This window comes from Oncorhynchus masou, chromosome 28, assembly GCF_036934945.1.
Source record: "Oncorhynchus masou masou isolate Uvic2021 chromosome 28, UVic_Omas_1.1, whole genome shotgun sequence".
Lineage (NCBI taxonomy): Eukaryota > Metazoa > Chordata > Actinopteri > Salmoniformes > Salmonidae > Oncorhynchus > Oncorhynchus masou.
In genome coordinates this window covers 75590090-75660163 of record NC_088239.1, presented here as the reverse complement: position 1 = coordinate 75660163, position 70074 = coordinate 75590090, and the positions used below count along the sequence as shown (strand labels likewise).

The 70074-nt window shown below is 42.5% G+C and overlaps 5 protein-coding genes and 4 non-coding genes across 11 annotated transcripts in view; 6 read left to right on the top strand and 3 right to left on the bottom strand.

The window, feature by feature from the left end:
• Window positions 1–7682, bottom strand: part of ndor1 (NADPH dependent diflavin oxidoreductase 1) — a 12226-nt gene extending 4544 nt beyond the window's left edge. The window contains exons 1-12 of one of the 2 annotated variants that reach the window (XM_064943377.1): window positions 7561–7682; window positions 6090–6229; window positions 3589–3666; window positions 3327–3424; window positions 2896–2994; window positions 2595–2696; window positions 2278–2481; window positions 1948–2075; window positions 1624–1841; window positions 1306–1413; window positions 965–1079; window positions 587–733 (exon numbers count right to left, since the gene is read on the bottom strand). In XM_064943377.1, coding sequence (XP_064799449.1) covers window positions 587–733; window positions 965–1079; window positions 1306–1413; window positions 1624–1841; window positions 1948–2075; window positions 2278–2481; window positions 2595–2696; window positions 2896–2994; window positions 3327–3424; window positions 3589–3666; window positions 6090–6224 — 1432 coding nt within the window. In that variant the 5' untranslated portion in view covers window positions 6225–6229; window positions 7561–7682. Of the gene's footprint in view, window positions 1–586; window positions 734–964; window positions 1080–1305; window positions 1414–1623; window positions 1842–1947; window positions 2076–2277; window positions 2482–2594; window positions 2697–2895; window positions 2995–3326; window positions 3425–3588; window positions 3667–6089; window positions 6230–7383; window positions 7491–7560 lie in introns of those variants that run through there. The other variant, XM_064943378.1, reaches the window with a different exon arrangement.
• Window positions 7683–18511: 10829 nt separating this feature from the next.
• fkbp15a (FKBP prolyl isomerase family member 15a) lies at window positions 18512–33779 on the top strand. Its single transcript, XM_064941083.1, has 26 exons — window positions 18512–18612; window positions 18897–19003; window positions 19306–19375; window positions 19571–19640; window positions 20271–20345; window positions 20873–20971; window positions 21566–21715; window positions 25148–25216; window positions 25496–25639; window positions 25788–25927; window positions 26029–26077; window positions 26308–26427; window positions 26646–26727; window positions 26821–26921; window positions 27009–27087; window positions 27197–27306; window positions 27488–27589; window positions 28098–28192; window positions 30516–30618; window positions 30738–30951; window positions 31081–31217; window positions 31567–31704; window positions 31877–31999; window positions 32090–32203; window positions 32580–32687; window positions 32909–33779. Exons 1-26 carry the CDS (start codon window positions 18512–18514, stop codon window positions 32996–32998), a joined length of 2790 nt encoding a protein of 929 aa, XP_064797155.1. The 3' UTR covers window positions 32999–33779.
• A 119-nt stretch (window positions 33780–33898) lies between these two features.
• On the bottom strand, window positions 33899–51155 carry lrsam1 (leucine rich repeat and sterile alpha motif containing 1). Its single transcript, XM_064943376.1, has 24 exons — window positions 50911–51155; window positions 50226–50475; window positions 49435–49491; window positions 49084–49128; window positions 48822–48899; window positions 48243–48311; window positions 47677–47761; window positions 47391–47512; window positions 45067–45157; window positions 44658–44767; window positions 44366–44395; window positions 44119–44241; window positions 41682–41821; window positions 41104–41148; window positions 40747–40817; window positions 40465–40564; window positions 39989–40076; window positions 39492–39566; window positions 38863–38943; window positions 37803–37997; window positions 37377–37508; window positions 36581–36656; window positions 36289–36464; window positions 33899–36218 (listed from the first exon to the last, which is right to left on the bottom strand). The coding sequence occupies exons 2-24, from the start codon at window positions 50295–50297 to the stop codon at window positions 36096–36098; spliced, it is 2184 nt and encodes a 727-aa protein (XP_064799448.1). The 5' UTR covers window positions 50298–50475; window positions 50911–51155; the 3' UTR covers window positions 33899–36095.
• A 3867-nt stretch (window positions 51156–55022) lies between these two features.
• Window positions 55023–57814, top strand: rpl12 (ribosomal protein L12). 2 transcript variants are annotated; one of them, XM_064943373.1, is made up of 6 exons: window positions 55023–55187; window positions 56370–56443; window positions 56738–56836; window positions 56924–57005; window positions 57327–57413; window positions 57650–57814. In XM_064943373.1, exons 1-6 carry the CDS (start codon window positions 55151–55153, stop codon window positions 57766–57768), a joined length of 498 nt encoding a protein of 165 aa, XP_064799445.1. In that variant the 5' UTR covers window positions 55023–55150; the 3' UTR covers window positions 57769–57814. The 2 variants fall into 2 exon arrangements, with proteins under 2 accessions (XP_064799445.1, XP_064799446.1); XM_064943374.1 differs by having other exon boundaries at window positions 55177–55301.
• On the top strand, window positions 56103–56228 carry LOC135518686 (small nucleolar RNA SNORA65). Its single transcript, XR_010452222.1, has one exon. It is a non-coding gene; the product is annotated as a small nucleolar RNA SNORA65 (small nucleolar RNA).
• Window positions 56513–56634, top strand: LOC135518688 (small nucleolar RNA SNORA65). Its single transcript, XR_010452224.1, has one exon. It is a non-coding gene; the product is annotated as a small nucleolar RNA SNORA65 (small nucleolar RNA).
• Window positions 57095–57220, top strand: LOC135518685 (small nucleolar RNA SNORA65). Its single transcript, XR_010452221.1, has one exon. It is a non-coding gene; the product is annotated as a small nucleolar RNA SNORA65 (small nucleolar RNA).
• Window positions 57464–57585, top strand: LOC135518687 (small nucleolar RNA SNORA65). The gene has a single exon (XR_010452223.1). It is a non-coding gene; the product is annotated as a small nucleolar RNA SNORA65 (small nucleolar RNA).
• Window positions 57815–60431: 2617 nt separating the features above from the next.
• pole3 (polymerase (DNA directed), epsilon 3 (p17 subunit)) lies at window positions 60432–64870 on the bottom strand. The gene is made up of 4 exons (XM_064943375.1): window positions 64396–64870; window positions 62510–62595; window positions 62213–62331; window positions 60432–61577 (listed from the first exon to the last, which is right to left on the bottom strand). Exons 1-4 carry the CDS (start codon window positions 64459–64461, stop codon window positions 61393–61395), a joined length of 456 nt encoding a protein of 151 aa, XP_064799447.1. The 5' UTR covers window positions 64462–64870; the 3' UTR covers window positions 60432–61392.
• Between the last annotated feature and the right edge of the window lie 5204 nt (window positions 64871–70074).

The following is a 70074-nucleotide window of genomic DNA, read 5'->3' as shown; positions in this document are numbered from 1 at the left end:
TCATATCGAAGTAAACTTGGACTCAGGAAATGTTGTGTGGTCCTCTCACTACGACTCATCTGGAAAACATGCATGTTATTAGGCTACACATTCAATAAATTAGCTTTACAGGTTGGTCAAATTATACAGTGATCTTGATGCTCCTTTCAAATAAATATATATTTTTTAAAATACTTATTTTCCACCATAATTTGCAAATAAATTCATTAAAAATCCTACAAAGTGATTTTCTGGATTTGTTTTCTAATTTTGTCTGTCATAGTTGAAGTGTACCTATGATGAAAATACAGGCCTCATCTTTTTAAGTGGGAGAACTTGCACAATTGGTGGCTGACTAAACACATTTTTGCCCCACTGTATGTGCCAGCTATATGAAGGAAGTAGGCCTAGTTGGACAAGGCTATCTTAATGTGCACATCATGGACGTTACCAGTAAAATTGTGACTAAAAGTAGACTGAAATCTTCCAGAGTTTTAGTCGACTGATAATAACTAAAACTAAGGATGAAATGACTAAGACTAAATCTAAAATAACACGGTACAGGAGTGGTGAGTGGAGGGTAAAGCCAATCCAAGGGTAACCTCACCAGTCTTGCCCTGGGCTATCCTCTCCTGCAGAGCAGACCTGAAAGGAGCCACTCCCGTTCCAGGCCCAACCATGATCACAGGGGAGTAGGGGTCCTTAGGGAACTTCATACTCCCCTTCTTCACCCACAAAGGCACATAAACGTCCCCTGCAAAGTGGAAGAGTCAACAAATTGACTGATATGACAGCTGATATAGCTACTGTGTTAATACCATTTATTCTAATTGAATTTGATATCAATTCAAATACAATTTATAAGAGTTTATTTACCCAAAATGTGCTTGGCAAAACACTGAACGTTCAGTATCTACTAGCTACCTGCATACTGCATTAGAGTACCACCATTGCTAAAACCATGTAGTAGACAGTGCTAACAGACCTTGTGTGGGGTCCAGTGAGGCTAGCCAGGAGGAACACAGGCCCTTGCGTGGCAGGTGCATCTTGGTTTTGTAGTGCACCACAGCTAGCAGTATCTGGATCCTGTTGGGATGTGCCTGTGTGGAGAGAAAACGGAATGGTCCAAGGGCCAGTGTAGGTGCAGGTTTTTGCTCCAGCCAAACCATTAACAGTTCATTTAACTAACATAGTCTTGGTTGAAGATAATTAGTTGAATCCGGTGCATTAGTGCTTTGGCTGGAATAAAAGCCTGCACCCACAGCAGCCCTTGGGGAACATCATTGCCCAACCCTGACATGGGGCCTTTCAGTGCTGTAACCTCACCAGCAGGGAGGAGGCAATGGAGAAGGAGCGAGGCTGAATCTCAGGGAACAGGTCCAGTAGGTAGTCTACACTCAGCTCTGCTGTCGTGTGGGGGAAGTCGGTCAACACCTGAGGACCATGCACGCACACACACACGACCCCACAAACACACACAGGGAGTGGGAATCTGGACGCAGCCCTGTCGTATTGACCTTTGACCTGGCTCACCAAATCTATTGAACATAATATTGATTATTGTTGTAAGAAGTGGGATCAACTGAACTTCCATCCTGTGCCCCCAAGTGGCAGCATAATCACATCATTACAGGTCCCTCTAACCTCCAAGGCGGTGCGTCGCGGCCTGTTGCAGTAGGCATGCAGCTCGTCCTGGCCCTGGGCAGAGTTAAACTCAGACAGCTTCTCCCGCTCCATCTCATTGGTGGCAAAGGTGGCGAGGAGCTCGAAGAAGGAGCGACGAGGCACTGCCGCTATGTCCAGGAAGCTCTCCACCAGATGCCGAAACGTGCAAGGTTGGGCCAGGCGGGCTGGGACCGAACCTGGGGAGACAGGGGAGAGGGTGAGGGGGTAAAAGAGGGACATTATGTGGATGTGACCGTCTCTCACGTACACCAATACAGGCAGTCAAATGTGACAAGCACAAACCTGTGTCGCAGTTTGTGGGGCTGAGGGTGAACTGGCGATCAGGGTCCAGTCTCAGGAGCTGACAGAACTGCTCCACGTCCTCAGGGGTATTACAAGGTCTCATCATCACCACATCCCCAGCAGTGAACCTGCCAATGACACACACACACACACTTCAGTCAACCAGTTAAACATTATCATCTAAAGTCAAATCCTTTTTAAGCACAGTTTAACAACCTCAGAGCAAGATGGTTCACCATCACAAAATACATTTTAGACAGTTACGTTTCAAGAAATCGGTCAATAAACATGGTAGCAATTTCTTAAGGCACAGTACATTAGAGCACTCACTCAATATCTGAGCCTGTGATGTCAAACTCAATGTGTCGAACATCCTGAAAGTGGGAGGCGTGCGTAACCCTTTTATTGGATACCACCCTGCTTGGAAAGGTGTGTGTCTGAGAGGGCGAGATCGGCGGCTCTGGCACTCTTCGCCTATCCGCCCTATTCTCAGTGACGTCATCCAGAAATCTGAAAACGTACCTCGGAGGGAGTCTGTAAAACGAACAGCAGTAAGGGTACAGTTACAGTGCATCATGGGAGTTGGGCATATTCAGACATAATATTAGACACATTGATTTGTCAGCAGTCAAGTAAAGGAGACTAACGGTTCATCCACACTGATAAGACTCTGGCCTGCAGGTGTTGGATATAGAGCTTGCGTCCTCTCCCAGAATGACGTGAGCCAGGGGTCAATCACCCCATCTGCGCTGTTGAACACAATGGTTGAACAGTCCAAACGGTCAACAAAAGTTACGAGAATGAAGTGATATAATGTACTGACTTTACAGATTACAATATTGAGCCAACATGGCATTATGAAGAATACAGAGTATATAAAACCAATAGAGGAAAGACTTAACGGGCCAAAGACAGATCCCTGAGGAACCCCATGCAACGGTCTCTCACCCCAGGTCGTGCTGGTCATCTGCCAGTCCCACAGGCAGCAGCACACTGGCCCCCAGCTGCATAAGGCGCTTGTGAAGCTTCTTCGCCACAAAGTTGAACCTACAAGTGAAAATGTAATTGTATTATTCAAAGCTAGGGTATGTTATTTTCCAGATAGTGCCTCATACAGGGTACAGGGTACCGTTTCCATTTAAATTGAGTCAATGCGGGAAGTGACTTCACATAGAAGTCCACATAGAAAAACAATGGGGAAGTTTTGATTCATTAATCAAATTTCACTTAATCTCTCTTCCAGTCATTGACATGCGTGACGTGATCCATGTTTGGGTTGGTAACTCACTACCATCGTAAATCGATTTCAATGGTGTGCATGTATAGACAAAGGGATTTCAAATTATTTATGCAGTTGCGTTTTTGACGAAAGCCCTCACTTGGGATAGGAGGAATCACCCAAGCCCAGCACGGCACAGTCTAGGCGACACAGAGATCCAGCGGGGAGAGACTTCCTAAACACGAACCGCCAGAAATTCTGCAAAGGAAGTGAAGAAAAAATGATACACAAAAATGTCCAAGTCACTTTGGATGAAAGTGTCTGCCAAATGCCATATATTATTAAGTGCAAATTGAGATAGAAGCATAGACACAGCAGCTTTTACCACAGACACACACAGTTTTGGCACTATTATCTGATACCTTCATGTTGTCCGGTGGATCTCCTTGGCCAGTGGTGGAACACACGAATACAACCAGGGACTCAGAGATGAGGTTAGCCTGTTGAAGAAACACAACCCTCAGATGCATGCCAAATACAACACCCTCTTTAATTGAGCTGAGCTCTAACCTTGTCAACTTAACAAATCCTATTTAAAGCACATAGCTCAGCCTCAGAAATATCATAGCTATATACTGAGAATACCAAACATTAGGAACACTTTCCTTATATTGAGTTGCCCCCCCCTCAGAACAGCCTAAATTTGTCATTCCACAGGGATTCTCACCCATGTTGACTCCAATGTTTCCCACAGTTGTGTCACGTTGGCTGGATGTCCTTTGGGTAATAGACAATTCTTGATACACACGGGAAACTTTTGTTCATGGAAGACCCAGTAGATTTGCAGTTCTTGACACAAACCGGCACGCCTGGCACCTACTACCATACCCCGTTCAAAGGCAATTAAATTTTTTTGTCTTGCCCATTCACCCTCTGAATAGTACACACACACAATCCATGTCTCAATTGTCTCAAGGCTTAAAAATCCTTATTCAACCCATCTCCTCCCCTTCATCTACACTAATTGAAATTAATTTAACAAGTGCAAGTGACATCAATAAGGGATCTTAGCTTTCATCTGGACTCACCTGGTCAGTCTGTCACGGAAAGAGCTTGCCTATCTAAGGTCTTCGAAAGCCAAGTCAACAAACAGGTCACTGACCATCTCGAATCCCACCGTACCTTCTCCGCTGTGCAATCTGGTTTCCGAGCTGGTCACGGGTGCACCTCAGTCACGCTCAAGGTACTAAACTATTTCATAACCACCATCGATAAAAGACAGTACTGTGCAGCCGTCTTCATCGACCTTGCAAAGGCTTTCGACTCTGTCAATCACCATATTCTTATCGGCAGACTCAGTAGCCTCTGTTTTTCTAATGACTGCCTTGCCTGGTTCACCAACTACTTTACAGACAGAGTTCAGGGTGTCAAATCGGAGGGCATGCTGTCCGGTCCTCTGGCAGTCTCTATGGGGGTGCCACAGGGTTCAATTCTCAGGCCGAATCTTTTCTCTGTATATATCAATGATGTTGCTCTTGCTGCGGTGAACCCTGATCCACCTCTACGCAGACGACACCATTCTGTATACTTCCGGCCCGTCCTTGGACACTGTGCTATCTAAACTCCAAACGAGCTTCAATGCCATACAACACTCCTTCCATGGCCTCCAACTGCTCTTAAATGCTAGTAAAACCAAATGCATGCTTTTCAACCGTTCGCTGCCTGCACCCGCACGCCCGACTAGCATCACCACCCTGGATGGTTCCAACCTAGAATATGTGGACATCTATAAGTACCTAGGTGTCTGGCTAGACTGTAAACTCTCCTTCCAGACTCATATCAAACATCTCCAATCTAAAATCAAATCTAGAGTCGGCTTTCTATTTCGCAACAAAGCCTCCTTCACTCACGCCGCCAAACTTACGCTAGTAAAACTGACTATCCTACCGATCCTCGACTTCGGCGATGTCATCTACAAAATAGCTTCCAATACTCTACTCAGCAAACTGGATGCAGTTTATCACAGTGCCATCCGTTTTGTTACTAAAGCACTTATACCACCCACCACTGCGACCTGTATGCTCTAGTCGGCTGGCCCTCGCTACATATTCGTCGCCAGACCCACTGGCTCCAGGTCATCTACAAGTCCATGCTAGGTAAAGCTCCGCCTTATCTCAGTTCCCTGGTCATGATGGCAACACCCACCCGTAGCACGCGCTCCAGCAGGTGTATCTCACTGATCATCCCTAAAGCCAACACCTCATTTGGCCGCCTTTCGTTCCAGTTCTCTGCTGCCTGTGACTGGAACGAATTGCAAAAATCGCTGAAGTTGGAGACTTTTATCTCCCTCACCAACTTCAAAAATCTGCTATCTGAGCAGCTAACCGATCGCTGCAGCTGTACATAGTCTATCGGTAAATAGCCCACCCAATTTTACCTACCTCATCCCCAAACTGTTTATATTTATTTACTTTTCTGCTCGTTTGCACACCAATATCTCTACCTGTACATGACCATCTGATCATTTATCACTCCAGTGTTAATCTGCAAAATTGTAATTATTCGCCTACCTCCTCATGCCTTTTGCACACAATGTATATAGAATCTCTTTTTTTTCTACTGTGTTATTGACTTGTTAATTGTTTACTCCATGTGTAACTCTGTGTTGTCTGTTCACACTGCTATGCTTTATCTTGGCCAGGTCGCAGTTGCAAATGAGAACTTGTTCTCAACTAGTCTACCTGGTTAAATAAAGGTGAAATAAAAAATAAAAAACTGTTTTGTATATTCAGTGTATTCAGCTTTAACAAGGCAAGCAGATTCAATGGAGAATACTTATTTGTCATAGTAGTAGTGAAGGAAGTTTTAATTATTTTAATTATTTAGGCACTGTGTGGCTATTTTATCTCGCTTGCTAACTGACCACATTGTAACTGTCAAGAGCCTCCGCTTTCACTTGCATTCGCCTCCTTTGCGCCTGACGTCCAATCCGCTCAGCCGTGTCCTGGGCAGTGCCCGTCTGGCTCCCATATAGAATCAACAGCTTTGGGGCTGACATTCTCACTGTGGATAAAGATGGGCACTTAAATTATGATTCTTACAATATAGCAGGCTGTACACACTAATCCGACATGTTGGACCTACTGTAACAGCAGTGTGTCAAGACACACAGAACAGCTAACTTAAAGAAGCATCCCATTGATGGCCTACACAATGGACACTTGATATGATATTGACATCCTTGAAAATTAGCTAGCTGTCTTTAGTCTGTCTGGACTCTTTTGGCAATTTACTTAGGTATTGACAAATGCATATGTAAGTTGCACCCAAGGTTATCTGTTTACACAGCCTTAGTTACAATCAGACTCAGCACATGGTTATCTGCAGAATGAGTTACTGTTACAAAACTCAGCTGGAGTTTATCATGACCATCATGTGACTACAGGTAAAGTTTACTACACTACCTCCAGTGCCGTAAAGGTCCAGACCTCTTGGCCGAGACTGAGCTACTGTAAAGCAGGTTGACGTTTATTGTCATGAATCTAACCCTGGAGGCAGAACAGCGATTTTGGTAGATGGGCCAGCTGCAAATTCATAAAAATGCATCGGGAAAAAAAAAATTGGTCTTAGGGCTAGGATTGTGGTTAAGGTTAGGTTTAAAATCAGATTTTATGACTAGCTAGTGACCACTCTGCAGAGGGGTGGGTATAATTTGTGGAACGTTCCAAAAACTTTGTAAATAACAAGGTTAACAACAAACAACGCATACAAAGTTGTATAGCGGCAGAATAAGATACCGGGTATGGAGTGGACTACTTCATTAAGTTTTTCACTCACCACGTTTATACAAAAAAATGTGTGTCCTCACTCTGGTAGCCTATGGATAAACGTTAAGAATAAGCTACGTGTGAGTTGATGCCTATTCGGCAGCTAGTTAGCTAAGTGAATTGATCAGGCTACTTTGTATGCGTTGTTTGTTGGCAACCTTGTTATTTACGAAGTTTTTGAAACAGATCCCTGTTGGAACGTTCCACAAATTATACCCACTCCCCTGCAGAGCTTCCTCCAGGTCAAGATTCATGATAATAAATGCCAACCTGCTACTGTAAACCCAATGCGAGCAGGGTCGTAGGTCCGACAAAGGGCTGAAAGAGATAGGTGAAATTGATGGCAGATAATTCTGCTAACTGTTAGTTTCATTTAGTAAATTAGCTAACCTCTAGCTCTCGAGAATGGAGCCCAAGATGGCTTACAGTCTATTTGAATGGGCTAGCTAGCCTCTCGAGCAGTACCAGTGGCTAGTTAACTAACTAGTGGATACGTGACAGATCCCTCGTTCACGAAATACATCCATAAAAGCCGGATAACAGCCCTGCTCAGTTCAAGATGCTCACCTACGGTAGCTATAACAGATTATCCTAGGGGTCTTTGACAATCTCGAAAGTGAATCTAATAATACTGAAAAACTCCTTTCTTCGACTAGGACTACATTTCCTCCAGCGTGTTGTTGTGTTTGCGCTTTACGACTGCAGAGCTTGAGTTTTGATTGGTTCCTGGGCCATTTTACGACAGTAAGTTGACTAGTCAGCTGAGGCCATTCTACATTAAATGAAGGATGGAGGCATATTTGAAGTGTATCACTTGAACGTGCTGTTTGTGTGTGATGTTTCGCTAGACATAAAATACCCCCTGTATTTTTTTATTCGAAGGGTACGACACAGACTTCTAAACATGTTTTGTGGTTATAAAGAAGGGGATTTTCTGTTGCCTAAAGGCGGGTGAGTTTACAGAGAAAAAGTAAACGCATGTGCAGTTGTTTTTTATTTGCTTGCGAAGCGCATTGTCTTTTGATTGGATCATTCTTCATACACTGAGAAGTGGGAAAAGTCATGTTTTTTCATTGTAAACGTTGTTTCTTTTTTTAAACAATGTGTTACAATGTAACTAACAGTATCAACGTTTTATTAGGCTACAGACTATATTTAGGGATGCATGAAAATAATTCAAATAATTGAAAAGTAGTGCAGCAAGCCTAAAAATAATATAGAATTAAATAGTGATTTAGATATTTATCTCATCTTCCTCCCAAATTGTTTTGCAGTCCTTAACCACGTGCATTGGATACATCTTAACTATAATTTGTGATTCTGAAGTGGCTATGTTGAAACAGGGGTGCCCTATGGACTTAGTCAAAGGTGGCATTATTGATTTTGGGGAAACTAATTTGGTGGAATGTGTGAGAGCCTCATAGCTTGGGTAGGCTAAACAAACCTCCCCTGAAATATGTGGTGTATAATGTTTGTTACAACTTGCCTATATGTGTTCTTCCAAGAAGTGTCAACAGTGTTTCCCTTCAAATATTTCCAAGGGGAGTGCAATGAAAGCCGCCACATCAACATCTAGGGCCTCCTTTTAAAACAAAAACTATTCAATTTAAACCAATGGATTGTGTAAGGGATAATCAACAAGGGACTCTGGAAAATAATTAACTCCTAGCCCCTGGTTGATTATCGCTGACTTGGGATGTGACAGACCGAGGCTGAGAAGCCTGTCCCACCTATGCAATGGTAGGGAAAACAATGAATGGGAATATACCAATTAGACCACCTTTGCTTTCTCGCAATGTTTTCTGGTATGGCACCATAGCAGCATGGACCATACTGCTAAATGGTCCCTTGTCATTACTGTATGGAACCGAGAGGAGAGGATCAGAGAGAGATCTGTCTGGGCACACAATCTGTTTGCCAGCCAGCTCCTCTCCTACCTGCCCTCCCCTTCTCGGTGTCTTCTTCATCTGGCACAGGGCCTCTGTCAGAAGTTACAAACTGGCGACCATGTCTGTAGTGTGGCATACTGACTACCTTTGGTGGGAGTTCCATGGGTCAGTATGTTCTGTGTACATGTGTTCTTTGAGAGAGAACCTAACCTCATCCCTAGGCTATTGTGCACAGAGGTCTGGAGTGTGAGACTAGAGCGAACCTATCCTGTAAGTAAACATGGGGGGACTGGCTGCTTGTCTATTGGTTGAGTGTTGAGTTTATTTAACCAAAGGTTCACTGCTTTGAGTGCTGTTGTAGTTAAAAATATGTTTTAGCTTTCTTGAGGAAGGGGCCACCAAGGGTGGGTTAAATAGATGTCATGGGATGCTGATCTCTATAGAGAGTGGATAGGCTTGCCTGGGGATGTCGTGTTTATGTCATGGGATGCTGATCTCTATAGTAAGTGGATAGGCTTGCCTGGGGATGTCGTGTTTATGTCATGGGATGCTGATCTCTATAGAGAGTGGATAGGCTTGCCTGGGGATGTCGTGTTTATGTCATGGGATGCTGATCTCTATAGAGAGTGGATAGGCTTGCCTGGGGATGTCGTGTTTATGTCATGGGATGCTGATCTCTATAGAGAGTGGATAGGCTTGCCTGGGGATGTCGTGTTTATGTCATGGGATGCTGATCTCTATAGAGAGTGGATAGGCTTGCCTGGGGATGTCGTGTTTATGTCATGGGATGCTGATCTCTATAGTGAGTGGATAGGCTTGCCTGGGGATGTTGTGTTTATGTCATGGGATGCTGATCTCTATAGAGAGTGGATAGGCTTGCCTGGGGATGTCGTGTTTATGTCATGGGATGCTGATCTCTATAGAGAGTGGATAGGCTTGCCTGGGGATGTCGTGTTTATGTCATGGGATGCTGATCTCTATAGAGAGTGGATAGGCTTGCCTGGGGATGTCGTGTTTATGTCATGGGATGCTGATCTCTATAGAGAGTGGATAGGCTTGCTTGGGGATGTCGTGTTTATGTCATGGGATGCTGATCTCTATAGAGAGTGGATAGGCTTGCCTGAGGATGTCGTGTTTATGTCATGGGATGCTGATCTCTATAGAGAGTGGATAGGCTTGCCTGAGGATGTCGTGTTTATGTCATGGGATGCTGATCTCTATAGAGAGTGGATAGGCTTGCCTGGGGATGTCGTGTTTATGTCATGGGATGCTGATCTCTATAGAGAGTGGATAGGCTTGCCTGGGGATGTCGTGTTTATGTCATGGGATGCTGATCTCTATAGAGAGTGGATAGGCTTGCCTGGGGATGTCGTGTTTATGTCATGGGATGCTGATCTCTATAGAGAGTGGATAGGCTTGCCTGGGGATGTCGTGTTTATGTCATGGGATGCTGATCTCTATAGTGAGTGGATAGGCTTGCCTGGGGATGTCGTGTTTATGTCATGGGATGCTGATCTCTATAGTGAGTGGATAGGCTTGCCTGGGGATGTCGTGTTTATGTCATGGGATGCTGATCTCTATAGTAAGTGGATAGGCTTGCCTGGGGATGTCGTGTTTATGTCATGGGATGCTGATCTCTATAGAGAGTGGATAGGCTTGCCTGGGGATGTCGTGTTTATGTCATGGGATGCTGATCTCTATAGAGAGTGGATAGGCTTGCCTGGGGATGTCGTGTTTATGTCATGGGATGCTGATCTCTATAGAGAGTGGATAGGCTTGCCTGGGGATGTCGTGTTTATGTCATGGGATGCTGATCTCTATAGAGAGTGGATAGGCTTGCCTGGGGATGTCGTGTTTATGTCATGGGATGCTGATCTCTATAGTGAGTGGATAGGCTTGCCTGGGGATGTCGTGTTTATGTCATGGGATGCTGATCTCTATAGAGAGTGGATAGGCTTGCCTGGGGATGTCGTGTTTATGTCATGGGATGCTGATCTCTATAGAGAGTGGATAGGCTTGCCTGGGGATGTCGTGTTTATGTCATGGGATGCTGATCTCTATAGAGAGTGGATAGGCTTGCCTGAGGATGTCGTGTTTATGTCATGTGGGTCTGATATTCCCTGCTAGTAATGCACTTTATATTGCATTTAGCACAGAGGGCGAGGAAAGGTTTTATTTTGAAGAATGTAAGTAGTGTTTTTCTCTTTTCTAGTTTTTGGAATATGTGGAAAATGTTTTGCATTCTAGAGATCATGTTCATTTGTAGCCTATTGTCTGGTAGCACATCACATTATACCAGAAAAAACTTGTTCAACTTAACTTTCATGCAAACATTCATACTGGGCACTGACTGTCTATTATATTTTATGTTGATAATATTGGCTTCTAATCGAAATGTAATGTGAGCAAATTGAATCAATCATCTAAGCAAACAACTAGAAAGCTATGCTGTCTCTTCTCTCTACCCGGGAAGTAAAGTTAGGATGATAAGCAAGCTGTGATAGAATTGTTTACATCCAAACAGATACTAAGTGACTGAATGGTGATGATACAAATCATGATACAAGTATTTAACCCTGTGTTGATGCCATCATTGTCTCTGCTACCTCTTCATTGGGCTGTGAGTGGATTGCATTGTTTCGACTAGATTGTGTCATTCCAAGCTAAGCATTGTGATGAAGTGATCAAAACATACTCATGCTTGTGTAAGTTCCCACACATGCACACTAAAACTTGTATGTATGAACCCATGAGCACCAGCATGTCTTAATTAACCCATGAGCACCAGCTTAATGAACCCATGAGAACCAGCTTAATGAACCCATGAGCATCAGCATGTCTTAATGGACCTATGAGCACCAGCATGTCCATGAGCACCAGCATGTCTTAATGAACCCATGAGCACCAGCATGTCTTAGTGAACCCATGAGCACCAGCATGTCTTAGTGAACCCATGAGCACCAGCATGTCTTAGTGAACCAATGAGCACCAGCATGTCTTAGTGAACCCATGAGCACCAGCATGTCTTAATGGACCCATGACCACCAACATGTCTTAATGAAACCATGAGCACCAGCATGTCTTAATGAACCCATGAGCACCAGCATGTCTTAGTGAACCCATGAGCACCAGCATGTAATTGTGAACCCATGAGCACCAGCATGTCTTAATGGACCCATGAGCACCAACATGTCTTAATGAAACCATGAGCACCATCATGTCTTAATGAACCCATGAGCACCAGCATGTCTTAGTGAACCCATGAGCACCAGCATGTCTTAATGGACCCATGAGCACCAGCATGTCTTAATGGACCCATGAGCACCAGCATGTCTTAATGGACCCATGAGCACCAGCATGTCTTAGTGAACCCATGAGCACCAGCATGTCTTAGTGAACCCATGAGCACCAGTATGTCTTAGTGAACCCATGAGCACCAGCATTTTTTAATGGACCCATGAGCACCAGCATGTCTTAATGGACCCATGACCACCAACATGTCCATGAGCACCAGCATGTCTTCATGGACCAATGAGCACCAGCATGTCCATGAGCACCAGCATGTCTTAATGAACTCATGAGCACCAGCATGTCTTAATGGACCCATGAGCACCAGCATGTCCATGAGCACCAACATGTCTTAATGGACCCATGAGCACCAGCATGTCCATGAGCACCAGCATGTCTTAATGAACTCATGAGCACCAGCATGTCTTAATGGACCCATGAGCACCAGCATGTCTTAATGGACCCATGAGCACCAGCATGTCTTAGTGAACCCATGAGCACCAGCATGTCTTAGTGAACCCATGAGCACCAGCATGTCTTAGTGAACCCATGAGCACCAGCATGTCCATGAGCACCAGCATGTCTTAATGAACTCATGAGCACCATCATGTCTTAATGGACCCATGAGCACCAGCATGTCCATGAGCACCAACATGTCTTAATGGACCCATGAGCACCAGCATGTCCATGAGCACCAGCATGTCTTAATGAACTCATGAGCACCAGCATGTCTTAATGGACCCATGAGCACCAGCATGTCTTAATGGACCCATGAGCACCAGCATGTCTTAGTGAACCCATGAGCACCAGCATGTCTTAGTGAACCCATGAGCACCAGCATGTCTTAGTGAACCCATGAGCACCAGCATTTTTTAATGGACCCATGAGCACCAGCATGTCTTAATGAACCCATGAGCACCAGCATGTCTTAATGGACCCATGACCACCAACATGTCCATGAGCACCAGCATGTCTTAATGGACCAATGAGCACCAACATGTCCATGAGCACCAGCATGTCTTAATGAACTCATGAGCACCAGCATGTCTTAATGGACCCAGGAGCACCAGCATGTCCATGAGCACCAGCATGTCTTAATGAACTCATGAGCACCAGCATGTCTTAATGGACCCATGAGCACCAGCATGTCCATGAGCACCAGCATGTCTTAATGGACCCATGAGCACCAGCATGTCCATGAGCACCAACATGTCTTAATGGACCCATGAGCACCAGCATGTCCATGAGCACCAGCATGTCTTAATGAACCCATGAGCACCAGCATGTCTTAATGGACCCATGAGCACCAACATGTCCATGAGCACCAGCATGTCTTAATGGACCCATGAGCACCAGCATGTCCATGAGCACCAGCATGTCTTAATGGACCCATGAGCACCAGCATGTCCATGAGCACCAACATGTCTTAATGGGCCCATGAGCACCAACATGTCCATGAGCACCAACATGTGAAGTTCATAGGAGAATGTCAAATGAAAGCTACGAGACTCATTTTGAGAAGTTTTAAGGCATACACATGCATTTTCCAACCATTATCCATCCAAAAAAAATGGAATTAGGAAAGACTTTGATTTGTGGTCAAACAGATGGAAAAGGGGTCTCAGAAAACATCTACCAGGAAAAAGTCTGAAAAGGTGTTAGAAATGCATCAAAACACTGTTGAAGTGAAGACCCCTGCCAACTAATATCAACACTTCTATTTAGTTTTGGTGACATTATTCTGCCTTCTGTAAGTTTAACAAACATTGCCTTGTGCCTTGAAATTCTGTTACTGAAAATACACATACAGACATACTGAGTGGCACAGTGGTCTAAGGCAGTGCTTGAGGCATAACTACAGACCCGGGTTCGATCCCAGCCTGTGTCATAACTGGCCGTGACCGGGAGTCCCATAGGGTTGCGCACAATTGGCCCAGCGTCCGGGTTTGGCCAGGGGGGCTTTACTTGACTCCTCTCGCTTTAGCTACTCCTTGTGGCGGGCCAGGTGCCTTATAGGCTGACTTCGGGCTGTCAGTTGAACAGTGTTTCCTCCAACACATTGGTGCAGCTGGCTTCCGGGTTAAGCGTGCGGGTGTTAAGTAGTGCAGTTAGGCGGGGTCATGCTTCGGAGGACGCATGACTCAACCTTTCGCCTCTCTCTTGCCCATTGGGGAGTTGCAGCAATGAGACAAGATGACAATTGGATATCACAAAATTGGGGAGAAAAGGGGGTAAAATACAAAATGTAAAAAATAATAATACACACACACACACAGGGCCTTCAGAACGTATTCACACCCCTTGATGTTTTCCACATTTTGTTGTTACAAAGTGGGATTAAAATGGATTTAACAGCTGTGACACCTTAATTGCTTTGCACACCTTAATTGTACAACATTTGCACATTATTATTTTTCAAATTCTTCAAGCTCTGTCAAGTTGGGCTCCCGAGTTGTGCAGTGGTTTAAGACACTGCATCTCAGTGCAAGAGGCGTCACTGCAGTACCTGGTTTGAATCCATACTGCATCACATCCGGACGTGATTGGGAGTCCCCTAGGGCAGTGCACAATTGGCCCAGTGTTGTCCGGGTTTGGCCGGGGAAGGCCATCGTTGTAAATAACAATTTGTTCTTAACTGACTTGCCTAGTTAAATACAAATCATTGCTAGACAGCCATTTTCAAGTCTTGCCATAGATTTTCAAGCCGATTTAAGTCCGAACTGTAACTAGTCCACTCAGGAACATTCAATGTCGTCTTGGTAAGCAACTCCAGTCTGTATTTGGCCTTGTGTTTTAAGTCCTTGTCATGCTGAAAGGTGAATTTGTCTCCCAGTGTCTGTTGAAAAGCAGACTGAACCCGGTTTTCCTCTAGGATTTTGCATGTGCTTAGCTCTATTCCATAGTCCTTGCCGATGACAAGCCATGACCCTTGCCATGACCCAACATGATGCAGCCACCACAATGCTTGAAAATATGAACTAGTACTCAGTGACGTGTTGTTGGATTTGCCCAAAAAATAACACTTTGTATTCAGGACATAAAGTTAATTTCTTTGCCAAATTCTCTGCACTTTTACTTTAGTGTCTTATTGCAAACAGGATGCATGTTTTGTGCAGATGTCTGTCTTTTCACTCTGTCAATTAGGTTAGTATTGTGGAGTAACCTCTACCTGTTTTAAAGTCACCATTGGCCTCACGGGGAAATCCCTGAGCTGTTTCCTTCCTCTCAAGCAACTGAGTCAGGAAGGACTCCTGGATCTTTGTAGTGACTGGGTACATTGATACACCATCCAAAGTGTAATTAATAACTTCACCATGCTGAAAGGGATATTCAATGTTTGTTTTTTGCCATTACCAATAGGTGCCTTTCTTTGCGAAGCATTGGAAACCTTACTGCTTGACTGAGGGACCTTACAGATAGTTTGATGTGTAGGGTACAGAGATGAGGTAGTCATTAACAAATCATGTCAAACACTATTATTTCACACAGTGAGTCCATGGAATTTATTATGACTTGTTAAGCAAGTTCTTACTCCTGAATTCTAGGCTTGCCATGACAAAGGGGTTGATATCTTATTGACTCAAGACGTTGTTATTGACTCAAACTTTGTATTCATTTGGAAAACATCATTCAAATCAAATGTATTTATATAGCCCTTCCTACATCAACTGATATCTCAAAGTGCTGTACAGAAACCTAGCCTAAAACCCCAAACAGCAAGCAATGCAGGTGTAGAAGCACGGTGGCTAGGAAAAACTCCATAGAAAGGCCAAAAGCTAGGAAGAAACCTAGAGAGGAACCAGGCTATGTGGGGTGGCCAGTCCTCTTCTGGCTGTGCCGGGTGGAGATTATAACAGAACATGGCCAAGATGTTCAAATGTTCATAAATGATCAGCATGGTCGAATAATAATAAGGCAGAACAGTTGCAACTGGAGCAGCAGCACGACCAGGTGTACTGGGGACAGCAAGGAGTCATCATGTCAGGTAGTCCTGGGGCATGGTCCTAGGGCTCAGGTCCTCCGAGAGAGAGAAAGAACGAGAGAAGGAGAGAATTAGAGAACGCACACTTACATTCACACAGGACACCGAATAGGACAGGAGAAGTACTCCAGATATAACAAACTGACCCTAGACCCCCGACACATAAACTACTGCAGCATAAATACTGGAGGCTGAGACAGGAGGGGTCAGGAGACACTGTGGCCCCTTCCGAGGACACCCCCGGACAGGGCCAAACAGGAAGGATATAACCCCACCCACTTTGCCAAAGCACAGCCCCCACACCACTAGAGGGATATCTTCAACCACCAACTTACCATCCTGAGACAAGGCTGAGTATAGCCCACAAAGATCTCCGCCATGGCACAACCCAAGGGGGGGGGGCGCCAACCCAGATAGGATGACTACATCAGTGAATCAACCCACTCAGGTGACGCACCCCTTCCAGGGACGGCATGAGAGAGCCCCAGTAAGCCAGTGACTCAGCCCCTGTAATAGGGTTAGAGGCAGAGAATCCCAGTGGAAAGAGGGGAACCGGCCAGGCAGAGACAGCAAGGGCGGTTCGTTGCTCCAGAGCCTTTCCGTTCACCTTCCCACTCCTGGGCCAGACTACACTCAATCATATGACCCACTGAAGAGATGAGTCTTCAGTAAAGACTTAAAGGTTGAGACCGAGTTTGCGTGTCTGACATGGGTAGGCAGACCGTTCCATAAAAATGGAGCTCTATAGGAGAAAGCCCAGCCTCCAGCAGTTTGCTTAGAAATTCTAGGGAGAATTAGGAGGCCTGCGTCTTGTGACCGTAGCGTACGTGTAGGTATGTACGGCAGGACCAAATCAGAGAGATGGGTAGGAGCAAGCCCATGTAATGCTTTGTAGGTTAGCAGTAAAACCTTGAAATCAGCCCTTGCTTTGACAGGAAGCCAGTGTAGAGAGGCTAGCACTGGAGTAATATGATCAAATTGTTTGGTTCTAGCCAGGATTCTAGCAGCCTTATTTAGCACTAACTGAAGTTTATTTAGTGCTTTATCCGGGGAGCCGGAAAGTAGAGCATTGCAGTAGTCTAACCTAGAAGTGACAAAAGCATGGATTAATTTTTCTGCATCGTTTTTGGACAGAAAGTTTCTGATTTTGCAATGTTACGTAGATGGAAAAAAGCTGTCCTTGAAATGGTCTTGATATGTTCTTCAAAAGACAGATCAGGGTCCAGAGTAACGCCGAGGTCCTTCACAGTTTTATTTGAGACGACTGTACAACCATTAAGATTAATTGTCAGATTCAACAGAAGATCTCTTTGTTTCTTGGGACCTAGAACAAGCATCTCTGTTTTGTCTGAGTTTAAAAGTAGAAAGTTTGCAGCCATCCACTTCCTTATGTCTGAAACACATGCTTCTAGCAAGGGCAATTTTGGGCCTTCACCATGTTTCATTGAAATGTACAGCTGTGTGTCATCCGCATAGCAGTGAAAGTTAACATTATGTTTTAGAATAACATCCCCAAGAGGTAAAATATATAGTGAAAACAATAGTGGTCCTAAAACGGAACCTTGAGGAACACTGAAATTTACAGTTGATTTGTCAGAGGACAAACCATTCACAGAGACAAACTGATATCTTTCCGACAGATAAGATCTAAACCAGGCCAGAACTTGTCCATGTAGACCAATTTGGGTTTCCAATCTCTCCAAAAGAATGTGGTGATCGATGGTATCAAAAGCAGCACTAAGGTCTAGGAGCACGAGGACAGATGCAGAGCCTCGGTCCGATGCCATTAAAATGTCATTTACCACCTTCACAAGTGCCGTCTCAATGCTATGATGGGGTCTAAAACCAGACTGAAGCTTTTCATGTACATTGTTTGTCTTCAGGAAGGCAGTGAGTTGCTGCGCAACAGCCTTTTCTAAAATTTTTGAGAGGAATAGAAGATTCGATATAGGCTGATCATTTTTTAGATTTTCTGGGTCAAGGTTTGGCTTTTTCAAGAGAGGCTTTATTTCTGCCACTTTTAGTGAGTTTGGTACACATCCGATGGATAGAGAGCCGTTGCAGAGTTGTGCAGACTCAGGACAACTGAGCTTTGAAGGAATACGCAGATTTAAAGAGGTGTCCGTAATTTGCTTTCTAATAATCATAATCTTTTCCTCAAAGAAGTTCATGAATGTATCACTGCTAAAGTGAAAGTCATCCTCTCTTGGGGATGCTGCTTTCATTCCACTTTGCCATTATGGCCTATTGTGTGTAGGCCAGTGACTTTTTTTTTTCTCCTAAATGTAATAAATGAAATTCAGGCTGTGACGCGACTGAATGTGAAAAGGGATGTGAATACTTTCTGAAGACACTGTACATGAAGACACTGTACATGAAGACACTGTACATGGAGACACTGTACATGAAGACACTGTACATGAAGACACTGTACATGAAGACACTGTACATGAAGTCACTGTACATGGATTTAACAGAGTTTTGGAAAAACCTGGACGCATAAAAAAACAAAAACTGTTACCAAACTTTGCATCTGCCTAGTTCTTCCAGTAAATGTGTTTCTGTAAAATGTTCTGTGAAAATTGTTAAAAGTATTCCTTGTGCATAGTTGTGTGGTTTGTTAAACTTTTTAATTCAACGGTTTTTGTTTGGCATACATTTTTAAAGTGAAAAATCAGTCTCAGTGCAATTCTGATATTTTGGAATTACCCATATACAGTATCGTTGTGTTTGTGTGTTGACAGAGCAAAGCTAGCCTCTCTCTTTGATCTGGATCAGGCTGCAAGTCAGGGCAACGAGTCCTTCCAGTTCAGAGCCCCCAAACAGCCGAAGAAAACCCCCACCGCTCTGAGTAAGATACGTCTGAGGTCCTGTTTAAACACTGGTGAAATCCATTCTGTCCTTCCTCCCTTTGACGTAAACACTGATCCGACATGATTGGATAGAGGGAGGTTATGACTCCTCTAAACAGCAGGAAGGATGCATTTCTTCAGTATTGTGACTTGTACAGTTTAAACAGACTTCAGACCATGTGTAAACGCTAATGCAATTCTTCCAATACATCCATTAATGTATTGGTGCAAAAGTTCATGTTATGGAAGTGTTTAAATATGGTCTGCGTGGTTTTTGTTAACTCTGTGTGCGTTTTCAAAGGCCCATCTCCTCAAAAGCCTGCACCAACTCCTTCTGTCCTTTTGGCTACTGCTGTTCATGCATTCCGCTTGTGAGTATGTCCACCAACCAGCACCTGAAATCCATATCACTAGATAGAGTTGAAATGTCTTAGAGTTTAATGTGCATGTGAGTATGTCCATTATTAGTGTGCTTGAGGTGGTGCATGCGTGAGAGAATATGCATGTGTTTGTTGTTGTGTTCACAGGTCCTGTTTGATCTTGTCGTCATGGTTTTGTGTTTGCAGTGTGAATGGCCAGTACACAAAACAGGGGAAGGTGGGAGCTGCTATCCTGGGAAATCATCCAACCAGAGAGGTACTTGAGCTGTGAAGGATATGTAAAACTGGTTTCCATTAAGAATAAACAAACTCCAGGTGATGTGAAGAGGAAGTCTCCATCTCTTTACATTCAGTGCTTGGACTGAAATGGGTGCTGGTACTCATTTTGAGTGCTGTTTTTATTTAGATGCTGGAGCTCTGCAATGTTTTTAAAGTGAATAGTCTGTAAGAGGTGCCGGAACTCAAGCAGTAGAACATTTGAGGTGCTTGTGAGCTCCGCCCCAAGTCATGCACTGTTTATATTTAATCATAGGCTTTTCCAACTCAATTAATGAAGGTTCTTGTATTCTGCTCTAACCACTTAATAAGAAATATGTGACTCAGTTAATTGTATGATCTTGAGATACTGTTTTAGTGTAGAGTGAAAAAGGCTCAAGATAAATTGTTTTAATTTGTCTTGATACAGTAATAAATATATGGCAGTGATACAAACGTTTGTATAAAAAGGTTGTGTAAAACATAATGTAAACCTGCCTTTGTAACTACCACATAAATAAATGTTATTGTCAAGTGGGACCCAAGTGTATTCTGTTCATGCACACATCACGTTTGTGTTTGCCAAGTCATTTGTCTGTCTGCTTCATCTCGTCTTGATTGTTTTCTTCAGTACATGATCCTGCTTTATGGCAGCCAACAGAAACCAATCACAACTGCCAAGATCCATCTAGGATTCATCTTCACAGTGAGTAGTACATCTTCCCATGATGTGTCCATGCTTGTGTAGTTTTAACTGTGTGGTGTGTTTTAACTAGACTATATCAGTTTTAACGGTGTGGTGTGTTTTACTAGACTATATCAGTTTTAACTGTGTGGTGTGTTTTAACTAGACTATATCAGTTTTAACTGTGTGGTGTGTGTTAACTGTGTGGTGTGTTTTAACTAGACTATATCAGTTTTAACTGTGTGGTGTGTTTTAACTAGACTATATCAGTTTTAACTGTGTGGTGTGTTTTAACTAGACTATATCAGTTTTAACTGTGTGGTGTGTTTAACTAGACTATATCAGTTTTAACTGTGTGGTGTGTTTAACTAGACTATATCAGTTTTAACTGTGTGGTGTGTGTTAACTAGACTATATCAGTTTTAACTAGACTATATCAGTTTTAACTGTGTGGTGTGTGTTAACTAGATTATATCAGTTTTAACTAGACTATATCTGATTTAACTGTGTGGTGTATTTGAACTAGACTGTCTGATTTGCCTTCTCAGGTTCAGCCAGGTAACTATGGAACATTCTACGATGACCTAAGGCACAACTGGTCCCTGATGTTTGACTCTGAGAAAGCTGGAGTGGACTTTTGCAAAGAGGTGAACGACGGAAGTAATTTTTTTTCTCATACTGGACAGATATACACGGTGTGTACAAAACATTAAGAACGCTTTCCTAATATTGAGCGGCACCCCACCCCCTTTGACCCTCAAAACAGCCTCAATTCGTCAGGGCATGAACTCTACAAGGTGTTGAAAGCGTTCCACAGGGATGCTGGCCCATGTTGACTCCAATGCTTCCCACAATTGAGTCAAGTTGGCTGGATGTCCTTTGGGTGGTGGACCATTCACAGGAAACTGCAATTGTTGACACAAATCGGTGCTTCTGGCACCTACAACCATACCCCGCTCAAAGGCACTTGTCTCAAGGCTTAAAAATCCTTCTTTAACATGTCTCCTCCCCTTCATCTACACTGACTTGAAGAGGATTTAACAAGTCACATCAATAAGGGATCTTAGCTGTCACCTGGATTCATGTGTGCATAATGATTTGTACACTGTATGTAGAGCTCTATATATGGCTCTGGAAAAACAGATGGGTAGATGCATGGATAGTTTGTTTTATTGAGTTATTTGCACACAGTAAAAATCCATAGACTTTTTTAATGTTTAAATCTTTACCCACCATTACAGCTGTGTGTGGCCAGATGGAACAGTGAGACCACTGTAGATACACTACTGACCCAGGACCTGCTGTTAGGAGAGGGACAGGCGGTGGACTATGGTGACACGGTAGAGGTGGCCTTCACAGGCTGGCTTCTACAGAACCACAACATCGGACAGGTGACAAATAACTCAGAATACAGCCAAAATAATTGTGCTGTATTTGGAGAAAATCAACTGGTTCTGACAAAATTAATAAAGGCTCAGAAAAGCTCAGAGCATGGGGCAATTTGATTTGTGGCTTTATCATTTATTTATTTTTTAAATACAAAATATCAGAATATATTCAAACATTGACAATATACTGACATTCTAGATGCTTTTGATTTGATTTATTTGGATCTCTTTTAGTCCCCATTTGGACTAATCTTCCAAGAGTCCCTAAACATTAAAATACAATTTACAATACAAACACATTTCTACATATAACACACTATTACAAACATACATAATATACTAGCATAATGACCCAATAAATACTCAATCTAAAAAAATATTGATTCTTCATCTACTATAGTCCCACAACATTTATATGTATTATATTTAAAACGTTTTCAAATAATGTTTAAATTTATATATTGAAAGGTTTCTGGTTTGCTCAGTTAATTTATTAAATTTCTTTATTGCTCTAAATCAAAATGTTCTTTTGCCTATTTCTCTTTTCTGTCTGGACAACGCATAGATGGTGGACAATCTATTCCTAGTATTTATGGAATGTCTGTCTCTTAACCAACTGAATACCATTGTGAATAGAACTTGGCCGTTTTAAATTATGTATATTATGAAATAAAATAAGCATGTTTTTTTCAATTATCTTAATGATTGATGACCAACCAAGAACATTGCGCATGACTGCAACAGAAGAACCATATCTTTAAAAAATCCTTGCTGGATCCTATATTTTCACAATGCACACTTCCTCGCACGGTGCTCATTAGTTTACCTAATAAGCATCGTGCTGGCAGAAATTATGACTCAAACATTCTGACCAGTAGCTTAGCCTAGTATGGTCCTATACTCGTCATGTCAAACAGACTGACAAATGCTGATAATAATGAGAATAACCAGTCCATTGTACAATTTGGGAATTTAAGAGTCTGTGACTTTGAATGTAGAGATGATGAGAAGGAAGATTTCACCATTAGGATTTGGGCCACGGTATGGATTTGCAGTCAGTGAAAGAGTAGATATGAGACCAGGCCCCCACATCATAAAAGGAGACCTGACCCTCCTCACAATCCATAAACACCCCTGCCTTCTGTGGTGTGTCTCTCAGAAAGATGGGGACAGGGTAGGTGTCACTGGCTTTGTACTCACACCCATACCTCTGCATAGTCCAGTATCCATTCTGAGGCCTGTTGACAGACTCGCTGGCTACTCCTAAATCCTACTCAGTATTGCCTGTAACCATAACATTCATAGTAAAATCTCCCTGAAGAGAAGCCCTCAATTCCAAGGACATTGACAAAATAATCAAACCTCTCTGGGTGGTTTGGGAGATCATGTTCTTTTCTTCTGTTTTTCATTTGCTTCCCATCCTAGACAGAATGAGGTAAGGAGGTGCTGTATCAGGGTCCAGGGTCACATCTACTGCTGAATCCCCTCCAGCTCAACATCACCAAACCTCTTCACTTCACTCTTCAGTGTCTCCTCCAGCTGAGACACAGCTCTCCTCAGAGTCCCCAGACAGAGATCACTGTGAACACTGATCTCAGACCAGTCCTTGGTGGGTGGAGGGCTGCACAGGGATGGGAAGCTCTGGAGGAGTTGAAGGTGGCCCTCAGTGTGTGAGAGCTGCTCCAGCTCATTGTTTCTCCTCTGTAGCTCAGCGATTTCCTGCTCCAGCTCCTTAATCACCTCAATCAATGATTTCTACCTGGCTTCTCTCAATGGAGCACACCACAGCAGTGAAGACCTGCACGTTGTCTCTCTCTTTCCATTTCTCTTGCTGAGATCTGAGTTTGATCTCCTCAACCTTACTCTATCTTGTAAGCATCTTCTGGTCTACCTCTGCTATAACCTTTCCTAGTTTAGCCATTTTCTCACCCTACTCTTCTCTAGAGGGACAGTGTCATGTGGTCTGTTTTCAAGCAAAACACATGCAGACATGTCTGGTCACTTCAACAGAACAGATCCAGGAGTCTCTCGTGCTTCTTACGCATCCTGTCTTCCAGGTTCTCCACAGGGTCGATCAGCTTGTCTCTTTAAACCGGTGACTCTCTGAGGCTCCAAGTGAGTCTCACAGAAAGATGTCAGACACCAGGCAGGGCTTCAGGGACTTGAGCGTTGTCCCAGTACAGATGTCACAGGAAACTTCTAAGGGTTGAGCAGAGTTTTGGGCTTTCCCTTGGGTGAGGTCCTTGTTCTAGGCTTGTGGCTTTCCCTTGAACTGAGTAGCCATCTCAGAAATGAGAGTATTGATGCAAAGCTCCGGTTTCCTGTCAAATTTCTCCAAACACATGGGAGGCCGGCAAGGGTCACTAGTATCCCAATACTCTTTGATACAGGCCATGCAGAAGTTGTCCACATGGAATGGCTACTGGCTCAGTGAACACATCCAGACACGTAGAGCACAGGAAGTGCTCCTCAGACAGCAGACTGCCGGAGACGGCCATATCTAAACCGAGACCAAAGGTGAAACCATTATCAGTCAGTTCGAGATCATTTCAGTTTGAGTCAACATGGTACGATATTGCGATCCCTATGTGATCTGTACAAATCGTGACACATGGATCCTAACCAATTGTAAAGCATGGTTTTACCTTTACAGGGCAACATTGTGCACATCCTTAGATATTCATATTATGGGTCTTCATTGAAAAAACCCCACAAAATGCTATAGAACAGAGGGATGGGGCTGGATAAATTTAACCACCAAATTATATCTACTATATGGAAAAAAAAAACAAAAGGACGAGGTCAACATGATAGTTTCTAGACAATTTAAAGCTGTACATTAATGTATGTTTATGACATAGCTTACAAACAATGGAGTAAAGCAACCTTATATTTTGGGTTATGATCGAGTTATCATGAATCAGCACCCATAATGTATATAATTCATGATTAAAAAAATAGCTGTGTATATCACAGGGCCTTAAACATATGAGGCAAGCAATAGAGTTTAGGAAAATCTCACCTCTGTTGGGAATGTCTCTGTGCTTTCAAGAGGCCCAGATAAGGCTGACCCTAGTAAATGTTTTATCAGAGAGGAATAGACGAGGCCTATTAAATCTTTAGATTTACTTCTTTGAAGTGAAGTTTAATAGAACATTGTTGTTCCCACCCACTTTTCTCTTCCTTGAGCACTTCACCCTTTACATGGCTGAACGCCCTCCCACCTTGTTTACTATTGTCTGGAGAGAGTCTAAATGACATGGATTTTAAAACAAGAATTTTAGTTTGTTTTTCTTCCAGTGAATGTGTTTTGTGTGACTGTCCTATTTCTCTCTTTCTCTCTCTCACTCACTCACTTATCCTCTTCACAGTGCATGTCAATGCCAATTTGATCACCATTCAGCTGAATGTATTATATTGTTTTCTGTGTGTCAGATGTTTGACTCCAACGTGGGCAAAGACAAGCTGCTGAGAGTGAAACTTGGCACCGGCAAAGCCATTAAGGTAGGTTGTAGAGCAGGCTGGTGGGAGGAGCTATAGGACGACTGGCTCAATGTAATGGCTGGAATGGAACGTATGGAAACCACCTGTTTGACTCCGTTCCATTTATTCCATTACAGCCATTAAAATGAGCCCATCCTCCTATACCTCTTTCCACCAGCCTCCACTGGTGTAGTGGTCAACTCAGCAATATTACATAACCACACATAGTTAGGCAACTTCATGCTTACAGAAAAAAAATGAATGTTTCTCTCTCTCTCGCCTATCTCTCTCTCTCTTTAGGGATTGGAGGACGGGATGTTAGGGATGCAGAAAACTGGGCGTCGCCTCCATATTGTGCCCCCCACCCTAGGCTATGGGTCAAAGGGCATCCCCAACCACATCCCCTCCTCCAGCACACTGGTCTACAATGTGGAGATCCGCCGGGTGGGCGCACACACACTCACACATTCAGTTTCAAACCTCAAACAGTATCTCACTGTAGCCATGTGGAACTGTTTGTATACCAAAGCTAGAGGGCGTAATTGGCTAAAGATGGCTGTCTAGATGTTCTAACTCTGTGGGATGTATTTAGGTGAAGTTTGCTAAGGACAGTGGGTCGGAGCGACAGAGTGGGAGATTAACCACCAACTCTCCCTCCCCAAGTGTGGACAGTCTGGGCTTAGGGATGTCCCCTCAGTCTCAGCCCCCCAGCTCTATCCCAGCAGAGCCCAGGTATGTACCACTACCTTCACTGTTCCTCAGTGGGGGAGTTAGGAGGCTTTTTTATTTGGGGGTCAGATGTCAGGTTAACTATTTGACTTTTCTGCCAACAGGGGAAAGCCACTGAATGTGAAATCCAATTCAATAAATGAGCAACTGATGGTGAGTGTTATTTTCATTTAGTTGAACTTCTTTGCATGCTTTCACACACACATTTTCACTCACATTTGCGCACACATGCTCGCTCACTCACTCACCCACTCACCCACCCACTCACTCACCCACTCACCCACTCACCCACTCACTCACTCACTCACTCACTCACTCACTCACTCACTCACTCACAGTCAATCAGACACAATCTCTCTCAAACCGTATTATCTTACATACAGCTGTCGGATTCAGCCAAAGCCAAGTTGATCTCTCATATGGCCAAGATGGGTCAGCCCATGCTGCCCTTCCCAACAGGAGCCATCTCCGCCCAGCCAGACCACAGTGACTCCAAGACAGAGGTGGGCTCCATAGTGTGTGTGTGTGTGCACCTTCTGTTCTGTATAGAATTGTGCATTCCCACAATTCCAGCTTTTGACCAAATCAATGCTTTTACTTTGGAACCTGTTTGCCAGGTATGCTGGAAAAGGAGTACAACCTACAAACCGTTGTCACGTTTGACACCCATGACAGTGCCACTGACCTGTTAATATTCTACTGTATCTGTGTTACCCTGCAGGACCCAAGTGAATCTCACCCTTCACATCACTGTCTGTTCCCCCAGCCAGTCCAGATGTCAGCTGCACCCCCTGTACATGCAGGTAAGACCTCTCGTTCAGTGTCCATTTACATCCATGTGTTTGGTAGATCCACCAGTCATTTGCTTATATTCAGGGTTATATTTTCTGTTTCAGTGCCTGAGGTCGTTGTGCCAACTGCTGCCCAGCAACCAGTGTTTATGGAGACAGTGGTCCCACAGGCTGTGGACTGTGGTGAGAGCAGTCATGCCTTCCAGGTATTGAATTTGAATTGAATAACCAATATTGATCTCCAAAGGGGAAATTTGAAATGATACAATCTGCTTACCCCCCCCCCCTCACAGCCATACCCATCCTTTCAGTCTGCCTTTGGTCCGTCCTACCTTGGTCAGTTCCACCCTCATCATGCAGTTTCATACCAGGGTAATGAAAATACAATTTTCACTGTCACCTTGTCTAAGTGCAGTATAGCAGACATACTATTGTAATATGTTTTCAAGCTTTTATCTAAAACAACATTTGACCCGTCTAGCACCTAGTGATGTCCCTTCCTTGTTGATGACAGAGGTGCGACAGCACAACACTGAGATCGGACAGGCTGTGGGGAAAGTGGCAGATAAAATCAATTTGTTGGTCTCCAAGGTCAGCAGTGGACTTGTTTGTAGTTCTGGTAACACTTTCTTGTATTGCATTGTTTTGCGTATGACCTCATCATTCCTTTTAATCTCTTAATGATCCTGTCAAACTGAGACATTATAAGGGCTCATAACAAGTAACTAAGCATTGTAACAGTTTTAAGCCATGTTAACATATTTTATACCAGGTGGATGAGCTCCAGAAGCATGGTGGCAGCAACTCTCTGGGTCTGTCCTCGGTGTCCATGGAAACAGCCATGATCCTGCACAACATCCAGAGAATCACCCAGGTCAGTCATCTGTCCTACTAATCTACAGTGTCCTCCTCCTTTTCTGCTCTCCCTCATTCTGCACTGGTGTGGGGAAAAGGATTCTTGTCCTGGTCTACTGTCCTTCAACTGCACTGGTGTGGGGAAAAGGATTCTTGTCCTGGTCTACTGTCCTTCAACTGCACTGGTGTGGGGAAAAGGATTCTTGTCCTGGTCTACTGTCCTTCAACTGCACTGGTGTGGGGAAAAGGATTCTTGTCCTGGTCTACTGTCCTTCAACTGTACTGGTGTGGGGAAAAGGATTCTTGTCCTGGTCTACTGTCCTTCAACTGCACTGGTGTGGGGAAAAGGATTCTTGTCCTGGTCTACTGTCCTTCAACTCCACTGGTCTGAAAAAAAAGATTCTTGTCCTGGTCTACTGTCCTTCAACTGCACTGTTGTGGGGAAAAGTAGGACGGGTGAAAGCAATTACCTGATAGGCATTGACCATTGCATGGAACGGCATAACTTCTCCATTTGGGTTCCACAGGAGAACTTGTTTCTAAAGAAGGAGGTTCTGAAGAAGAGCACCCGAGTGGAGGAGCAGAACTGGAAGATCAGAGAACTCCTCGAGCAGAACCAGAGGTTTGAGTGTACAGTACTGTGTGTGTGTGTGCTTGTTCAATGAGTTCTGTAGATTTAAATACAAATATATATATATATATATATAATATATATATATATATATATATATATACAGTACCAGTCAAAAGTTTACACCTACTCATTCAAGGGTTTTTCTTTTATTGTTACTATTTTCTACATTGTAGAATAATAGTGAAGACATCAAAACAATGAAATAACACATATGGAATCATGTAGTAAGCAGAAGAGTGTTAAACAAATCAAAATATATTTTATATTTGAGGTTCTTCAAAGTAGCTACCCTTTACCTTGATGACAACTTTTTACACTCTTTGCATTCTTTCAACCAGCTTCATGAGGAATGCTTTTTCAACAGTCTTGAAGCAGTTCCCACATTCTGAGCACTTGTTGGCTGCTTTTCCTTCACTCTGCAGTCCAACTCATCCCAAACCATCTCAATTGGGTTGAGGTCGGTTGATTGTGGAGGCCAGGTCATCTGATGCACCACTTATCACTCTCCTTATTGGTCAAATTTCCCTTACACAGCCTGGAGGTGTGTTGGGTCATTGTCCCGTTGAAAAACAAATGATAGACGTATTAAGCGCAAACCGGGTGCGTATCGCTGCAGAATGTTGTGGTAGCCATGCTGGTTATGTTTGCCTTGAATTCTAAATAAATCATTGACAGTGTCACCAGCAAAGCACCATCACACCTCCTCCTCCATGCTTCACAGTGGGAAACACACATGTGTAAATCATCCGTTCACCTACTCTGTGTCTCAAAGACATGGCAGTTGGATCCAAAAATCTCATATTTGGACTCATCAGACCAAAGGACAGATTTCCACCCGTCTAATGTCCATTGCTCGTGTTTCTTGGCCCAAGCAAGTCTCTTCTTATTATTGGTATCTTTTAGTAGTGGTTTCTTTGCAGCAATTTGACCATGAAGGCCTGATTCATACAGTCTCCTCTGAACAATTGATGTTGAGATGTCTGTTACTTGAACTCTGTGAAGCATTTATTTGGGCTGCAATTTCTGAGGCAGTTAACTCTAATGAAGTTGTCCTTTGCAGCTGAGGCAACTCTGGGTCTTCCTTTCCTGTGGCGGTTCTCATGAGAGCCAGTTTAATCATAGCGCTTGATGGTTTTTGTGACTGCACTTGAAGAAAATTGCAAAGTTTTTGACATTTTACGGATTGATTGACTGACCTTCATGTCCTGAAGTAATGATGGACTGTAGTTTCTCTTCGCTTATTTGAGCTGTTCCATAATATAGACTTGGTCTTTTACCAAATAGGGCTATTTTCTGTATAACACCCCTACCTTGTCACAACACAACTGATTGGCTGAAACGCATTAAGAAGGAAAGAAATTCCACAAATTTTACTTTTAACAAAACACATCTATTAATTGCAATGCATTCCAGGTGACTACGTCATGAAGCTGGTTGAGAGAATGCCAAGAGTGTGCAAAGCTGTCACCAAGGCAAAGGGTAGCTACTTTGAAAAATCTAAAATATATTTTGATTTGTTAAACACTTTTTTTGGTTAGTACATTATTCCATATGTGTTATTATTCTAGAATGTAGAATATATATATTTTTAAATCCTGGGTAGGTGTGTACAAACTTTTGACTGGTACTGTATGAAAATATTTTATTTTAACAGGAAATATATTACAATTCATACATATCACAGTCAATTTATTTATAATTTACCAAGGAAAAGGTTTGGAAACCACAGTTGAAAAAAATAAACATACTCATAGTTTACATGTACACACATCAACACCTCCGCCTCCATATGATTCATCTCATGAAGATAATGTAGAACTCTCATTATTTACACCAATAGAAGTTTGTCCCTAAGGGTCCACCGCCCTGCAGCACCCCAAACCTAACACACCCACACTTCAGGATCTTAGTGAAACATGTGTACTAGGCCAGAGCCAGAGTGACAATCCACAGGACGGTAGACCCCCGGGGCCAGGACAGAGCGGCCTAAAGAGGTATCCACCCTGACATGGGTATGTTTTTAATACCGACTCCTTTTGTCTTACGGTATTCAATACAAGGCCTCCACACCTTATGAAAGTCACCTGGTATACTCTTAATCTGGTAATAAATCAAATGTAGTGGGTCATGGCATTTCTACCTACCCATTGTGGGAGGATAACCAGCCTTCCAATTAATGGCAATGCATTTCTTAGCCGCTGTGAATGCTAGGGTAAGGTTACACAGTATATACAAACAAATAAAACAACGGGAAGATAGAATGTGAATCTGTAGACATCCTGAACTATAAACAAGATGGTGTGTGTGACAGGTGTATGGAGCAGAGTGGTTTACTGTTGGAACAGAGAAAAGACGTGCTGAAGACCAGCAACCAACAGGACCAGGCCAGCCTGCTGGAGGCAGAGCAGGACAAGGTAGGAAAGAGCAGAGGAAACTTACTACACTCACACAGCGCAGGAGAGGGAGAGTCTCATTTGCACACACACTTAAGTCCCTCCCCCCACCTCTCTCTCTGTCTCTCTCTCCATCTCAGCCGCACCTGACAGAGTACCTAGCCGCCTCCTCCACCCTGGTCTCCAAGCTTCAGCTGGAGTCGTCCTCTCTGCAGAGCTCTGTCTCTGACCTGCAGACCCAGCTCAGCCAAGTCCTGCAAGACCGGGACAGCCACTGTACTCAGTTCAGCTCATTAGAGAGACTAGTAGAAGGTACAGGACTGGCAGAACCACTGCACTTGGATCTGCTTATTTGAGAGACTACACAATTTTGAATATCTTTTGAGTTGTGTCCAGCGTGCTGGGTGGGCAGGGTTTAAACTTTTGGGAATGTTCTATTGGGTCATTACACCATGCTAACTAAAGAGGTGTGTGTGCATACAGGGCTAAGGAAGGGGGAGGGGAGGGTGCAGGCCCAGTGGCATGCAGAGAAACTGAAGCGTAAAGAGATGCAGCTGACAATCGCCAACACAGAGGAGGAGCTACAGGACCTGAGGGCTGGGAAAGGCAACCTGGACAAGGTGTGTGTGTGTGTGTGGAGACGAGCAGGCGGGACCAATGGGTATTATCAGGCTGCAATACCACTGTCCCACATGGTGCCAGTATTCTTCTAATAAATGTTTGGTATAAAAAATAATCCCCTGACATTTCTTCTATAGAATATAGTACACTTACCCAATTCTGAATATACCCCTTGTTCCCAAAGTGTGCTCCCTTTCACTCACTCCTCCTCATTCATACTAATCCAATGCTTTTAATTCATTGAGTGGGAAGAAGTATAACCTCTGTCGGAGTCCCCATCACACTTCACAGAAGAGAATGGGAATTAGACTTTGGTCTTGATCTTGTAACACTGTCGGTCTCTGTCAGATGCTGTCGGAGAGGAAGAGGACGTGGCAGTGTGAGCATCAGCGTCTGTCTGAGGAGTTGGAGGAGGCGAGGAGAAGCAGCCAGAAGGAAACCGACCACCTGAGGGCCAGGAGAGGAGAAGTAGATCAGGGGGAACAGGTATATACACACACTCTCTCTCACACACGATGATCCAGACTAAATACCAGCCATATCAGTTGAAATGTTGCTACATACACAACATTGTTATTAATCATTAGTTGCATATAATAATGCTTAACATTATGTAAAGCATTAAACCTGCAGGCTTTAAACGTGTGTTTATCTAAAGGTGGTTCTGGATATGGACTGGCAGCAGGGTGGGTATGAGAAGGAACTACATAGCCATGAGCTAGCAGAAATCACACAGCAGAGAGACATTCTGGCCAGGACACTGTCAGAACTACAGGAACAGGTGAAGGACATACTGAGTGTACACACTCCCTAAACATTAGGAAATGTAAACGATTCAAACAGTTGAATTCCAATGCTCTCTCGCTCTCAGTATATGGCAGCACAGAGCAGGGCAGAGACCACCAGGAAGCAACTAGAAATGCTATTGGTTGAGCAGGAGAAGAGGCATGCCCAGCAGCCCAATCAGGATGCAATGGCAGAACAGGTAAGTGTTCCAAAATTCACCTCAGACTAGTCTGTACATGATTGGAGTAGTGTTTCTTAATCCTGGTCCTGGTACCCACCATTTTAGTGTGTCCCTAGCACTATACACCTGATTCCACTAATCACCTCATCAAACCTTTAATTAGTGGAATCAGCTGTTTAGTGCTTGGGCAAAAACTAAAATGTCCCCAGAAATACAGGAGTAGAGAAAGCAGTCTTTGGGTGGGTGTTTAATTTTTTTTACATCTACCTTTGCTCTAACAAACTACTCCAATGAGCAACACCAAGAGAAATTGACTTCCAGCTTCTTTATTGCTCTCATTCCTACCTCTCTCTGATCAGTGATTGTTTCAATGGTTTACGTGTGTTCCCTCCAGGTGAAGAGAGTGATGAACGGAGTGTTCCATTCTCTGAGAGGGGAGTTTGGCCTGCACCAGTCATACCAAGGAAGCGATGTCCTAGGAGTCATGCTTAGCACCATCAAGGTACAGTGCAACCAATAGCTGGTGTTTCCATTTCACATTGCCCTGCAGATAGTAAGGCTGCACCAACAGTTGATCATCGCTGCTTATGGGTGGTGCCCATGTTAATCCTTTTAACACCATGGGTTGTCCTGCACCAGTCATTTGAATCCAGAGTATGACATTGAGCATGTTGTTAATGTAAACAAGGAAAATACATTGTGTTAACGCTCCCCGTCCTACAGAGTGTCACCCTGGATCTGCTAACAGCCCACAATCCAGAGGAAGAAGAAAAGGTGGAAGAGGAGGAGAAATGGACAAAAGCTGTGGAGTAAAATAGGAGGGATGATGATGATGATACAGAGATGAATCGATCCAATGGATCAATACAAGGAAAAGAGGACAGTGGAGTTACTCAGACAGCCTGGACCTCTATTGTTCGGTCCTTGTGGTCTGAGGCTCAAGTGGAGGAAGAGTCCATCAATTCGGAAAGGCCTAGAAAACAAGGCTGAAGACACACCAAGTACATCCAGAGAAGAGACACCTTCTAAGGCTTGGACTGGCTCAGAGAATGGCCCAATACCATCATCTCTCATGGTTCTTATTGAGGAAATGTCTTGTCAAGTACAGCCTCTTGCAGTCCAAATTGACCAATCAAAGTAGATGGAAGTTGTACCTCCCCCACCGTTGTTTAAAAAAAAAAAAGATTTTGGAAGCTATACAAATGCATTTATTAATGTCCACATTTGTTTTATACCATGTTTATTCATTAAAAAAAAAAACTATAACGACGCTGGGCCAATTGGGACTCTCAATCACAGCCAGTTGTGATACAGCGTGGAATTGAACCAGGGTCTGTAATGACGCCTCTAACACTAAGATGCAGTGCCTTAGACTGCTGCGCCACTCAGGAGCCCCTATTAAACACCTTATTTTGGTTTGAGTTAACAATATTAACTTTTGAAAGTGAGATTTTCTTGGACAGTATAACACTGTATGTTCTGGGCAGCTACAAAATATTTGTTTTACAAGCCTCATCCCTACAACTTCATAAAACATTTTTTTTTTTGTCTTGTAGTTCAGGAATGCATGTCTGAATTAAATGATCAAAACGAACTTTCGCATGTTTGATTTGCGACCATAGTACTATCAAAATGTAATTTACATTTTATTCAATAAATGTCAGTGCATTAAACGACTAAGATAATGCACTGTCAAATCACAAACCAAGAAAATGGTAGAGCAGATTTTATTTGCATAGGGTTTTTCCATCAAACTACCAGTGAAGAGAAGTGGCGGTAACCGTTACTCCACGTATCCTGCAATAACATTGTCATAAAGTGACAACATGCATGGCATGAAATAATTCAATATAAGCAAGGCTACATGAACATGCCTTCTTTTAATGCATGAATTCCTATGGTCATTATAGCAGGAGTGTTACCTAAGTGATGACAACCCATTCTTACCAACACTGGAATGAAAGAAGTATACATTAAATAGACTGAAGTGGTTTAACATCTAGAAAGTTCAGCATTTAATGCATAGAAGACCGAGAGCGATGCAGGCATAAATCTGAGGCTGGAGGCCTGACCATGTGATACTCTTAAATTAGCAATATGGTTTCCATCGAGGCTCGGTGGCAGGCTTTGCCCACTGCATCAAATGACACCCACATATGATATTTTATCTGCCCATTTCGTTTGTTCAGTTTCCTTCCAATAGTGTATATCAATCTAAGCAATTAGTAAATATTAAACAGGTGTGTGTATAACATGCTATTATATGCAGTGTAACTATATTTGACTGCATACAAATTAAAGGATATATTCTATACATTTTTCTGTATATATTTACATTCTAGAGCAGCTTTAAATGATCATGTAGCTGACACTGATACTCTTTTCACACAAGTTTGCCAAACCAAACCAGAGATTTTCTTATGACATGGTAGACGCCTAACCAGACCAGGCCCCGGGTTTTCCCGATAGCGATGCCATTTAAGTTTACGAATGTTTTTAACGATGGATCGTTCCTATAACAACCGAAGAAATCTCATGTTTCCCAAAGCACTACATTGGGAACATTCACTTAGTGTGGTGTCGAAACAAAGGCAGTGCTGCCCTTGGATCAGCTTTCTCCATTCAAATTGTTCCACAATACGACGACGGAACAGCTCCGAGATATCACCATATGGCTGCAAATATTGAGACGGCGTATTCCATTGCTGAGGCTATCCTATAATGCACCGTCGTAGCTTTGGAACATCAGTGCGCACGTTATACATCCAATAGAGGAAACTTAGACAGCACTAAAATGAGATAAATATAACTCGATGGAATTAACATGACATTGATTTACATATTGGCCTATGTAGCCAACACATCTCGGTTTTTAATTTGTATCATTCGCTTGTAACAATTGCAAAGACATTGGAACTTTGTATTTGTAGTTATCGGCGGTCACAGGTAAACATCCGTAGATCGTGTATAAACTGAAAGGGCAAAAAAATGTAACGACGCACTTAGCTGTTCTACAAGTGGTCTGAGGCTACCGTTAAATAACACGCGTTAAGTGCATCTTTAGTAACGGTGGTTTTGGGAAACAACGCTCCTACGAAGGTTCTTACGATTCACTTAGCCACAAGATGATTTTGGGAAACCGGGCCCAGCCCAGATCAGCTCGGCTCAGTGCGTGAAAAGCCATTGACAGTACATATAGGTGATCTACTGTGGCAAATGCTAGGAGAGAGTATGATAGCGTCTATTGAACCATCCAAGAGAATACATTCAGAAGCTGAATACACACACAAGTTGAAAGTGATCACATAACCAGCTAAGGAACATAACACTTACATCACCACATTACAATTTCAATTGAATATCATTAAATGTCTTCATATTCAGCATATTTTTAACACTCAGATTGTTTGATGGTATCATTCCGTACAATATGAGTTTCCTATAACCTGTAGCATGCTATGTTTACAAATGACTATAAGAGCACTTGAATGGAGAAAGAGAGAGAGATCAGAAGTGTCATTGGTTACCATTGGATGGATGCGCATAGATATGTATGATGATTCATTTTAAAGGGTGGCCAACCACTATTTCAACTATGAAGAGAGGAGTGAGCAAAGGTACAGTCCCTCAGACAGTTATTTCACTAAGGCAAGACATCTATCCCCCACCACACCTAACAGTCATTGATTGACCTTGTCCCTTTTGGGTCACAAAATGTGAATAAAAAAAGTGACTTGGTTGACAGAGTTAAAGATGAGAAAACAGGCTATTTCCTAGACTTGTATGATAAAAGTTGCAGATATTGCCAGGCATAAGACGAAGTGAGTGCTGGAACAAAAGCCTGCAGGTAGAGTGCTTGTGGCTCTCCAAGGCCACATTGAGGCATCAGAGGGTTGGAAAGAAGGTCCCTTTAGCCGTGGTAGAGGCGTAGGTGCTGGGCGATGTTGCTGCGACACAAGGGGCAGGTCTGGAGGGCATCGCTGCACATCTGGCAACAGCACACGTGGCCACAGGGCAGGAAGATTACCTGAGACTGAGAGAGACACACAATGAGAGGGAGACAGAATACAATAACTGGAGTGTCTGAATGTCTGCCTGCTTACCACTGTCTCCATGCACACCACACACTCTGAGCTACCCGGGCCGTCTATGAGGCTGGGGGCTGAGGGGTTGATGGGGGTCAGTGGAGGGGTGGAGGTGGGTGTCTCGCCGGGGGCGCTGGGCAGAGAAGATGGTGACAGGACAGCTTCCTCTTCCTGAGGATCGGCCTTGCAGGCCCCTGGGGGAGAGGGAGAGAATTAGGTGACACAGTAATGGATCAAAAATGCATTTGTAGCACATTCTATCACCCAATAGTGCAGTAGGTGACTTGTTTAAAGCAGAGTGTGTGCGTACCTTCAGAAGGCGTGGTGGGCTGCTCCCTGGCCCAGTTGAGAAGAGCCTTCTGGATACCCATCTCATTGATTCCCAGCTGGGAGAAAAGCAGGGGGGGGACACAATCATTTGAACACACTGACATTAAAAAGGTGCAACAGAGCGTCTGCTAAATGACTTAAATGTAATGTAAAATGTAAACACATTGTTTTCTCCAGAAAATGTTTCAAAATTCTACACTGTTCACTCAACTTTAGTTTGAGAGAACAAGCACTGAAGTGTACGATCTAAATCGCTGTGTAATATCTTTTAAATAACAAAAGTGTTTTTACAGCTCTTTGAAGCTGGTGATCCAAAACCAAAAGTTGCTTTCAGATTTAGTCCACCAGCTTTAAGCAGCTGTAAAAACACAATTTTTGTTATTAAAATATGTTTCACAGCGATTTAGATGGTACAATGACTCCCTACACCATTCTGTGATCGTTTTCTCACAAACTGAAAAAACAGTCTAGAATTTTAGCAACCAGGAAATTTCAAATTCCACTAGATAACACAGCCTCAAAGTCAGAACATTTTACCCAGTTTGACAACAGATGCCACTCCGGCAGGAGAAATCAATAGGCAAATATCACAGCCAATCACAACACTGGCAGGTAAGGAACACTGTGAAACACTATCATTCCACTATAACTACAGATATATTATGGACATTTTCTGAAATTACAATGCAGAAATATCCTATGTGTAGCACCTTTAAAACATGTTATGTAATTGCCATGTCTGTGTTGATTCCATGACAAACTTCATTTTTACACACCTTGCGGAGGTCTTTGGTGGTCATGTGGCGCAGGGCCTCGGAAGTGACTCTGTGGTGGGCCATGATGGGGAGATAATGCTGGGCTGACAGCTTACACAGCAGACTGACAAGGTCACTCTCCACACCAACCTCCTGAGACAGAGAGAGAAGAGTTTAGGTCAATTCAATATCTTTGAGGAGGGGGACAACATTCAAAACATTATCCAGGGACATTATCCTTCATTAAAAAACTCAATGCTTTGGAATTTATTCCGTGTATAATTTTTGGTAATATAAAAATAATACACCATTTAGCAGATGCTACATGACTTTATTGAATGGGCTGCCCCAGCAGGAATCGAACCCACAATCCTGGTGCTGCAAGTGCATGCTCTACTAACAGCCACACAGGTGGTGTATTATGGTGGTATAAGGTAGTGTAGCTACCTGCATGCGTAGCAACAGAGGCTTGGCGTCCAGCAGCCTCTGGTACTGGATCAGCCAGTAGTTCTGCTGGTTGGAGTCACTCTTCAGCTCCATCTCCTGGAGGACCTGTCTCAGCTCCACCTCTCTCTGGTCCTTCTCCTTCAGCAGCTGCTGCAGCAGGTCACTGAGAGCCGATCGCTGCTCCCACAGCACCTCCTGCACACACACACACGTCAGAGGAGAGCACTGGCAGTTCCTCATGCAAGTTTGTCTAAACCTCACTAACCTGCCTAAAAGAGTTCACCAGAGAAAATAAGAGAATATTTGAATAATAATCCCAATCTATATGAATAATTAGTCACATACCGTCATGCATAAAGCTGTGCAATATCTTATCTATGCTCAATGCCCACACCCTGTCCTCTTCAAATAAGAGGCATGAAATGTACTCATGGCAGAATGACATGGAGGGGCTAAACCAAGGTAGAATATTCAAGAAAAGAAGCCGGGGTCGAGACCGGATAGAAGCCGGGGTCGAGACCGGATAGAAGCCGGGGTCGGGACAGGATAGAAGCCGGGGTAGGGACAGGATAGAAGCCGGGGTAGGGACAGGATAGAAGCCGGGGTAGGGACAGGATAGAAGCCGGGGTAGGGACCGGATAGAAGCCGGGGTAGGGACCGGATAGAAGCCGGGGTAGGGACCGGATAGAAGCCGGGATAGGGGCCGGATAGAAGCCGGGGTAGGGGCCGGATAGAAGCCGGGGTAGGGGCCGGATAGAAGCCGGGGTAGGGACCGGATAGAAGCCGGGGTAGGGGCCGGATAGAAGCCGGGGTAGGGGCCGGATAGAAGCGAGGGGGATCTAGTTTTGTAGTGTATGTAAAATAGTCATGACATAATCTCGTAATTTAGCAGACACTCTTTATCTAGAGCGATTTACAGAAGCAATTTGGGTTAAGTGCTTTACTTAAGGGCATCGACAGATTTTCACGTAGTCGGCTCAGGGATTCGAACCAGCAACGCTCTTAACCGCTAGGCTACATGTCAGTGATGTCAAACTATTTGCTTATATCTATGACGTACCTGCAGGTTCTCAGCGTCCAGATTGTGTCTCTTAACCTCCAGTTTAGTCAGCTGCATTAACTCTCCTTCTATTAGCCTGATCTAGAAACATATGAACATAACAGGGAGGTGAGCTGGAGGCTCCGGCAGCAAACTCGGTAGGGGGATGATGGCATGTAATGCAAAAAGCACTGGGATTAATGGAAACCGCATGATTCTACCTTCAGACAAGCAGTCTTCCCCAAACATAAAAACAACAGAAAAGGCTGGGAGGGATCAGCTGTTAGTTAGTGATGGGCTGGAACAAAAGCCTGCACTCCCAGTTGGTTTCTACAGCCTAAAGTTTGTCTAAACCTTGATATTCAACGTGTGTGATTGAATGATACAGACGTCATAGTGAAGATGTCCAAAAATGATTACAAATAAATAATAATGTCGTCCAGGGTCTATAGATCTAACACAGGACTAATACACCTCTGTATTGCCAGATTTGTTGAGTAGTGTGTAGTATTCCTGTTAATGATAGAAACATTGAATGTGTGTAATATTGAAAGATACTGAATGTTATATAAAATGACACTTAATGTGTGTATATGGAATGACAGTGAATTCATACTGAATGCATGTTGACGGTGTGTTACCACAGGTACCTGTTGTTGGATATAGCCGTGCACACTGTCCTTCTGCAGCTGCAGTACCTGGAAGGCTGCCTTCTGCATCTCCTCCTGTAGAGGGCCACAGAGAGTAATGTCAGCCATTTCAACTGGGCTGGGTTTCCTTGTTTTCCACGATTTACAATGGAGTTGAGTGGCGACTTGTATGGGCAAACTAGAGATCTAACATCACATAGAATGATGTTGTTTTATCAAAAACTTTCAGCACCCAAAGAATAGCCTGCATTTACACAGGACAATGTCCAGCCTGTCCACCATCAGTCACCTCTCAACTCTAAATCGTGGAGTTGAGTTTAGTCGGCTACCTGTTTCTATACTCTTTCCAACGTATGATCCAACTTTACCAAAGTGCGATGTCAGTACCAAGTGTTTCATGTAACACTAGACATTCTCACTAGCTTGTGAAAACATTGTAAATCTTTGTTTACTATCTATCTGTTTGTGATGCACATGGCAGTAAATATATATTTTACCTCCTGTAGGATACAAGCGATGGCTTTGGATTTGTCTAGCTGCTGGAGTGAAAGCACCTGATCGAACTTCCTGTCCTGACTCTCCAGACTACGACGAGAGGAGAGAGGAAGCAAGGTGGAAATGCGTTTCTAATCAGGAACCTCCTACAAAAATAAAGTGCTCAAAGAGAACTACACCAAACAATATCTCATTGATAAAGCATGTGGTGTGTGTGTGCGTGCTTTGGTTTTGCTATCCTTATGGGGACCAGAAGTCCTCAAGGACAGTAAAACAAGAAAAATTCCGACTAGAATTTCGCTAGTCCCCACAAAGAAAATAAGCTATTTTAGACTGGGGTTATGTTTAGGGTTAGGATTAGAATTAAGAGTTAGGGTTAAAATCAGGGTTAGGAAAATAGATTTTTGAAAGGGAATCAATTGTTTGGTCCCCACAAGGATAGTAAAACAAACGTGTATGTCTGTCTGTGTGTATTGACCTCCTGCAGGCCTCAGAGACCAGACTCTGTCTGCGTGAGTCACTGGCTTCCTGCATCAGACGCATAGAGCAGCTCTCTGACAACATCTTCTGCATGGCCACTGGAGAAAGAAAGAGAGACAAGAGAGAGAGGAGACAAAGGAAAAACAAAGATAAGACTTTGAGAGACCCCGTTCCTTATGCTAACTGCAATCAGTTCAGAGGTTATAGCTTCAATCCACAATCCACATCCTTCCAAACTTGCTCTGGACTTTTTCTTGGAGACTACATTTCCCATGCTCACCTGCTACCTCTCTCTTCCTGAGTGAGTTGGTCTCTTCTTGTGTGATGGCCGTCAGATGCTCCATCCGTATCCTGCACAGAATAATGGAAAGAAAGACATCTCACATTGTAACAATTATTTTTCAGCAGTATTCCGTTTTAATATATTTTTTAAACATTTTAATACGTATTCTAGAATGAAATTCTGGCCTGCAGCTTCCACTTGACACTGTTCATAAATCGTCATTCTATTTGGAATATGAGTCAGATCGTTGAGTACCTCAGTCAGCGAAAGAGCTGTAATCTTTTTAGCTTCTAGGATCATAGATGGATTGCTCCAGTAAGGGTGGATCGATAAGAAAGGCTCTCTCCCACTTACCGGTCCTGCTCCAACTGTTGGAGAAACTCTGAACTCTTTCTTTGTCTGAAAAGACACACACAAACACACAGTCAATCAGAGATGGGAGTTAAGCCTAGAGCGCTTGAGACCCACGCCCAGCCTCAAGAACCATGTTGCAGTCCAAATGGCACCCTATATAGTGCACTTCTCTTGGTCAAAAGTAGTACACTACATAGGGAATAGGGTGCCATTTGGATGCAGAGCCTAGTGCCCAGCTGCCACATTAGTGAACCAAGGTACTCTGGCAATTGTGTGCTATGTCACCCCTATTTAGCCACAGAACACTGACAAAAATATGTATTGGGTAAAGTTTAGTACCAACAAAATGGTCTTGTTTGAGACCATTAACGGAGACGGAGACCCAGACTGCATTTATGTGGTCCCAAGACCACAAGATCAAGATTAATGATACATGTCAACAAATGTCATCATCCAATATTTTTAGAATCTTGAACACGTCTCCTTTTTCTGCATCTCATTGTCCACTTTTATTACGAGTAAAACTGGCAAACATGTGCAACCCCCTCCCCCTCCTCCTCGCTCTCTCTCGTCCTCACCGTTTGTTGTCCAGTAGCAGGTTGTTGATGCGGTTAGCGATGCCCGTCTCGGCCTGGCGGACCTTACCCAGAATCCTCTGCCTCTCAACCTCCTGGAACCTCTGCTGCACTGACACGCCTAGCTCCAGACGCTCCTGTTCCTGGAGAGGGGGAGAAGACATGACTACCTACCGCCGTTGTGCCCTTGAGCAAGGCACTTTACCCCGAAGTGCTACAGAGATGCTGCTGTGTACTGTGACAGCAAAAATAAATAATAGCTGGGGAAATGCACCAAATAAATCAATTATTGTATGTCAACTTTTAATAGGACAATGGAAGTCTGCTTCGAAAAAAAATATATATATATTAAACCCAACACGTTTCAGCAAATGCCTTCATCAAGGTATGACCTGTAGAGGGGAAGAGAAGTGCCGAGGCAGGGAGTAAAGGATTGGCCAGCTCAACTCAACATTCTCTGACATATAGTAATAGGGCAGTGATATTGAAACTTTTTCAGCAGGGAACCCATTTCTTCTGCTAGAGTTCTGGGGACCCCATTTTTTCCCCCAAGAATTTCTTGCGACTTCACCCCAAATCTAATGACACAATCTTAAAAATCGGTACAATTCGATTTTACGCCAACAAATAACATCTCTTATCAAAATGTAAAGAAACCAATAAATACATTTACTCAATAAACAATGCCTTCGGAAAGTATTCAGACCCCTTAACCTTTTCCACATTTTGTTGGGTTACAGCCTTATCATAAAATGTATTTGTTTTTTCCCCCCTCATCAATCTACACACAATACCCTATAATGTCAAAGCAAAAACTGGTTTATAGACATTTTTTGCTAATTTATGAACTGCAATATCAAACTTAAATAAGTATTCAGACACAACAGTACTTTGTTGAAGCACCTTTGGTAGCGATTACAGTCTTGAGTCTTCTTGGGTATGACACTACAAGCTTGGCACACCTGTATTTGGGGACTTTCTTCCATTCTTCTCTGCAGATCTTCTCAAGCTCTGTCAGATTGGATGGAGAGCATTGCTGCCCAGCTATTTTCAGGCCTCTCCAGAGATGTTCGATCGCGTTCAAGTCCGGGCTCTGGCTGGGCCACTCAAGGACATTCAGAGACTTGTCCTGAAGACACTCCTGCATTGTCTTGGCTGTGTGCTTAAGGTCATTGTCCTGTTGGAAGTTGAACCTTCGCCCCAGTCCAAGGTACTGAGCAGGTTTTCATCAAGGATCTCCCTGTAATTTGCTCCGTTCATCTTTGCCTCGATCCTGACTAGTCTCCAGTCCTTGCCGCTGAAAAACATCCCCACAACATGATGCTGCCACCACCATGCTTTACCATAGGGATGGTACCAGGTTTCCTCCAGATGTGATGCTTGGCATTCAGGCCAAAGAGTTAATTCTTGATTTCATCAGACCAGAGAATCTTGTTTCTCATGGTCTGAGAGTCTTTAGCTCCAAGCGGGCTGTCATGTGCCTTTTACTGAGGAGTGGCTTCTGTCTGGCCACTCTACCATAAAGGCCTGATTGGTGGAGTGCTGCAAAGATGGGTGTCCTTCTGGAGGGTTCTCTCATTTCCACAGATTAACTCTGGAGCTCTGTCAGAGATTGCTCAGTTTGGCCGGGTGGCCAGCTCTAGGAAGTCTTGGTGGTTCCAAACATGTTCCATTTAAGAATGATGGAGGCCAATGTGCTCTTGGGAACCTTCAATGCTGCACAATTTTTTTTGCTACCCTTCCCCAGATCTGTGCCTGGACACAATCCTGTCTCGGAGCTCCACGGACAATTCCTTTGACCTCATGGCTTGGTTTTTACTCTGACATGCACTGTCAACTGTGGGACCTAATATAGACAGGTGTGTGCCTTTCCAAATCATGTCCAATCAACTGAATTTACCACAAGTGGATTCCAATCAAGTCGTAGAAACATCTCAAGGATGATCAATGGAAACAGGATGCACCTGAGCTCAATTCTGAGCTCAATTTTGAGTCTCGTAGCAAAGGGTCTGACTACTTATTAAAAATAAAAAACAGAAATACCTTATTTACATATATTTGCAAACCTTTCTAAAAACCTGTTTTCGCTTTGTCTTTATGGGGTATTGTGTGTAGATTGATGAAGAAAGTTTTATTTAATCCATTTCAGAATAAGGTTATAACGAAACAAAATGTGGGAAAAGTCAAGGGGTCCGAATACTTTCCGAAGGCCCTGTATATCTATATATTGTTGTGCCACACCATTAGGGGTCAAGACCCCGACACTGAATAACACTGTAGTAAGGCATATGTAGTCTTATACTAAATGAAGTTCTAATGAAGGTTGCCAATGCTAAAGACTATTATGGGCTTTCCAAGGGTCTTTACAATGACTGTGATGGTTGCTATATTAGAGATTGTGTGTCTGTGTGGTGCGTGTGTGTGTGAGCCCAGCAGTCACCTGTCTGACAGACAGCAAGATGTTCTCCTTGTGGGAGTTGTTCATGAGGATGAGCTGGTGATGCTCCTTCTGCTTCTGTTCCAGCTGACGCTCAAATGCCAGTTTCTCCTGGTGCTTCTGCTCCTGTGTGTGTGTGCGTGTGTGTGTGTGTGAGACAAAGAAAGAAAGTGATAGAGTCTGTCATTAACTCTGAGTCACCAACCATTGAGTGACGATAAAATGTGATTTAAAAAGTCTCCTATAGTACCTTTCTCTTCTCAAAGTCATTGAACTTACTCTGCAAATGGAGACAGGGAAACAAGCAGTGTCATCAGTCATGACAATAATCAAAATAAATCATTACATTGAGATTGTCATGGTGTGTGGGTCCATCTCATAGTGTGTGCGCGTGCTTTCATATGTGCGTGTTTGTAAAAGAATGAAAGAGAGAGCTCCTTCATTGCTCTGTGAAAGGTTGGTGTATGTTCCTCTCTAAAATGGCCCTTGCTGCTCCACAGAACTAAGATGGTTGCAAGTTGACAGCCCAGGCCAGCACTCACCTGCCAGGCCCCCTCCAGGCTATCCACATCGTCCGGGCTCTGCTTCCCTGAGTCACTCTCCAGCACGGGCAGCAGGAACTGAGATGAGGGGCAGTACTCCTCCCCCAGCTCTGTCAAAACACACACACACAGACAGAAAGATGAGACAAAGTGTGTAAATGAGTGGGTAGAAGTGAGAGTATTGACTGAATTTCCTCTTGCCTGACTAGGGACTTCCTTATACTTATGTCATGTTCTGTTGCCATTTTCTTGGAAACTGAGCAAGTTTGTTTGGGGTGTCTGAATCAGAAGTCCTGAAATTATGGAATAACTGCACTGTTTTATAGTACAGTAGGGACCATATGTCTACATTGCAATTCCACCAAAATTGTCTGAGTAACACTATACTAATAGTACTTTTCTAACTCACCAGTGCAGAGGAACCGTTGGATGTCCTCAGTCCCCATGGTGCACACCGAGGCAGGGGGGTAGGACATGAGAGCAGCGTCCAGGGTCAGGCTCTGGTATGAGAAAACACAGACCGGTTGTTAACAGCATACAGAATGGAAATGAGTGTTATTACAAATAGAGGTCGACCGATTAATCGGAATGGCCGATTAATTAGGGCCAATTTCAAGTTTTCAAAACAATCGGAAATCTGTATTTTTGGACACGGATTTGGTCAGGTTTTTTTTTTTGTATTATTATTCCACCTTTATTTAACTAGGCAAGTCAGTTAAAGAACACATTCTTATTTCCAATTACGGCCTAGGAGTGGTGGGTTAACTGCCTTGTTCAGGGGCAGAACAACAGATTTTTACCTTGTCAGCTCGGGGATTCAATCTTGCAACCTTACAGTTAACTAGTCCAACGCTCTAACCACCTGCCTCTCATTGCACTCCACGAGGAGCCTGCCTGTTACACGAATGCAGTAAGAAGCCAAAGTAAGTTGCTAGCTAGCATTAAACTTACCTTGTAAAAATCAATCAATCATAATCACTAGTTAACTACACATGGTTGATGATATTACTAGTTTATCTAGCGTGTCCTGCGTTGCATATAATCGATGCGGTGCACATTCGCGAAAAAGCACTGTCGTTGCTCCAACATGTACCTAACCATAAACATCAATGCATTTCTTAAAATCAATACACAAGTATATATTTTTAAACCTGCATATTGAGTTAATATTGCCTGTTAACATGAATTTCTTTTAACTAGGTGAATTGTGTCACTTCTCTTGCAACAGAGTCAGGGTATATTCAGCAGTTTGGGCTGCCTGGCCCGTTGCGTACTGTGTGAAGACTATTTCTTCCTAACAAAGACAGCCAACTTCGCCAATCGGGGGATGATTTAACAAAAGCGCATTTGCGGGGGAAAAAAGCACAATCGTTGCACGACTGTACCTAACCATAAACACCAATGCCTTTCTTAAAATCAATACACAGAAGTATATATTTTTAAACCTGCATATTTGGCTAAAAGAAATCCAGGTTAGCAGGCAATATTAACCAGGTGAAATTGTCACTTCTCTTGCGTTCATTGCACGCAGAGTCAGGTTATACGCAACAGTTTGGGCCGCCTGGCCCAACTAATTTGCCAGAATTGTACGTAATTATGACATAATATTGAAGGTTGTACAATGTAACAGCAATTTTTTGACTTAGGGATGTCACCCGTTAGATAAAATACAGAACGGTTCCGTATTTCACTGAAATAATAAACATTTTGTTTTCGAAATGATAGTTTCCAGATTCGACCATATTAATGACCAAAGGCTCTTATTTCTGTGTGTTATTATTAAGTCTATGATTTGATATTTGATAGAGCAGTCTGATTGAGCGGTGGTAGGCAGCAGCAGGCTCGTAAGCATTCATTCAAACAGCACTTTCGTGCGTTATGCCAGCAGCTCTTCGCTGTGCTTCAAGCATTGCGCTGTTTATAACTTCAAGCCTATCAACTCCCGAGATTAGGCTGGTGTAACCGATGTGAAATGGCTAGCTAGTTAGCGGGGTGCGCGCTAATAGCGTTTCAAACGTCACTCGCTCTGAGACTTGGAGTAGTTGTTCCCCTTGCTCTGCAAGGGCCGCGGATTTTGTGGAGTGATGGGTAACAATGCTTCGAGGGTGGCTGTTGTCGATGTGTTCCTGGTTCGAACCCAGGTAGGGGCGAGGAGAGGGACGGAAGCTATACTGTTACACTGGCAATACTAAAGTGCCTATAACAACAGCCAATAGTCAAAGGTATATCAAATACAAATGGTATAGAGAGAAATAGTCCTATAAATACTATATTAACTACAACCTAAAACCTCTTACCTTGGAATATTGAAGTCTCATGTTAAAAGGAACCACCAACTTTCATATGTTCTCATGTTCCGAGCAAGGAACTTAAACGTTAGCTTTTTACATGGCACATATTGCACTTTTACTTTCTTCTCCAACACTTTGTTTTTGCATTATTTAAACAAAATTGAACATATTTTATTATTTATTTGAGGCTAAATTGTTTTTTATTGATGTATTATATTAACTTAAAATAAGTGTTCATTCAGTATTGTTGTAATTGTCATTATTACAAAAAATTAAAAAACATTGTAATTTTTGGGGGGTTGAAATCGGCCGATTAAATCGGTATCAGCTTTTTTTGGTCCTCCAATAATCGGTGTCGGCGTTGAAAAAAATCCTAATCGGTCGACCTATAATTACAATTAAGCAACATTCCTTCTGGCAATGTACGAGTACACACACACACCTCTAGAGTGCGTGCCAGAGCCAGGTCCCGGGGTAACTCCCTCACACTGTTCTCACTCAGGTCAAGTGTGCGCAGGCTGCTCATACGGCCCACAGAGGTAGGCAGCTGACTTAGACAATTACCTATGGAGGAAGATAAAGTACTTTACAAACAGACACATACACCAACAAATCCATATCCTATTCAAACTACGTCAAAATCCATGCATCCTTTTCCTAAATAAAATATATTTCCTAAGTTGGCTTCCCCTGGAAGGCTACCCCATTCAGACCAAAGGTAAACAAACCTTTCACATTGAGGGTCTGCAGAAGTCTGAGATTCCCAATGGAGTCCGGCAGGGCCTTGATCTGGTTATTTTCTATATTCAGCACCTAAGTGGAGGATTCAAAATGGCAGCGGGTGAGCATCCATTTAGGTACAGTATGTTTCCATTGATATCCTTCTGTTATTAAAGCTAGAATCCTTAATGGCTACATCCATTTTTGGACTTAAATATTAATGATTTATACTAATTGATTCTTAAAGAATAACTTCTAAATGCCTCATTAGTTTAGTTCAACTGTCGTACCCCATCGGAACACAAAATATAATCTTGTTTAACTCCAATGTTTGTAAGCAACGTAAATGTAAACAAACACTGAATAGCATCAAATGATGGTTAAAACTATACATTTGATAGTCATGGATGGTCATTCCTTGCATCCATAGCTCTGTCTATGACTGTGAGAGTGGTTACATTTCTCCAGCACCATCACTCAGCTTTTTAGCGAAACAGGGGATGGGAGCACAATTTCTTAATGTTTCATTGAAGGATTCTAGCTTGAAAGGCTATTATATGTATAATGATCTGACCTGCAGGGATGCCAGTTGCCCTATATCGTCAGGGAGGGCGGTCAGCATGTTCTCGTGCAAATCCAACACCTATGAGAAATGGACAGGGAGAGCGGGAAGGGTAAGGATGTACCTCGTTGGAAGGAGTCATCCGATTGAATGTTTGCTGAATCATGCAGGTAATTATGGTCATTGACTAACTAACCCCTCATGCTTATTAGGTCAAACACAACTCATCAAATGTAAATCTAGTCAACAAAAAAATACTAGTTCCTTCAACTCGTAATATCACTAAATGTACATAGTGATCAACTAATAACAGGTATTCATTTTGAAAAATACACTGGAATTTCTAATGTTTGTTTTTTTCCAATGTAATGTGTTTGATTTGTCCTTTGTGCTCATCCAGTACAGTACATGTCTTGCCCTATCTAATACTACCAGTGTCTAATGTAATGCTCCCATTGTCCATACCCAGCTTCTTTAGTGATGTTTTTGTCCTGTGCAATGTGCAGTGTCCTATGCAATGCTTAGGCCTACTGTGTCCTATACAGGCTAGGTAATGCCTACTTTGTCCAATGCAATGTTTTGTCTTCAAACCTTTAGTGTGACCAGAAAGTTGATGCAACAGCCTTTGGGCACCAAGGACTTCAGCTGGTTTCCATGGAGAATGAAGACCTTGGTAGATCAAAGAGACACACAGGGATGTTATTGGCTTACCAGTGTTCTAAAGAGCAAGACTTCTGCACTTTGTAACCTACAAGCTTGAGATTAGGTCAATTCCATTCAGTAAATGATATTAAATGAAATTCATCAAGTTCCTTTATCGACCCAGACTTCCACATATAATTGGTAGTCTTACCTTCTTCTGTAGCACCTTGCATATGGAGAACGCACTGGTTGGAACCTGAGCAGAGGGGACACCAGACATATATTTTCCTCTTCATGTCAACAAGACGATCAATGTTTTTTAATAGCTACATGATGCTGATAGTACTGCTGTCATTTCAGAGATTAGATTTTACTTTGAAGAACTTGGTATACTTAAAGGCACATGTGGAAGTTTTAGTGTTGACTAGACTACAAGATAGCCCACAAAAAGATTCTTACATTCTCGTGTCCTCCATTTACAACATGACTTGAGCGTTAATTTATCATTAATACCTGCTATACTACACATCTATGCAAATTTATAGACCTACATCACACTTACCTCTGTGAGCTCACAAGCGGAGATGTCCAGAATGTCACCAGCCCCTACTTCTTTAGACTGCCAAAACAAAGAAGATGTCAATGCAAGATGTCAGTATGGATCAAGGAGGGTATTCTGATCTGGTGCACAGAAGAGGGCATATCCAATCATTGTTTTGCCTCCCCAAAGGTGATTGTTCAATCAATTTTAAGGTGATAAAATATATTTTTTTGACCCACATCGTCTTCGGGCAGTTTGGGCATTCCCTTTTTTGTATGCCTTCCTTTTGTCCAGCTACTGTTATTATGTTTGATGTGCATTCAAAACCCTATTTTTGTGATATTTGGATCTAGGCCTCAAGGAATGCAGTACTGCTAGTTCTTTTCTCCCTCCAAGTTAGAGTCCACTTACCAGGGCCTATAATCACAATGTATAAGTACTGACCTTGGATAAGTTTTATTTTATTTATTTGCACACAAGAGAAAACATAACAACATGATGAGAATTTTAAAGAAAAATTAACAGAGCATGTGCAGGAGAGGTAGAAAACCCAGAGAGGCTTGTAAAGGCACCTCCCCCTTTCAAGTTTTTATAAAACAACTTGATACAGTTCAGCTTTTTAGATCATAATGAACAAGACATGGGGGACCTGATCATAGATCAGCACTCCTACTATGAGACATTTGTAAATTCAGGCCCTGGTGACCCAGGTCGGAATCAGACCCTGTCAAGAGGGGGAGCATGAAAACCAAAAGTGCTGCTGACTTCAATACCTGGATTACTCACATACACAGAGAGATAAAGCTCCTTACCAGGCACAGTTGATACTCCAGACGCTTCTTGGAGTCCTCACTGGGCTTCCTCTTTCTGAAGAACAGAGGCATCCTGATGCCTGTCTGTCCTTCTGCCAGTCTGTCTGTCTATATGTCTGTCTGTCTATATATCTATCTGTCTGTATGAGGCTGAATTTGTGCCCCCTCCTCTCGGGTATTGAACTCCGAGCAGAGGGCAGATGGCTTGAGGTTTGAAATGACCAGTGTGGAGAAATCAGTCTCACCAATACTGTAGAACAGAAAAATACATTGTTAAGGTTCACATAACCCATTTTCAGCTTACTCTCGTTTAGGAGTTATTGTCAATACATAAGTTAGGCCTAAGAACAATATAAAGACACAGAAACACACAAACCAACAAAATCACAACAAATGTGATGATGCCAAAATACGCTACTGTATCAACAAAACATTACAGTTGTCGTATCTAAAGGTTAGAAGGACTTCTAGCTAGCTAGTTTAACCAGCTGAATGCCTCTATATGGTATAGCTAGCTAATTTAGCTAGCAACAATCCGGTTGACAAGAGCAAATTCTTCCAATTATGTATGCTAGCTACTTAAAGTAAGCTAGCCTTAGCTAGCTAACAAGTTACCACAGTTTTCTAATGTATGATTTAACTGGCTAACTAACGTTAGCTTTCGGCTTAGTCATTTTGGACAAACCTTTAACTAGAAACGACTAGTTTTGGGATAAATCCGAGTTGGAGTCTGAATATAACGTTGAGTACGCAGGTCAATTTTCCGATAGAGACATAGTTTGCTGTTTTTATTTGATGGTTCTTCTGTTTGTCTGTTTTTGTTTAGTGTTCCCGTTGTCAAAATGAGTCCTGCCCAATGGGCGGATTCGATTCTGCTGAACCGCTGAGAGCACCGGGCATAGGCTGGTCACGTTACCGAGCCAAAACGGGGAGAGGCGCGCCCCTCTCTAATCGAACAGTAATCTCCATCGCTCCGTCATTTTGGCAATATGGTGCATATTCCAGAAACATACATCTCTTTTACATTAAATACATTTTTGAATTGTCGAAATATTTTTCATTGGGGAGGCATATAAGCGTTTTGGGAAAACACAGAATAATAGTAATTAAGTCATTTTTGTTTTGAGCCGATTTCGCAGTGGCTTTAAACGGGGATTTAGAAACCCTGACAAGCGCCTCCCTATGAAACTCCCAATCACTGCCGGTTGTGAAACAGCCTGGATTCGAACCAGGGTGTCTGTAGTGATGCCTCTAGCACTGAGACGCAGTGCCTTAGACCGCGCCGCTCGCGCAGCGGTCTAAGAGCCCACACAGAAGCCAGACCAATGCGTCATTGGTCCAGGGTCCGTGCTATCCGGAATCCTCCAGACGTCCCTATGCCACTGAAGTTGACATTTTAAATGGTAAGGGTTACAAATCGGATTAATTATGATAAGGGCCCGTCGTTTCAAATGGGAACAAATAGTGAGCAAAACAAGCAAGGAGGTGGGCAGAGCCTAGCGACATCCTATTGGCATGTTCTAGTAAACATATTTCTATGTGCATATTTCCGTTCGGGAACGTATACTCTGTGAGGTGCGTGTGTGCAATAACACAATTCGACTTGTCACTCCTAAATAACACCATTTTGTAAATCTTTGGCAAAGGGTAAATTCAACAAAACATAGTCCACTCTGTGGATAACATATTTTAGTTTTGGGAACAGAAAATTGTATTGAGATCAAATGTTTCGTCGATGAGAAAATGTGCATAATGTCGTCCAAAATCCATCTTCTCCCACTGCCGACCACTAGGCTTTCTTGGTCGTGAGTGGAAACACCTTCTTCTTCTATGAGGTTTAATGGCGGTTGTCACCAAATTTCTTGCATTACCGCCACCTACTAGACTGGAGCAGTATTGCCAATTTAGAGGCAGGTTGATTTGTTGCTAAAAGTTGCTAAATTACGTTGTGATGTCATTGCGTGATGACGTAAAACTGCGTCATTACGTGCTCACAATGCACGTTTGCAGCCAGGCACGTGTGTTCTGACTGAATGTGTGACAGAGAAAATCGTTTTTGTGTAATTTAGAGGGAAAATGCGTGCATTTTAGCATTTGAGTCACTTTTCAAACGTTGCTAACAGTTCCAAAAAAAAATGTATGTATGTAGCTACATCTGTTGCTAGGTGCTGTTTGAAAAAAAAGTTGCCAGGTAGTCTGAAAAGTTGCTAAATCTAGCAACAAAATTGCTAAATTGGCATCACTGGACTGGAGTACAACTCCCTTATACTTTGCTTGCAAAAACATGTACTAAATAAATACCTTACCATCTAACACTACACTCATTTCTAAATGATATAAATTAAAATTAACACCACCCTACTCCACTAATTACATGTATTTATTCCCCACCTCATGCCATCATCCTGAAAGGATGGGACATCACCACTTAACACACCCCGTAACTCTTCTGACGTCAAGTCTCGCACACCCAAATCTCTGCAGCTGCCGCCACAACCTCAATTTTCTGCGATTTCGGTTCCATCCCTACGGTACTGTTGAGTGGAAACGCCAAGCGGATGCTTCATATTTATACATCCGGTGAAATATCTGGCTCATTATTCAGTCTGTGGTATGGGTAAGATTTTTTTTTTTATTAACAATAAATCAATACAGAGTGTACATGAGGGAACACAAGTATATATAGATTATATACAATGGACAATTGAGCTAGGGGGTACAATATCACATTACACAAGGACCTTAAGGGACATACATACACTTATAATTCTAACAGCGTTTTTGTATTTAATTGCCTTAAAATACAGTTCAATTTATTTTTGTAGGGTAAGAAAATGTGTTTTTTTGTTTGTAAATTTACATTTGTGACTATGAAATTTGTCCAGAAGAATTAATTACATAAAAATGTTTCAGCTTATTCCTATCTTAGGTAAATAACCCAAGCAGTACATCTCTCCACAATAGTGTTAAATAAACCTTCATAAAATTGTTCAATTATGAATCTACTGATGTCTTGCCAGTTTTATTACATGAATACAATGCAACACTGTTTCTGGGTGGTCATTACAAAAGGAGCAATTTGAGTTGATGTTTTCCTTAAACTTCTTCATATAGTGGTTGGCAGGATAATATTTATGAATAATTTTAAAGGAAACTTCCTTAATTTTGTTAAGTAGGTATGTGTTTGGCAACATCCAAACTTTAACCGATTTTATCAATAAATCATTCCAATAAGGCATGACATAAGGTATAGATACAACATCCTGCTGAAAGAAGGTTTGTATTGCTCTGTTGTTGAATGGACCAAAAGAGAAACAAATCCTTCCTACTGATGAGTCAATAGGGTCAATAGAAGGTAGGCTCTGGGGGTCAGGTCTTGACACGTTCCTGAATAATAGAGCAACACCTGAGGGAATGGCATCTAAAACAATTGCTAAAATCTTTAGGTGTTACAGGGACCTTGTAAAGTGATAAGAATTCCTTATAACTGAGTAAAATACACTGCATTTACCAGTTGGCTCACCAATAGGATATTATTTCGGAACCAATATTCTAAAAACAAAGTATTTTTATACAATATTTCCTCATTATTCCATATATAATATCTGTGTGGGGAAAATTGTGTTTATAAATGTAAGGGGTGCGTAACTGGTGGCAGGGACGTCAGACGCAGGAGAGCAGAACTAGGTAATAGCCGGAGCAGTTTAATTCCAAAACCAACGGCATCAAGAAAATAACAACTTGGGTACAAAAAACGCCGCGCACCAGTCAACATGTGCACAAGCACTTACAAATAAACAATACAACACAAAGACATGGGGGGAACAGAGGATTAAAAACACAACACTTAATGAGGGAATGAAAACCAAGACAAAACAAATGAAAAATGGATCGGCGATGGCTAGAAGACCGGTGACGTCGACCGCCGAACCCCGCCCGAACAAGGAGAGGAATTGACTTCGGCAGAAGTCGTGATAATAAATTAAGGACCATGACAAGAAAACCTGCCGATGAAAAGCAGAAAGTTTCACTGGAACTTTGTCAATATTATAATTGCAAAACAACATGAAGTTAAGGCCACTAAAAGTAGAGAAGACATGATGAGGAATAAAATTCCAGATAGAAGTGGGTCTTCTTAGGAATTGTTTTATCCAATTGATCTTAAAAGTATTATTTAAAGTAGTAAAGTCCAGAAAATTCAGCAAGAAGTTGGGTGATTAATTAAAACAGGTACAGAGAGATAGGGCAACCTTGCCTAATTCCTCTCTAACTCAAATCTAGGCTAGGTGCCATATTTCAATTTGATAGAGCTGTTTCTATTTGCACAGAGAGTTTTAATAGCCTTACAGAAAAAAATCCCCAAAGCCAAGTCTCTCAAGGGAGTGGAAGAGGAACTGATGCTCTACTGTGTCAAATGCTTTATAAAAATCTAAAAAATAATAGGAAGCTATCCTCAGTTATTCGGTCAGAGTTTTCAAGTATGTCTAATAATAGTCTGACATTGTTAGAAATATGTCTGTTCCTCATAAATCCAGACTGTGTTTCATCAATGATTGCATCCAGGACTTCTTTCATTATTTTTGCAAGTACTAAGGCTAATATCTCAGCCAGCAGTAAGAGTAAACGCATGGTTTAGGGTAGAGACGTCCCAAGGATTCCGGATAGTACTGACCAATGGGTGATTGTTGTCTAAACGGGTGCCTCAGCTCATCAACTGTGTGAATGACGTACAGACATGACAGCGCGTCATTTCGGCCAAGTCTCGCGTTATTCTCGGTCTATAAAATGTCACGCACCCTATTTTCGTTCTTTCCTTTATCACTTTAGCGGTGAAGGTGCAACAGTAATCGGTCGTCCCGAATCCGGGTTCATCCGACACCCTCACCAACTCAAGCTGAACTGAGCTCAACTTCTACTGCAGCACCATGCCTCCTAAATTCGACCCCAATGAGACTAAAGTTGGTATGTGTGGCATCTACTGTAAAATTGTTGTTTCAGATGAGATCCAAAATGGCAAAATGGAGTCGACTTCTGTCTGGCGTGTCCATGCAGGGGCAGCAATGAGCTGATGAAATGGTAACGTTAGTTAGGATGAACAGCTAATATCTCTTGAATGTAAATGCGAAATGACATATGTTCGTGTTGCGTTCTAACGAACATATTCTGTTGTGAAATTATTTTTGTGTGACCGCTATGTAACCAACGATGGTCCATTTCATATCCATGATGTTGGCCTAGCCAAGTAGCTGCCACCACGTGGTTGCAAGAAACACTTTCTGACGCGTCTAAATTGTAAAGTGAAGGATATTGAAATTAAATTTATTTTAGTTTGGCTACCAAAATCATCAAATTCCCATCAATTTGAAAGACGTGTGACATGGGCTGGATAGACTACAGACTCGCGTATAACATTTTAAAGCAACTACATTCTGTTTTGCCACTTTAAATTTGGTATGCAAATCAAATGTAGCAACCTAGCAGGGGATGCATTTTGACTGAGGGATTTAAGGTAGGTCTGGAGTCTTTTGTAAATTTCTGCCTGGGTGGCCTAGTTAAGTGAAAGCTTGCACGGACCTACAAGGGTACTTGCTGTTAATAGGCATTTGGCGTTGACAGCAGAATTTCAATAGTAAAGTTTATTGTACTCGGATGCATTGACCTTATTCTGATTGTGGTCCACAAATGTATCTTGTCATATTTGCCACTTACACAGTAATGCATTCGATGGTTGATATTTTTCACACAAGTCCAGTATTTACCGTAGTGGAATACGTGTGATGGGGTATTTTTCGTTCATTGGCACCCCAGAGGCAAATTCTATAATATACTTTAAGCATTGGGACAGTCAATGAATTGCCCGCTATGAGGATTCAGCCTCCCGCCACTTTGCCAGTCTGTCTGAGTGACTGAGTATAGTCCAGTGGAGGCTAAGATGGACCCAGCTCTAGGAAACAGGGCTGCCCTGGCGGTGGGCAACTTTGTGCCGAAAGGCCTGGAACAATGGTGCCCTCATACAAACGGAGGTTTCTGTCATTTGTGAATTCTATAACTATTGTCTGGTGAACCAGCATGGAGCTATAACTCATACCATAAAGATGTTTCTTCCCCCTCAAGTAACCAGTTATCCTGTTTTATCCCTTGCAGTGTACATGCGATGCACAGGAGGAGAAGTTGGTGCCACCTCAGCGCTGGCCCCAAAGATTGGACCCCTGGGTCTTGTAAGTGTTACATTCCTCCCAATTTAATGATTGGTGTGGTTTGATTACCAATTTTCTACAGATCAGCCTCCCGCCACTTTGCCAGTCTTTGTGACTGCGTGTAGTCCAGTGGAGGCGAAGATGGACCCAGCTCTAGGAAACAGGGCTGCCCAGACAGTGGGTAACTCTGTGCCGAAAGGCCTGGAACAATTGCCAATATTGTGATTTGCTTCTCAATTGTCACTATTGAGAAGTTTGGCGCTTGTTGCCTTTTCTGTTATTTTAAATCTGTACATTCCTTGTTTCGACATTTAGTCTCCTAAGAAGGTTGGTGACGATATCGCCAAGGCCACCGGAGATTGGAAGGGCCTGAGGATCACTGTCAAGCTGACCATTGTGAACAGGCAGGCAGCGGTACGTACCAAGTCTATTCCCAAATGGTTTGGCCACTGAATGTTTATCAATCATCTGTTATTAACATGGTTTCTCGCTCTATTGTAGATCGAGGTGGTGCCCTCTGCTTCAGCGTTGATCATCAAGGCCCTAAAGGAGCCCCCTCGTGACCGGAAGAAGGTCAAGAACAGTAAGTTGCCCTGTGCTTTCTCCTGTGTCTAATGCCACTTTAAACATGTGGCTTTATATTTAACCTGTAGTGGGGGCACATTCTAGCCTCCCGCCACTTTGCCAGTCTTTCTGAGTGACTGAGTATAGTCCAGTGGAGGCTAAGATGGACCCAGCTCTAGGAAACAGGGCTGCCCAGACAGTGGGTAACTCTGTGCCGAAAGGCCTGGAACAACTGCCAAAAGGACCACTTATCTAGTAACATAGCTGTCCCATCTGTTTTAGAAACCAACAATGATTCATAGATCCAGTGTACGCATCTAAGCATGGTCTTTGTTTCCAGTCAAGCACAGCGGTAGCGTGACCTTCGATGAGATTGTGACAGTTGCCCGCACGATGAGGCCCCGCTCCATTGCCAGGGAGCTTTCTGGTAAGAGCCCCTATCCTCTAAGGGTCACTGAATCACCTATGATTCCGCCTCCCGCCACTTTGCCTGTCTGTGTGACTGAGTGTAGTCCAGTGGAGGCGAAGATGGACCCAGCTCTAGGAAACAGGGCTGCCCAGACAGTGGGAAGCTCTGTGCCGAAAGGCCTGGAACAAAGTTGCCTCTATCCATACAATAGAAACTATTGTCCCCTGCTGGTCCTAATGTCTTTATTTTCTCAGGCACTATCAAGGAGATTCTGGGAACTGCCCAGTCTGTGGGTTGCACCATCGATGGCCGCCCTCCCCATGATGTCATTGATGACATCAACAGTGGCAAGGTGGAGTGCCCATCTGAGTAAAGCATCAAATGGAGAAATAAATAAACATGAATATTCATTTTGTCTTTTATGGTTGCCAGTTATTTATCTTTCTGTCAGCCTATTTACACACTTTGTATGTGTTTTATGAACTCCAGTGTTGGGCAGTGTTTCTATTTGCTGATTAACAGCTGTTACTGTTTGACCTTGAATTAAACAAAAGAGTTCACCCAAAGAACAAAAGGACAGATTGGCTTCTCTGAGGGCACAGGTGCAATGTGTTCCATAGTTGGTTGAGTGTCTGCAGGTTTTCATTTCCTTTCTTGATGAATTGAGGTAACTTAAGGCACTCTGCACCTGCTTGGAGTGAAATTTGACATTTTGAATCCAAAATGGGTACCCTACGTGATTGGTGTAGAGCCCATGAAGTTTGCCAGTTCTTACAGCAGCGTGTCCCATGAACAGTAAAGAGGTAGGTGATAGGTCAACTGATTCGGTTGATTTTGTTAAAATGGGTTGGCTAATAGTTAAACAGCAACAGTAATGTTACAACAGATGAGCTGGTGTTGGTAATCTAGCCAAGTACAATAGTATCAACTACAGTAACATTACTCAAATTATATAACATGTTGCCAGGGTCCAGTAAGCAATTTGAAATGCGAACTACCTATCTAAACGGGTGTATTTGGTTAATTTTCCTAATTGGTCATTGCTGGTTTAACAAGTGGAGCTGGGCCTGGCTTAAGCAGGGTTCCACTGGAGGTGAAGAATATAACTTTTGTTCAATACAGTGGCTAAAGCAATGCCAAGTCTATGCCTGTAAGAGATTATGCCAACAAAGGGTATCATGCTCTGCTGCTGGCACACTGTAGAACAGATGTCCACAGGCAAATTGTACAATGTGCAGTGCAGACAATATATTGTCCAACTTGCAAGGTACTTGTGAGTTAGGGGTGTTCACATGTTCTACTCGGAATGTTATTTTTGCACATGTAGCCTTGTGCATTTGTAGTGCCCTCACCACTTTGCATCCAGGTCAGTGTAGTGGTCTACCTGGTGAAATAACTGAATTTCTGTCATACCCTAGGGGTTTTAAGCAGTGGTGGCAAGGTTACTAGCGGTGGCAAAATGGCATGCTAGCTGTTCCTGTCATTGCCTCAAAGTATTTAAAAGCCTGTCTCAACAGATGAATATTTTAAACCCTTAAATCGTTTGTGCTGTATTGGCAACAATGTAGCAGTGGTGGGCCACTTCTAAATATAGGGGAATACGGTTTCTGGCCCTGTGAGCAGTCTGCTTTAAAAACCTGGCACTATAAACAAATGCTTAAATTCTAGTCTGTGGCACATTCAATGGAAGTTAGTGGTACATGTCCCTTCTGTGCTTGTCCACATTTTAAGGTAATCTGTGCTACACATTTCAGATACGTGAGGGGTTGGCTGGTTTATGGTATTCACGGCGTCTGCATTGACCAGACAGTTTACTGCACTGTGGCCTCTGCAGGAATCAGGGTGTTCACACTACTTGCCCCCCACCTACCATCAATGTGGAGCTATTTGGTGGCCCCTCTGTATTTGTTACATTTGGGAGGTGTACAGCATTTGATTTGACCACAAGCCTCTGGCGACTTCCAAGTTGCTTCACACCCTCTGGGCCACATTGTCAGGTCAAGCATAAATCTGCTTCAAGGAAAGTAATTTTGTAATTTGGGAGAATTGTCCCTTTTAAGAATTTAATCTGTGTTTACCCCAATGATTGGCACTGTGAGACATTTAATTATAAGTGGAGTGCACTGAAGTGTAGAAAATTGGGCACCAATATTTCCAAAATTGTCCACTTAGTGTCCCAAGTCCCCTGTGTTTGAGTTGAGTCTGAGTCACCAATGATTTAGTTGAGTCCAATTTATAACAAGTAATTAGGCATTTGTTTCGAGTTGCCGCTCCCTAATGAAAACAAATGTTATTCATCACTACCTCTTCAAGTTCTACTCTCTGTTTTACATGAATGAATGGAGAAGTCAGGTGCTCAGCTACTTTTTTGTTGTAATTTCCTATTTGTGTAGGTTTATTGCAAAGTGAAAACTAAAGGGACCTGTCAGAACTTTGCTATGGGATGCAGGGGAAAAGTGGGAGGGTAGAGGAAGATGACATTCAAACAGGCTACTTTTCTATTCTCAAGGGGAGAGAAAGAGAAATAGCTAGACTTAATATTAAACTAGTATCGTTTTCAATTTCTTATAGAAGTTTGTTTCTCATCCAGGCAAAGCTAAATAGTGAACTGGTGGTTATGGGGAAGCAAGGGTCGCTTGAGCAAGCGGAGCCCGCCTGCCCAATGTGGGCTGTGTGTGCCTGGTGCGGCATCTTTCCCACTGATAGAAAACATCTTTCAGTGCTGCTAATATTCTTTTTGTCATAGTAGCCTATCCAGTGCAAGTCACCAATGGTCTAACCCAAACTGAGTCATAAAAATCTGGATGAGTACACTTGTCAGCATCTGTAGAAGGTAATGGAAATAATACCCAAGAATGGTAGCCTTTTTCAGTGAGTCAACTTGCAAAACCTGCAGACACTAGGCCTTCCATGGAGTAGATTTGACACCCTTGCCCCAGTTTTTCAGCAGCAGTGGCAAGGGCAGTGGACACCGGGAAGTGTTTTTTGATGAGCTAACTTCACAAGTCATTTTGCAGTTAATGGAAAAGCATTCAGTGGTTTATACAAAAATCTTTATTGAAAAAACAGTGTATCCAACACTACAAAAGTACAGTTAATCCCCTGAAAACAGTCTTCACTGGAGGCCTTCTGTTCAAAAGAAAAGCTATTTACCTACAACATATAACTCACTTTTGGTAATCTGTAGCCTGACAATGACATGATAGTTACTTGCATGGCTGATTTTGAAAGCCTTAATCCTAGTTTGTCATCTCCCAAGATTCCAGACAGACCAAATCATTAATTTCAAAGCCAGAGTTTGAGTCATGACCAACATCCACACAGCCTATGAACATTTTTTACATTCTCTGCATCATTCTTTTAAGGTCAAGCATGGCTGATCTCATTTGTGCCAAAGACTAATATTTGAATGTCAGGTACACAAATCTATGAGTTGCATCCTTCAGAGTTCAGTGAGGACGGAAAGTCAGTCGACACCAAGTCTACCAAACACGAGTAACTTCGTTGCTATCAAATCTACATTGGGATAATTAGTACATCTGAGAACATCAACAAATTATATCAATAATGGTCTTAGAACTGTGGTTTAAGGCCTTTCTGATCAGAATACAGCAAGTTTGCATTGTGCTTTATTCCAGCAAATAACTGATGGAGATGGTTGTTGGTCTAAATTACTACTCCCTTTATTCAGAGTGAGCCAGTGGCTGGAAGACAACAGAATAGAACTATTACATTAATGCCAAGGCACTATTTGTTTACCTTGAAAAAACACCCTTCATCAAAATAAAATCACTGATCTGACAACTGAATTTGTGAATGCTGTGTAGAAGAGTATCTGTTGCTGGATGGAACATGTTCATGCGTTTTAAAAATGGTCAAACCAAGAGACTATTATATTTACATATTAGTGTGCCTTTTCCAAGTACTCAAACAGGGCCCCTGCCTTCACATCTGTGTTCTGATCAGTGCTCTACTACATGAAGATAAAAGTCAGTTATCAATTCTCAACTTCTTCCTCTTCAACCTCATTCTCTGCTTCCTGGTCTTCATCCATACGCTCTTCCTCCTCCTCTTCTTCCTCTCTGCTCTTGTCGTTCTCCTCCACATCGTTCTTTTTCTCCTTTGCATCTTTGCGTTTTTGTTCCGATGCCTCTTTCTTCCCCTTCTGGCCCTTCTTGTAAGCTGTATTGGAACAACATTGTTATAAAAACAGCATTCACTTAATAAGTCAGTGGTTAGCAAGGTGGACAATTGTAGTCGACACTGGCCACAATTTTCCATAGCTTTATAGAGTGCTATAAATATCCACCCCATAATAGGAAAAAAAGTGCATTGTTCCAATGAAGGGGAAATTAGATAAATGAGGTTTAAATGGGACAACTGGGCCTACACCCAGCAACCTCTGCTACTTATAATCCTCTGTGGTGGCAGTCACCATTAAAATGGGAAAATGTGTCAGGTTCTCTAATCAAAGCAAAATGTAACACAACAAGAAGTGTCCCCATTAATTCAGAACATTGTTCCAATAGGCTAAAATGCATCAAGCAGTCTGCAAGAACTGACCACTATGCATTGCTGGGCCATTTTCAGGCCAAGCCAGCCAATGGCCATGTTTGAGAGTGTCAATACTGATCAGTTGCTGTTGAGCAGGCAGACCAATCCACAAATCACAATAAGTTGTTATTTAGTGTAGATCTGTCCGTCTGCTCAGTCGATGATTAGCGACCAATTATAATTGATGCGCTCAAACACGGCCAATGTCTCCAAAACACACAGGCTGTTAAGAAATTCAATGTTGATCGGTGATGATCATTTACCCTCCAAAGATTCACGTAGAGGCTGCAAGAAGCGTTCAAACTCCATCTCCTCCATCGCAGACATCACATCTGTTGCGTTTAGAGTTTTCCGTTTGGCTTTCATGGCAAAGTTGTTTGCACTGTTGGCAAAGGGAGGTTCAATTAATATTATTTGTTGCACTCAGAAAGATACCTTTATATGTATATATTCCAGGTGCTGAAAGCACTTGACTGTATGGAGGTATGTATTATAAAATGGCCAATTAATAAGCGTTTATTGCATAAACCTGTTGCACCGGCACGTGTAGTTTCTCTTACCAAGATGTTGCATAGAGGACGAATACACTGGCAGCTTGAGATATGGCTCGCCTGGCTTCTTTTGACACGTTCACCCCATCTGGGAGCTATTTACAATAAAATAGTGAGAGTAGTGTTACTATATTAGCTGGCAGTGTTGTCATTTGCAAGCATGAGTTGTCACTATACACACACACACGAGCCGAAAGTAGACTAAAAGGAGCCTTACGTTGCTCCTTATAGTCCAACGACCTTAAAAATGTTGTTTAATAAGGGTTGAATTGGCTATGAAAACCGCACAAATACCCCAGCTAAAGGTGAATTGATTTAATTGCAGTACGGTTCTAAAAGCATATATCCCTCTACTTTTATATCACATCAAAATTATTTACAAAAAAACACATTGTGTACCGTTTTAACACAGTTGCAGCTGAGAGTATTTTTCAGTGATTAAACAAGACTGACACCACAAACGTGTTCACACAGATAGTCAACTGTCTTCCGTCCGTTTTCCGTAAACAAACACTAACATGGAGATATGGCCGTGTAGGAACACAGACCCTATAAATAGGTGTATTCATTTAACCTTTTGTTTTTTTATTATTATTTCTTGCTGATATGAAAGATACGGTCCTTATGCGTGTTAATGTTCAGAGCGTCGGGGCTCTTAACAAAACTCCCCCGTACAGAAGATGCCTTGGTCCAATGACTTGTGTAATATGGAACGGAGTCATGATCAAGGGCTATAAACACACAAGACTGAGATTTGGGTATAGGCTAAGTTCAGAATGAATCTATAATAACATTGTAGGTACCCACAAAAACACTAGCTACTCCATCCATGGTTGTTTTATGATACAGAATTTATTTACACAACACACCAGTTTATTAGCTACACCACCCGTTCACAAAAATGGTTCATCCTACACAGTGAGTCACGTGGCTGTGGCTTGCTATATAAAAGCAGGCAGACAGGCATCCAGTTACTGTTCGCTTTAACTGAGCGTGGAATGATCGGTGCCAGGCCCGCTGGTTCCAGTATCTCAGAAACGGCTGGGCTTTTACTGAGAATGGTGCAACAAACAAAAAATATCCAGTCAGCAGCAGTCGTGGGAGAAAACAACTTGTTTATGAGAGGTCAAAGGAGAATGGCAAGAATCGTGCATGCTAACAGTTGGGCCAAAAACAGTAAAAATAAAAATGCAATACAACAGTGGTGTGCAGAATTTATTTTACCTTTATTTAACCAGGCAAGTCAGTTAAGAACAAATTCTTATTTTCAATGACGGCCTGGGAACAATGGGTTAACTGCCTGTTCAGGGGCAGAACGACAGATTTGTACCTTGTCAGCTTGGGAGTTTGAACTTGCAACCTTGCGGTTACTGGTCCAACGCTCTAACCACTAGGCTACCCAGTAAATGGCAACTCGGAACGCACAATTCGTTGGTCCTTGTCACGGATGGAAGCAGTGGGCACACAATCACCAACACTGAACAATTGATGCGTGGAAAACATAAAAAGCTCCCACGAATTCCGGTTCCTGTTGTGTCATGCTGATGGCAGAGTCAGGATTTGGCGTAAGCAAGTGTCCATGGCCACATCCTGCTTGGTGTCAACGGTGGTGTAATGGTGTGGGGAATGTTTTCCTGGCACACGTTAGGTCCCGCGATACCAATTGAGCAACGTTTGAACACCACAGCGCATCTAAACATGGTTGCTGACCAGGTGCATCCCTTCATGACTGCAGAGGTCCGACCCGGTACTAGATGGGTGTATCTAATAAACTCGCTATTGAGTGGATATGCCATTTAGCTTCGTAAAGGTCATGGGAATGGCTGGCATTTGTCCCATTGTTGATTTACCCGTATGCTCCAATTGAAACATCTGTAGAAAATGTGCGCACTCACCGCCTCCTTGATGATGCGCGTGATGACAGCATTGGGCAGATTGAGGTCCTCGGGTCTTTCTGCCATTACTATGTTAGTTAGCTAACTAGCTTACGCGTATTTTAACAAAACGAACTAAATACAATTGTTGCAATTTCGAGGCAGCCTTCGCTCTTTCTCCCCTAAATATAAGAAAAGTCGTCTTGAACTGTAAAATAGCTAACACGTTACAATGGAATTAACGTTAGCGAAATAATCTAGCCTGCTAGCTATCATGTCCCGGCAAAAAAAGACAACTGCAACAAATAAGGTATTCGTGTAACATAAGCTTGTTCACTCTGTCCAGAACTGAATAGCCTAGCAATTTTACTTTAATAACACGCGAACATGTTATTGACTTTAACTTCAAAGCTAGCAAGATCAGAACTATGTCACATTTGTTTTTGAGATTACTCTTTCGCGCGTATCTTCCAACCACGTGGTTCTCCTATCAACTTTCAACTTTGACCTTTTATATATTTAAAAAAATAATAATATATATATATATATATTTAACTTGACTTTGCGCATACCGCCTCTGTGCAACGCTGTTTTTTGCAAATGAACATACATAAATATACATATTTATATATATTTTTTTAATAAGAAGTATTTAGCTGTTGGTGGGAAGAAATGGCTAGATGCGTTTGTCAAATTGACGTCTATAAAGTTTTATAACATTTATTTTTTGCTAACCTTAACCAAATGTTCCTAACCTGCTACGTTAATTATCCCAACCTGCTACGAAAAGTCAATTCTGGTCAGTTTTGACTGTATCTACATTGTCAAAACCAGGAAACAGCGACACACTGCTCATGCGCTGTAGACCCTTTTAAATCTTCACCCGATTAGACGACAATCACCCATTAAAAGGTGTGATTAGTAAAATGATTTCCTTTTAATGGGGTGATTGTCTAATCGGGTGGAATCTTGGACCCTTTACCAGACCGTTGTGTGGCGGCCCAGGCATATTTTTGTTATTGTGGTTGTCGTGAGCACAGTCAAACAGTTGTAGAGAACGCCAGCTACTGTGGTAAAATGAATTCAACTTTGAATATCAAGATGGTGTCCTCGAAAGGGTCGTGTTGCTGTGTTTACCGGTGTTCGTTGAGACCTGCAACAAACTATAAACAATTCAAGTTTTTAGATTTCCAAAAGAAAGTGGACCACTGCTATGAATAAAGATGTTTGGCTACCAACAGTAAATTCGAAGAATTTCAGTGCACGCTTAATTACAGGTAACGTGAATGTGTTATGTCTTATCTGCTTTCCTCTTAGTGTTTGAGAGCCTGTTAACAAAAGCTGTATGTCTTTATTTACCCTTATTTTACACGGTAAATTGACTGTGAACATGTTGGGTGCGTTAGACTAGATCAATTTTGTCAAGGCCAGGTGTGTCAAACTCATTCCTTGGAGGGCCGAGTGTCTGCAAGTTTTAGTTTTTTTTTCTTTCAATTAAGACCTTGACAACCAGATAAGGAGTTCCTTTCTAATTAGTTTCCTTAATTCATCAGTCAAGTATAATGGTGGAGCGAAATCCCAGACACTGCCCTCCGTAGATTCAGTTTGACACGTGCATTATGGGGATAAAAAAATGATCACAGGTCAAGCGGTTTCTGATGAAGTCGCTTTCAAGTTGCTTCTCACCAACTGCACCATGCAGCCATCGCCTACCTGGTAGAAGGCACTATTTGTCAACCAATTATTATGATGTTTTTAGATGACTCACGTGAAACTGACCAATGACGTGACTAAAAAGGGAAGCAACGTTACCATGATTCTAAAGCTACAAGGGATACAAATTAATGTAATTGAGACCTCTAACCAATTAATTGTACACATTTTAATTATTTTTCGTTTGGGAGTGTGTGATATGGAGGTATGGAAACGTTTATTTTAAATAAAAAAAATACAGTAGCAGCTACAATTGAAGTCGGAAGTTTACATATACATTTGCCAAATACATTTTAAACTCAGCTTTTCACAATTCCTCACACATAATCCTAGTAAAAATTCCCTGTCTTAGGTCAGTTAAGATCACCACTTTATTTTAAAAATGTGAAATATCAGAATAGTAGTGATTTATTTAAGCTTTTATTCCTTCATCACATTCCCAGTGGGTCAGAAGTTTACATACACAATTAGTATTTGGTAGAATTTCCTTTTAAATTGTTTAACTTGGGTCAATCTTTTCGGGTAGCCTTCCACAAGCTTACCACAATAAGTTGGGGGAATTTTGACCCATTCCTCCTGAGAGAGCTGGTGTAACGGAGTCAGGTTTGTAGGCCTCCTTGCTCACACATGCTTTTTCAGTTCTGCCCATGTAACGGATGTGAAACGGCTAGCTTAGTTAGAGGTGCGCGCTAAATAGCGTTTCAATCGGTGACGTCACTTGCTCTGAGACCTTGAAGTAGTAGTTCCCCTTGCTCTGCAAGGGCTGCGGCTTTTATGGAGCGATGGGTAACGATGCTTTGTGGGTGTCAGTTGTAGATGTGTGCAGAGAGTCCCTGGTTCGTGCCCGGGTATGGGCGAGGGGACGGTCTAAAATTATACTGTTACACCCACAAATGTTCTATAGTATTGAGGTCAGGGCTTTGTGATGGCCACTCCAATAGCTTGACTTTGTTGACCTTAAGCCATTTTGCCACAACTTTGGAAGTATGCTTGGGGTCATTGTCCATTTGGAAGACCCATTTGCGACCAAGCTTTAACTTACTGACTGATGTCTTGATGTTGCTTCAATATATCCACATAATTGTCCATCCTCATGATGCCATCTTTTGTGAAGTGCACCAGTCCCTCCTGCAGCAAACCACCCCCACAACATGATGCTGCCACCCTTGTGCTTCACGGTTGGTATGGTGTTCCTTGGCTTGCAAGCCTCCCCCTTTTCCCTCCAAACATAACAATGGTCATTATGGCCAAACAGTTATATTTTTGTTTCATCAGACTTTTCTCCAAAAAGTACCATCTATGTCCCCATGTGTACTTGCAAACCGTAGTCTGGTATTTTTATGGCGGGTTTGGAGCAGTGGCTTCTTCCTTGCTGAGCGGCCTTTCAGGTTATGTCGATATAGGACTCGTTTTACTGTGGAATTAGATACTTTTGTACCTGTTTCCTCCAGCATCTTCACAAGGTCCTTTGCTGTTCTGTGATTGATTCGCACCAAAATACATTCATCTCTAGGAGACAGAACTAGTTTCCTTCCTTTTACCTTTATTTAACTAGGCAAGTCAGTTAAGAACAAATCCATATTTTCAATGACGGCCTAGGAACAGTGGGTTAACTCTCTGTTCAGGGGCAGAACGTCAGATTTGTACCTTGTCAGCTCGGGGGTTTGAACTTACAACCTTCCGGTTACTAGTCCAATGCGCTAACCACTAGGCTACCCTGCTGCCCCTGAGTGGTATGATGGCTGCATGGTCCCATGGTGTTTCTACTCGCATACTATTGTTTGTACAGATGAACGTGGTACCTTCAGGCATGTGGAAATTGCTCCCAAGGATGAACCAGACTTGGCTGATTTCATTTGATTTTCCCATGATGTCAAGCAAAGAGGCATTTAGTTTGAAGGTAAGCCTTGATATACATCCACAGGTACACATCAATTGACTCAAATGATGCCAATTAGCCGATCAGAAGCTTCTAAAGCCATGACATAATTTTCTGGAAATTTCCAAACTGTTTAATGTGACTAGGGGGCAGCATTTTCATTTTTGGAAAAATAACGTTCCCGTAATAAACAGGATATTTTGTCAGGACAAGATGCTAGAATATGCATATAATTGACAGTTTAGGATTGAAAACACTCTAAAGTTTCCAAAACTAAAAATATTGTCTGAGTATAACAGAACTGCTATTGCAGGCGAAAGCCTGAGAAAAATCCAATCTGGAAGTGCCACATGTTTTGAAAGCGCTGCGTTCCAATGAGTCCCTATTGAGCAGTGAATGGGCTATCAACCAGATTACTTTTTCTCCGTATTCCCCAAGGTGTCTACAGCATTGTGACGTAGGTTTACGCATTTATGTTGAAGAATACCCGTAAGCGGCTACATTGCGCAACTGGTCACCTGATGGCTCCCAGAGTGATTCTCGTGTAAAATACAGAGGTAGCCATTATTCCAATCGGTCCTACTGAAAAACCAATTGTCCCGGTGGATATATTATCAAATAGATATTTGAAAAACACCTTGAGGATTGATTATAAACAACGTTTGCCATGTTTCTTTCGATATTATGGAGCTAATTTGGAATATTTTTCTGCGTTTTCGTGACTGCAATTTCCGGGCGATTTCTCAGCCAAAGGTGAAGAACAAACTGAGCTATTTCGCCTACAAAAATAATGTTTTTGGAAAAAAGGAACATTGGCTATCTAACTTGGAGTCTCTTGAGTGAAAACCTCTGAAGATCATCAAAGGTAAACAATTTAATTTGATTGCTTTTCTGATTTCCGTGACCAAGTTAACTGCTGCTAGCTGGACAAAATGCTATGCTAGGCTATCGATAAACTTACACATGCTTGTCTAGCTTTGGCTGTAAAGCATATTTTGGAAATCTGAGATGACAGGGTGATTAACAAAAGGCTAAGCTGTGTCTCAATATATTTCACTTTTGATTTTCATGAATAGGAATAATTTCTAGGAATATTTATTTCCGTTGCGTTATGCTAATTAGTGTCAGTCGATGATTACGCTCCCTCATGCGGGATGGGGAGTCACTAGAGGTTTAAAGGCACAGTCAACTTAGTACATGTAAACTTCTGACCCACTGGAATTGTGATACAGTGAAATAATGTCTGTAACCAATTGTTGGAAAAAATACTTGTCAAGGACAAAGTAGACATCCTAACCGACTTGTCAAAACTGAAGTTTAACGATTCATTTGTGGAGTGGTTGAAAAACAAGTTTTAATGACTCCAACCTAAAGTGTATGTTAACCTCTGACTTCAACTGTATGTTGACACTGCCATGTTGATCTGAGCCTTGCTGTCTGACTTGGATGTCAGATGCATCTCCCTTGGCTTCACTCACCAACTTTCATCTACATTCGGCTTCGTTAGATGTATTCTCGAACACACCATTCTCTTTTACAGCAATGACTTGGGGAAGAGTTACAGGTGGAATTTGAGAAGATTGAAAGCTAGGGATGAACAGGTCTATTGAAAAAATAAAATAATAATAATCCCCATTTAACAACCCTTAAATATATTCTCAGATTGTGGGTTGCTAGATCAGGCCTTGCGACCCAATTATGCACCCTTTCCCCTGAAGTGTGCACTTGTCCACTACCCCCACATGGAACTCACCTGTAAGCATAAGCCTATGCTTACGCCAATCCTATGCTTTTAATTCCACGATTGGGAGTGAACAAGTGTGCACTTCACGGAAAGCGTTGTTTGCCTACATCCATCCTCTGATTATAATAAATTGGGAGATGTTAAGGGATAAAGACAAACATCTATTGTAATAAATGGACAAAGTAAGTATTTTCATCTAGAGTCAAATGTCATTACCAAATTAGTATTACATACTTTTATCTAATTACATTGCCATCCAATGCTTCTGAGCTCCTGTCTTTTGGAGAGATATAAACCACTACTTTCTATTTTCAGGTAAACCATCCAAGGATGCCGTGCACCCAAATTTTGTTCCTTAACTCCC

Excerpts from the sequence above, each read along its gene's own strand:
- fkbp15a (XM_064941083.1), top strand. The coding sequence starts at position 18,512 with ATGAAGACACTGTACATGAAGACACTGTACATGGAGACACTGTACATG. Across the intron at positions 19,004-19,305 it reads GAAAACCCCCACCGCTCTGA|GCCCATCTCCTCAAAAGCCT; the intron begins GTAAGATACGTC and ends GCGTTTTCAAAG. Across the intron at positions 32,000-32,089 it reads TGTCAGAACTACAGGAACAG|TATATGGCAGCACAGAGCAG; the intron begins GTGAAGGACATA and ends TCTCGCTCTCAG.
- lrsam1 (XM_064943376.1), bottom strand. The coding sequence starts at position 50,297 with ATGCCTCTGTTCTTCAGAAAGAGGAAGCCCAGTGAGGACTCCAAGAAG. Across the intron at positions 48,312-48,821 it reads ACTTTCTGGTCACACTAAAG|GTGTTGGATTTGCACGAGAA; the intron begins GTTTGAAGACAA and ends CATTTCTCATAG. Across the intron at positions 40,565-40,746 it reads CAGGAAGAGAGAGGTAGCAG|TGGCCATGCAGAAGATGTTG; the intron begins GTGAGCATGGGA and ends TTCTTTCTCCAG.
- rpl12 (XM_064943373.1), top strand. The coding sequence starts at position 55,151 with ATGCCTCCTAAATTCGACCCCAATGAGACTAAAGTTG. Across the intron at positions 56,444-56,737 it reads AGATTGGACCCCTGGGTCTT|TCTCCTAAGAAGGTTGGTGA; the intron begins GTAAGTGTTACA and ends TTCGACATTTAG. Across the intron at positions 56,837-56,923 it reads TTGTGAACAGGCAGGCAGCG|ATCGAGGTGGTGCCCTCTGC; the intron begins GTACGTACCAAG and ends GCTCTATTGTAG.
- pole3 (XM_064943375.1), bottom strand. The coding sequence starts at position 64,461 with ATGGCAGAAAGACCCGAGGACCTCAATCTGCCCAATGCTGTCATCACG. Across the intron at positions 62,332-62,509 it reads GTCCTCTATGCAACATCTTG|TGCAAACAACTTTGCCATGA; the intron begins GTAAGAGAAACT and ends CTTTGCCAACAG. Across the intron at positions 61,578-62,212 it reads TCTACGTGAATCTTTGGAGG|CTTACAAGAAGGGCCAGAAG; the intron begins GTAAATGATCAT and ends GTTCCAATACAG.